General features: G+C 42.1%; 2 protein-coding genes across 3 annotated transcripts; one reads left to right on the top strand and one right to left on the bottom strand.

The window, feature by feature from the left end:
• Positions 1–3,850: 3,850 nt before the first annotated feature.
• soul2 (heme-binding protein soul2) lies at positions 3,851–7,256 on the bottom strand. The gene is made up of 4 exons (XM_064932423.1): positions 6,999–7,256; positions 6,775–6,901; positions 5,071–5,248; positions 3,851–4,969 (listed from the first exon to the last, which is right to left on the bottom strand). The coding sequence occupies exons 1-4, from the start codon at positions 7,131–7,133 to the stop codon at positions 4,795–4,797; spliced, it is 615 nt and encodes a 204-aa protein (XP_064788495.1). The 5' UTR covers positions 7,134–7,256; the 3' UTR covers positions 3,851–4,794.
• Positions 7,257–15,503: 8,247 nt separating this feature from the next.
• On the top strand, positions 15,504–54,913 carry ccdc85a (coiled-coil domain containing 85A). 2 transcript variants are annotated; one of them, XM_064932424.1, is made up of 4 exons: positions 15,505–16,095; positions 18,355–19,402; positions 48,514–48,571; positions 53,962–54,913. In XM_064932424.1, the coding sequence occupies exons 1-4, from the start codon at positions 15,865–15,867 to the stop codon at positions 53,975–53,977; spliced, it is 1,353 nt and encodes a 450-aa protein (XP_064788496.1). In that variant the 5' UTR covers positions 15,505–15,864; the 3' UTR covers positions 53,978–54,913. The 2 variants fall into 2 exon arrangements, with proteins under 2 accessions (XP_064788498.1, XP_064788496.1); XM_064932426.1 differs by lacking the exon at positions 48,514–48,571 and having other exon boundaries at positions 15,504–16,095.
• Positions 54,914–72,089: the final 17,176 nt, after the last annotated feature.

The raw sequence follows: 72,089 nt of genomic DNA on the forward strand, positions 1-72,089 counted from the left end.
CAGCGGACACAAGGAAAGACGAGACGAGCCAGTTATAGAATATTGTGTTGTAGGACATCTAAGCTGACTGAAGAATGTGTGCATTCAACTCCCAGTAGTTGATATCGTCTCCACACTATTGGAGAGTGTCCCATTGGGGCGGTGGGGTTATGGTATAGGCAGACATAAGTTACGGACAATGAACACAACTGCATTTTATCAATGACAATTTGAACACACGTGACGAAATCCTGAGGCCCATTGTCATGCCATTCATCTGCCGCCATGACCTCATGTTTCAGCATGATAATGCACAGCCCCATGTCGCAAGGATCTGTACACAATTCCTTGAAGCTGAAAAAGTCCCAGTTCTTCCATGGCTTGCATACTCACCAGACCTGTCACCCATTGAGCATGTTTGCGTTACTCTGGATCAATGTGTACGACTGTGTTCCAGTTCCCGCAAAATATCCAGCAACTTCGCACAGCCATTGAAGAGGAGTGGGACAACATTCCACAGGCCACAATCAACAGCCTAATCAGGAGATGTGTCACGCTGCATGAGGCAAATGGTGGTCACACCAGATACTGACTGGTTTTCTGATCCACGCCCCTACCTTTCTTGTTTAAGGTATCTGTGACCAACAGATGCATATCTTGTTTTCCCATTCATGTGAAATCCATAGATTAGGGCCTAATTAATATATTTCAAATGACTGATTTCATTATATGTACTGTAACTCAGTAAAATCTTTGAAATTGTTGCATGTGGCGTTTATATTTTTGTTCAGTGTAGAATGAGTGTCTTATAATACACATTCCAGACACTGGCTCTTGCTATCTTGACATAACTGATTTGGCATAGAAATATATAATCTAGATTGTATAGCCAGGTTCAGCTATCACCAACCTATGCATGGTAGCTGCTGTCAGCAAAGTCACACCCAAGAATCACCCATTTCAAACCACACCCCCAAGACAACTCTCGTTTGCCTTCTGTAATGGCCACTAACATTTCTTAATGAGCATTGATGAAAAACGAGGCGAAATCAGGAAGTGCAATTGACTTTAAAATTTCAATCACGCTGTAACGCTGAACTTCAGCATTATGGATTGAAAGCCCGGTTTTGACTACAAAAGCAGCACTCGCCTAACCACGCTAGCTTCTCCCTCATGTGGATGCTAACTAACAAGCAAGCTAGGTAGTGCTAGGTATCAACAGCCATTTTCAGCTAATCCAGTAGGGACTGGAAGCTATGGTGAGCTTCGACTGGTCACTCAAGTCGTAATATCGTAGATGATTTTTATGAAGTTCAGATTTACCCAACTTTAGTCCTACCTTGTTCAACTCCCTCGCCCATCCTCACATCGCTCAACGGTTCCCCACCCACTCCACTTCTCTTGCTTTCCTTCCATTGAAAGTGAATGGCTTCCGATGTTTCACTAAGCGATGCCGATGTATAGTGTGAACACATTGTAGTCACACACTTAACACATCCAGTCCTGCCATGCACACACACCAACACACTCGCTCACAAACGCACATGTGCACGCACACCCTTGGAATTTAATTGTTATCAACAGTGCAGGTTTTGGAGGCTGACATAGAAAATATAGCAGTTATAATCAATAAATCATCTCAACTTCATTAATATTTCCAACAACTCCAAAATTTTTACAAAGAACCTTGTATCTCTAATGAGATGATGCAGAAACCCGTTTTTCCACTACTGTCAGTAATTGTTACCTTTGACAAAGCTACAATCCAGAAAAGCAACACCACCATCTACAGGACATAATTGTACACCACAGCAGGAAAATTAAATGATGGCTGCGTAGTACCATATCGCTTCTTACAGACTCCCTACTAATGTCTACTTAAAGAGTTGTCTTTTATAAATAATCTGTGAGATGGTAGGTATAACTCTCCTTTCCGTTCTTCTCCTGTCTCCCTCTGTTCTGTTTGTATGTAACACTGCAGTGATCAGGTGATGGCTGGCTCCTATTTCTCTGCTCCAGCACAAATAAGCCAAACCAGGAAGTAAACAAGCAACGTCATCACAATTCTTGGCCCTTTGGGAAACACTGGGGCTCAATTAGGCTGTTCCTGAATCAGTCACACACCAAACCCACATAGCTTTGTCCCTTGTTGGCTAACCCAGATTACCCCTCCTGACAACACACAGCCATGCAGCCTACTGATTCAAATCAATGCCATACCAACAGTTTACCCACAGTATTGTGCTTAAAAATACTGACCCTGCTCACCTGTAGAGGGCAATCACTAGATGGCCATGCTATAAAAGACAAACATTTCTGAATTATCAGAATCGATGAGCACATTAGTAATTTGTTATCACCCCCACTACAGATACAATAGGTCATTAATTAACTCAGTTTCAGCAGTAGGGCAAGTGGGTTGATGAGGGCGAGATTCAAACCAGGCTTGTTTACAGGCAGGGATGAGCAGTTTCAAAACAGCTTGGGTTCCTGTCCATACAAGCTCATTTAATATGCAGATGATGTGCAGTTTCAGTGAAAGGAAGATTAGGTTTGTACATGGCAGTGTGGATCTCAATTTAGTATTCAGCTCTTAGTACAAGACAGTCAATACCATTGAAAAGGGTCAGTAAACATATTTGGCAGTCTAAAAGGAATGTCCAAATATAAAACAAACATAACACAACACATAAAATAAGAAAATTCACATACTTCACATAGGCTATTTTGAGGGTGGGGGTTAGATGGTCAAAACAGAAGTGGTCGATCTGGTATGGTGGGGTACTCTAAACCTATTAAAGGGGCGGAGTCACTGGCTTACTGGTGCTCTTCCATGCCGTCCCTAGGAGGGGTGCATCACTTGAGTGCGTTGAGTCACTGACGTGATCTTCCTGTCTGGGTTGGCGCCCCTCCTTGTGTTGTGACCTGGCAGAGATCTTTGTGGGTTATACTCGGCCTTGTCTCAGGATGGTAAATTGGTGGTTGAAGATATCCCTCTAGTGGTGTGGGGGCTGTGCGTTGGCAAAGTGGGTGGGGTTATATCCTGCCTGTTTGGCCCTGTCCGGGGGTATCATCGGATGGGGCCACAGTGTCTCCTGACCCCTCCTGTCTCAGCCTCCAGTATTTATGCTGCAGTAGTTTATGTGTCGGGGGGCTAGGGTCAGTCTGTTATATCTGGTGTCATGTGTGAATTTAAGTATGCTCTCTCTAATTCTCTTTCTTTCTCTCTCTTGGAGGACCTGAGCCCTAGGACCATGCCTCAGGACTACCTGGCATGAGGGGATAGCAAGGACTTCCTTGCTGTCCCCAGGCCACCTGGCCGTGCTGCTGCTCCAGTTTCAAATGTTCTGCCTGCGGCTATGGAACCCTGACCTGTTCACCGGACGTGCTACCTGTCCCAGACCTGCTGTTTTCAACTTTCAACATTTACTCCCGAGGTGCTGACTTGCTGCATCCTCGACAACTACTGTGATTATTATTTGACAATGCTGGTAATTTATGAACATTTGAACATCTTGGCCATGTTCTGTTATAATCTCTACCTGGCACAGCCAGAAGAGGACTGGCCACCCCTCATAGCCTGGTTCCTCTCCAGGTTTCTTCCTAGGTTTTGACCTTTCTAGGGAGTTTTGCCTATCCACCGTGCTTCTACACCTGCATTGCTTGCTGTTTGGAGTTTTAGGCTGGGTTTCTGTACAGCACTTTGATATATCAGCTGATGTAAGAAGGGCTATATAAATACATTTGATTTGATTCAGGGTAAATGCAAATCATTTTGGTGAAAAATGAAAAACAGCACAACATTGTCATGTCTGACATGTATCCAACCACTTCCTTGTTCCTTGTCATCAAAAGATTCTTAAAGCAAAGCTGAGTATATTTATATTTTTATTGATTTACATTAATATATAAGTAAAGTAATTTGCAGGTACAAAAGTACATCTATCTGTAAGTATCACTCCTCACTAGATTATATAATATGTAAGCTTCTCATGTGTCTTTACTGTGACGACCTCTTGCGGAAATTGAAAATATTCTGAGAATGTGGCTAGGTACTTTTGAGGTTACTTACTGCCCAACATTCCTACAACCAGTCACTTTCTAATCACTCTGGCAGAAAATTAACCTGAGACTGTGGACTAACTTCACATTCTTATACAGCATGTTATTATTGTTCTCATCTGAACTTTAATTTACCCAGGAGCAGGCCATTGAGATTGCAAAATGTATTTTACAAGGGACTAGGTATATAAGTAACAGTAGAAAGACCAAACCATTTATATAACAAATCATTCATAGTGTAAATAAAGATTGCTGATAAAATGCTAGGGATTGATGTTTAAAAAAACTGCATCTTGTGTTTGTGGATTACAATACTGAATCTATATTTTACTAAACCTGCTCGGTTTGACTTGCGACAGTTAGAGGGTTGAAAGATTATAATTTTAACAGGTGCCCAAAAATATATTTAGCTAGTAAAGACTATAGAAAGCCACTCCCCCAAAGTGAAGAAACTCTAGTATGTTTTTCTATGGGACACAGTAATGGCTTCACATGTATACTAGAAGTCCCTCAACCCAATTTAGAAATTGCCATGGTTGGATGAGATAAAAGTAGCTACAGCATTCTGAGGTAGAAAATCATTTGGTTTAAGGCAATACACCAATGACATTTTGTAGTTGACATATCAACTTTCATAGCGTACTAATTGAACATTCCAAATGGCGCACACTATATGCATGGGCAAGTGTACCCACCATTGAACATTTGCTTGGAATTTTAAATCTCTGTGTTTATTAGTTTCATTTGCCTTCCTCAGGCGGCGTGGATCCAGACTTCATTGTGTCGGCCAATCAGAGTCCACGGGCCTTCATATCCTGCCGCGATGAACCGGTGGGAGTCAAATGCTTTCCCAGCCTGTGTCAGGGCATCACGTAGCTTCTTCAAATTTTCCTGGAAGTTGTACTCTGACGGAAACCCACTGAAAGTCCTGAGAGAGAGAGAGTTAAAAAACAGAGACATGGACTTAAACTTCTACAGCAGGATTTGGCCCCTAGTTAGTGAAACAGGATGGCAATGGTGGATCATCACCTGACATATATGGTGCAGGCAGGCATAGTCTCGTTCCTGATTGAGGCATCATTGGGAGTGGGGAGGACTGCATCTTCTGGAGCCACATAGAAAGAGAGAGATGCATGCTTCTCTCCACCATCCTCTACCTCAGTAGTAGAAATAAGTGCAGGCCAGGTATGAGTATTGACATGTTCACCTGAGGAATGATTAAAAAAACACAACATACATTTTACAACCAAAAATCAGATAAAAAGGATTCATCGAAAGATAATATTAATTCAAATGATTCATCCTTTAGAAAAGTTTAATTGAAAGATTTTAAGTTAATATTTTAAATATTGAAATTGTGCATTCCAACAGGTAGGCTTCCAGTTGTGTAGGCTACTGTAATTACACTGCACTTGTCTATGTTACTAGGCTACCGTGTAATAATAGGTATTGTTCTCTTTAATGTTGAATGTTAAGTGGATGGTCATGTTAAACATATCTTCATAAGAGGGCCATAAACAGTACCTAGTAATGACATGTACAGTTAGAAAGCTCAGATGTCCTGCTTTTTGGGGTATTTATTATTTATCTATGATTCGTGTGCAATTTGTCAACTAGTATGCATTTCTATAGTAAATTAAGTTACAAATAGTACATTGTAGATTTTATTTTCCAAATGTCATGTGCTATGAACAACCTATTAATGAAAAATAGGGGAATATGGCTTAATCTACATATACTCAACTTTACAATTAACATGATATACGATTTGAGCTGCCTTATACTGTAATAATTTTTTTAGATTACTAGTGATACGGGAAATCATACTAATTTCCTGGTGGACTGCTCTCATTCATTGTTGTCTCTCTCCCACTGAATGTACCGGAGTTGGCTAGCGAATTAACTGATTTGTCACAATCCCAGTGTTCATATAATATAAAGTGTGTCCCTTCATATTGTGATTTGAAAATTGTAAAGTGATTTCTTCACATTGTGTTCAATTTTATTTATTTTAAATTCGGACCAAATCGACGTGCGTTTGTCATAGAACAAATGGGACACTTTCATATCGCTGCAGTAGACTATAAGCATTGCAGCGCTATGCTGCTTGTGTGCCTGAGATGTACAGTTCTGCCCGAGCCTCCAACGGCTGTGGACATATAACTTGATACATTTAACCTAATTTAGCAGGCGTAAAAGAAACCCCTGAAACTACTACCCCATACATAGTGGTCTTGCCGAGAAGGAAAAAAAACTGTCGGGGGAGGTTCTCTTCTGCACTGTTCAACCGATCCAGTAAATGTGGAGGAGGAATTAAGATGGCGTGTTGCCTTGTTAATGTCCAAAAGCGAAAGTCTTGTCACAGGCTTTCTTTCCAATTCCCCTGAAAACCGGAACACTCGGTTTTTGTAGCCACTGCCGAGGCTCCATATCCAAGATGGAGCCTCGAGGCTATTTGGCCTAAAATAAGTTGATTTATAATCGAATAACCTTGATATTTAATTGATTTATCATGGCATAACGAATGTCCACTAAATAGGGGAATTAACATTTCATTGGTATTGAACATTTGTAGGCTACATTAGTATTGTATAGTCACCTTCATGCCAAAGGACTTTGATATAAATTACATTTCCTTGAAGCACATTTCAGTAATACACAATACTGCATGCTAGAACTTGCAATTAATCAATAAGTTCATTATTGCAGTTTAAACAACATTGAGGCATCCACCTGCTTTATTGTCCCACTGGGTGTAGTCCCACAGTTTCGTGAATCCAGCCTTCACGTCGTGGTCAGAGACACCCTGACTGTCGATGGTTATCCAGCGGCTCACTTTGTACGCCCGTTCCTCAAAGTCCTGTTCAAATAAAAACAACGCTAGGCTATTTAACAACTACACCTCAATCTTCTTACATCAGTTATAATATGTGTCATAGATCTCTATATTCACTTACCTCATATTTATTAACGACCGTGAACTCAGGACAATCATAGCTATGACAAAACGGCGGCGCATTCCAACCGTGCGCCCCGCGTAAAAACACCACGGCCAGAACCGAGAGAAGCGTTGTTACCTCGGGAAACTTCATCTTGTCGCTGCCTAAACTCGGATGACACTTTCAATTTTAACATCTCTCTACCATCTTTGTATTTTCAGGACACACCTACAATACCTTTCTGAGGAAACAGGTGTTGCCTGACTAATTTCTTACTCGGGGGGCGGGGAAAGAGAGCCAAATAAACAAAACATTGTAATACGCCCGGGAGTCGTGCGCTGTGGCGAGGAGTTACCTGGTTATGGTCTCCGTCCACAACAAGACAACGCCCCAACCCCTTCGCTGGGAATGGAGTTGAATACCTGAAGAAGATAAAAGAGAGGAGCAGGTGCACTAGAGGCATACTCCCTATGAAATTGCACACGTATAGCCACGATAACCAAGGCTACTACTATATAGAAAAACACATTAAATACGACAATAACTCATGTAAAGTGAATGTCAATGCTACTTTTCATGTAAATTCCATTGCCTGATCAAAATAGATGTACAGTATCTGCCAGACCCAAGCCTTTCTGCTTACAGGGGGTAGGCTAACCTTATAGAACTGGTCCAACTGGTCCAGGGTCACTGTCACTGCCTATTTTCTTAAGCAAGTCTAGCCAGTTTCAGCTGCACAATTTAATGCAAAGTTATGACTTTGATGGGGGGACTTTGTCTCAACAGACAGTGAGTGAGACAAGTTATGAAGTCTTTGGTTTGCTAATCAGAGCAGAATTAATATCTGTTTTCTGGCCTAGGTGTCTGTGGATGTACATTAACTTTGTGTGGGCCATTATTGCTCCTGGCTTGTCCTTGATGGATGGAGCCTGGGGTTAATAACAAAAAACACCAGACATGTCAGATGGCATTCAGCAGATATTTGAGGCTCCATTCAGCCTTAACATAAATACTAGTTCAATTACCATGACAGAGATGACCACATGACAAACTGTCTAATACTGTGTAGCATGTGAAATGGAACATGTCAAAATCTAGTATTTACACTAAAAGAATAGTGCTGGTGTTGAAGAAAGGTTTACTGTAGCAATCCCTCTATATTGCATTATATTGGAGGTAGAGATTATATAATTATTTTATTGAAACTATTATTATATTTTGATAAAACTACCCATTGAGACATAATCCAAATTACTGTGCATGTGAAAGTGTATTCCACTGCAATGCTCCATTTCTAATAAATGTATTACTCACCTCCTGACTTAGTACTTGCCATGGAGTGGAATGCAATAGCACAGACTGAAATATGTTCCGGGATTCTTCCGATGGTATTGAGGAGTTTACTACATCAGTCACTGGCTTCATCAATAAGTGCATCAATGACGTCGTCCCCACAGTGACATTACATACCCCAATCACAGAAACCATGGATTACAGGCAATATCCTCACTGAGCTAAAGTGTAGAGCTGCCGCTGTCAAGGATCGGGACTCTAATCTGGAAGCATATAAGAAATCCCACTATGCCATCCGAAGAACCATAAAACAGGCAAAGTGTCAACATAGGACTAAGATCATATCGTACTACACCGGCTCCGACACTCGTCGGATGTTGCAGGGCTTGCAAACTATTACAGACTACAAAGGGAAACAAAGCCGAGAGCTGCCCAGTGACACGAGCCAACCAGACGAGCTAAATTTACTTTTATGCTCGCTTCGAGGCAAGTAACACTGAAACATGCATGAGAGCATCAGCTGTTCCCGGACGACTGTGTGGTCATGCTCTCCGCAGCCGATGTGAGTAAGACCTTTAAACAGGTCAACATTCATAAGGTCCTAGGGCCAGACGGATTACCAGGACTTGTAATCCGAGCATGCGCTGATCAACTGGCAAGTGTCTTCACTGACAATTGCAACCTCTCCCTGTCTGAGTCTGAAATACCAACATGTTCCAAGCAGACCACCATAGTCCCTTTTCTGAAGAACACTAAGGTAACCTGCCTAAATGACTATAGACCCATAGCACTCATGTCTCTAGCCATGAAGTGCTTTGAAAGGCTGGACATGGCTCACATCAACACCATTATCCCAGATTATCCCAATTTGCATACCGCCCTAACAGATCCACAAATGATGCACTCTATTGCACTCCACACTGCCCTTTCCAACTTGGACAAAAGGAACACCTATATGAGAATTCTAATTCATTGACTACAGCTCAACGTTCAACACCATAGTGCCCTCAAAGCCCATCGAAGCTAAGGACCCTGGGACTAAACACCTCCCTCTGCAACTGGGTCCTGGACTTCCTGACAGGCTGCTCCCAGGTGGTAAGGGTAGGTAACAACACATCCGCTACGCTGATCCTCAAAACGGGGGCCCCTCTGGGATACATGCTCAGTCCCCTCCTGTACTCCCTGTTAATTCATGACTGCCAGGTTCGACTCTAACACCATCATTAAGTTTTCCAATGACACAACAGATCACTGACAACAATAAGATAGGGAGGAGGTCAGAGACCTGGCCGTTTGGTGGCAGGACAACAAACTCTCCCTCAACGTGATCAAGACAAAGGAGATGATTGTGGACTACTGGAAAAGGAGGACCAAGCACGCCCCCCTTTCTCATCGGCGGGGCTGTAGTGGAGCAGGTTGAGAGCTTCAAGTTCCTTGGTGTCCATATCACCAACAAACTAACATGGTCCGAGCACACCAAGACAGATGTGAAAGGACACAACAAAGCCTATTCCCCCTCGGGAGACTGAAAAGATTTGGCATGTGTCCTCAGATCCTCAAAAGGGTCTACAGCTGCACCATCAAGAACTTCCTGACAGGTTGCATCACTGCCTGCTATACTCGGCCTCCGACCACAATGCACTACAGAGGGTTGTGCGTATGGCCCAGTACATCACTGGGGCCAAGCTTCCTGCCATCCAGGACCTCTATACCAGGTGTTGTCAGAGAAAGGCCCTAAGACTCCAGCCACCCTAGTCATAGACTTTTCTCTCTGCTATGCATGGCAAGTGGCACCGAAGCGCCAAGTCTAGGTTCAAGAGGCTTCTAAACAGCTTCTACCCCAAGCCATAAGACTCCTGAACATCTAATCCCCCTCTCCCCCCCTGCTGCTACTCTCTGTTATTATCTATGCATAGTCACTTTAAAACTCTACCTACATGTGCATATTACCTCAATTACCTCAACTAACCGGTGCCCCCGCACATTGACCGGTGCCCCTGCACATTGACTATGTACCTTCTGTATATAGCCTCGCTATTGTTACTTAAAAATAACTAAAAAGGTAGTTTTTTAAACTGCATTGCATTGAATTTCACTGTAAGGTATTCGGCGCTGTTGTATTCGGCACGTGACAAATACAATTTGATTTCATTTAATAGCTGCGCAGAGACGGCAACCAGGCTACTCTTGACCTACAGTATATAGCTTAACAATAGCTATTCATTCTATGGTCTCCTTTTTTATTCTTTCTATTGTTTTTAGGTCATTTGAATTGTAGGTTAAAGTCTGTCACACCGATGACTAGGTAGGTGTTGGCAGTAGACCTGTACTAAACCTTTTGTTTACAGTAAATCTACCTGTTCCTTTTCTTTGCTTACATTTGGCACCTGCACTTTTGGACAGTGGTAAATAAAATCATCTACTCCTCAACACACCTTACTTCCTGCTTTGTTCCTGCCATGAAGACCACCTCTCTGTCCACAACACTATGTTGTAGCGTTCATTAGTGAGTTATTGGGCTCAAATAGTCATGATGAGTGGTCAAAATCTGCCTAGCCACGGTATCAGAGCTCATTTTAGTGGTGTAACGGTTTTCTATAGGTGAAGGAGAGTCGGACCAAAATGCGGTGTGGCTATTGAGATTCATGTTTAATGAAAACAACTAAACACTACAAAAACAAGAAACGTAACATAAAAACCAAAACAGCCTATACTGGTGCAAAGTATCACAGAGACAGGAACAAGGACAATCACCCACAAAACCCAACACCAAACAGGCTACCAAAATATGGTTCCCAATCAGAGACAATGACTCACACCTGCCTCTGATTGAGAACCATATCAGGCCATACAGAACTAGACAAACTAGACATGAAACATAGAATGCCCACTCATATCACACCCTGACCAAACAAAACATAGAAACATACAAAGCAAACTATGGTCAGGGTGTGACAAGTGGTCATTAGAGCAACTAAATATCTTCTACTATGGCAGTGTAGTCATGGAAAATCTGAGACAAAGGGCAGAAAAAGCTGGAACATTAGTTGGCCTACATTGTGGGAGGCAACCTGTCTGTCTTGAGTAACGGTTTCCAACCTTTTCCGTTCAGAGGCTCACCAATTCACTGTCAACAGCTCTCGAGGACCTCCATTCCCAAAGTCACATCATTTAATTTACATAAAATATCTTGGCAGTTATTTTTTCAATTAACAATAAATGCAGATAGTTGACTGTCATTACAGTTTCAGTTTGAAGCGATTGTATTAGCTGTGTAGTTGGCTATCTCTTCTGAACAGTGAGATATAAAATGTTTTATGTCAGGTGAAATCGCACATCATTAGCTCATTGTTGTGGATGTATTCCCCCCCAAATCACTAGGAAACAGCTTAAACAAATGCAGCTACTTTGCTGTTATTCTGGGTACACTGTTTGACGTGACTGTGTTAGCCAAAGTTGTCTAGCTAGCAAGCAAGGGAGAAGAACATTGCCAGCCATAATGGCAACGTAACATTTAGAACAAACAACTGGGTCGTGTCCATAGATTTAGAACACAATGACTTAATGACTGGGTCTCTTCTCTAGCAACCGAACTGGCTTGGGTGCTAACCCTAGATTTGTGTCGGGACTATATCTCGTGGAAGGATGAAATTCATCAAAAGAATGTTTAATGAAAATATGTCAATTATTATTTGAATATGTTGGTAACCTTTGTATAAAAGTGATAATGCCATCGAAGCCAGTATTTGGAGGATATATTGGCAAGGTTTTAGGGCCCTCAACTTCGTCCCAGGCCTAACACCCGTGCCAATATATTCTCCAAATACCGGCTTCTCTGGCATTATTACTAAAGTAAGTCATTATGAGTTAGTAAATCAGAATAATGAGATTCTAAGTCACAATTATCAGATTGTAAGTGTTACGTTGTCTTAAGATTGGAGAAGCTCAGGAATACAAAATAGTAAAAAAAAATAAAAATCTCCACCCAAACAAAGGGCAAGGTGTAAACCTCTAAATAATACATGGGACGAGACCCATAACACAAGTGCACAATAACACGCAGCATGGAAGCCGATACAATAGCAGAGATACTCACAGGACCAACGGACATGGTAACAATAACCGACAAGGACAATGGGGAACAGAGGGCACATACAGTTGAAGTCGGAAGTTTAAATAGATTTAGGTTGGAGTCATTAATACTCGTTTTTCAACCACCCCACAAATTTCTTGTTAACAAACTATAGTTATAGCAAGTCAGTTAGGACATATTCTTTGTGCATATGTCTGCAATTGTTTGCAGACAGATTATTTAACTTATAATTCACTGTATCACAATTCCAGTGTGTCAGAAGTTTACATACACTAAGTTGACTGTGCCTTTAAACAGCTTTGAAAATTCCAGAAAATTCCATTCTGGCTTTAGAAGCTTCTGATAGGCTAATTGACATCATTTGCTTCAATTGGAGGTGTACCTGTGGTTGTATTTCAAGGCCTACCTTCAATCTCAGTGCCTCTTTGCTTGACATCATGGGGAAATCAAAAGAAACCAGCCAAGACCTCAGAAAATAAATTGAGACCTCCACAAGTCTGGTTCATCCGTGGGAGAAATTTCCAAACGCCTGAAGGTACCAAGTTCATCTGTACAAACAAGCGACCGTCGTCCTGGAGCCCCGGTTGAACCTCCGGAAATAGTTGGTTTACCCTAGGAATCGCTGGACTGCTTTCACGGAGTTGAGGATGAGCCATGACCTGACTGCGCTGATGCGTTTCTCCTCCATCTCTACTCCATCCGTGGATATGCTGGAAAAGCAAACAGTTCTCTTGTTTTAACATATAGATCATGCTACAACAGTCTACCCAGCACAGACCTGACTAACGAGACATGCTGGGTGCGGTCAGCAGAATAGACCAAAGTCTATATAAACCACTACGCTCCGTTCCAGCAAAGGCCTTGAAGACTGAAGGAGCATTAGACAGGCCAAAAGGCATTATGAGATATTCGTAATGACAAATTGTCGTGGAAAAGGACGTTATCCATTTGTCGCCTGCACGAATGCGCACCAGATTGTAGGCGCTCCTCAAGTCCAGTTTCGTAAAGTACTGCGCCCCATGTATTTGTTCTATCATAGTTGGGATGAGGGGTAAATGATAGCTGAATTTAACGGTGGCTTTAGTTCGATAATCAATGCAGGGGTGCAGTCCCCCATCTTTCTTTTTAACAAAGAATAGTACCGGGGGGGATCCGTGACAAAGTCGTTATTATAAGATAGTAAGTCATAATTAGGAGATAGTGAGACATTAAATATTCCTGCAGGTCGACCCCTTTTAAAGGGGGAATTTTTATGTCTCTGGACACGGAGACATAAAAATGGTATCCATGAGTTCATCAGCCAAAATCCCAAAGTATATTTTTAATAATTTAAAAGTCCAAAAATGATGTACCAATCCCAGGTTGCCCCTTTAATGGGTGATAACTAATTCATTTAAATTAATCACACACACACACACCTGTGATTCATGTGATACAGTTTGCATAAAAATCTCATAATAATGGCGGGAACGAGCTTTCATATACAAAACCACATTCCTGTCACCCCCAAATATGATCTGATTAAGAGTTATGAGATAGTAAGTTATTATTATGAGATAGTAATTCATAATTATGAGATATGTAAGTCATTATGAGATACTAAGTCCTAATTATGAGATTTTAAGTCATTATGAGATATATTAGTCATAATTATAAGATAGTAAGTCTGGATCCTGGACATTGAACAGTCCTGCAGGTTGACCCCTTTTAAAGGTCAATCTGGGATCCCAAACAATAACAAAGCCCCCTCCCCGCCACTTCATCTGGTAAACAGCTGAGGAAGGGGGCAGGATAAATGTAACCACTCAAATAAACTCAGCAAAAAAAAGAAATGTCCCTTTTCAGGACCCTGTCTTTCAAAGATAATTCGTAAAAATCCAAATAAATTCTCAGCTCTTCATTGTAAAGGGTTTAAACACTGTTTCCCATGCATGTTCAATGAACCATGAACAATTAATGAACATACACCTGTGGACCGGTCGTTAAGACACTAACAGATTGCAGGCAATCTCAACACTGTGCGTTACACCGAAGACATCCTCCATCCTCATGTGGTGCCCTTCCTGCATTCTCATCCTGACATGACCCTCCAGTATGACAATGCCACCAGCCATACTGCTTGTTCTGTGCGTGATTTCCTGCAAGACAGGAATGTCAGTGTTCTGCCATGGCCAGCGAATAGCCCGGATCTTAATCCCATTGAGCACACCTGGGACCTGTTGGATCGGAGGGTGAGGGCTATGGACATTCCCCCCCAGAAATGTCCGGGAATTTGCAGGTGCCTTGGTGGAAGAGTGGGGTAACATCTCACAGCAAGTCTGTGCAACTTGTTCATTTTATGTCTCAGTTGTTGAATATTGTTAAGCTCATTCAAATATCATTCAAATATTTACAAGTTAAGTTTGTTGAAAATAAACGCAGTTGACAGTGAGAGGACGTTTCTTTGTTTGCCAAGTGTACATAGACGCAAGAACTCTCACTGTCACACCCTGATCTGTTTCACCTGTCTTGTGCTTGTCTCCACCCCCCTTCCGTGTCCCCCATTATCCCCTGTGCATTTATACTTGCGTTTTCTGTTTGTTGCCAGTTCGTCTTGTCCCGTTAAGTCCTACCAGCGTGTTCCTGTGCTCTATCTTTAGTTATTCTTAGTGTTCCCAGTTCTGACCTTTCTGTCTGTCCTGATCCTGCCTGCCGTCCTGTATCTGCCTGACTCTGGCAGGTAGCCTAGTGGTCAAGGTCACTGGTTCGAATCCCTGAACCGACTGGGTGAAAAAATTCAACATGCACATTGGATTAATGTGATACAGATCACCTTTCCTTTTTTTTGGTGTCAGGAAGCGCTTCCATAGTAGACATTTTTATGCCGACCAATATCTTCACAGGGTTTTCAATCTTAATAAAGTCCACACCAGGTCTAGTTATATGATTGAAAACCTGATTAATAGTGTTGTGCAAAATCTATTGGTTTACAAGGATAAAATCCTGCAGCAGATGGCGCAAGAAGACAACGCATCCTCGCCACTCAACCCCTGAGGGAGAGAGGGAGAGAGGGAGAGAGAGAGAGAGAGAGAGAGAGAGAGAGAGAGAGAGAGAGAGAGAGAGAGAGAGAGAGAGAGAGAGAGAGAACCGTTGCTTCTCGAGATGCATCTGCAGCCACTACTTCTCCATTCTGGCCGAAGCGCAGGAGCAGGAGAGCAGAAGGCAAAGGCTTTATGTGCGAGGCAGCAGGCATGCCCAGAAACAGCCCACGAGCCGGCGATGGGCTCTCCAGAAGAGACCGCGTGCGGACTACTTTGAGAAAGGCGGGAATATAGGAGAGCGCTGCTTGTCTTGGATAGCTTTAAAATGGGCGTTAGATAAATCTGTACGTTAGATAAAGAGTGTACATTTGGGTAAGTGCAGGTGAGGAGTTACGTTTGGGTGGCTTTTGCACTGAATTAGTAGGTTTACCGTCGTAGTGTTATCTTCTCATTAGAGTAGGCTAGCCTAAATTCAACGATGGAGAAGGGGACGCAGCCCCAGCTGATGGCCAAGAGCGCAGAGAGTCCAGCGGAGGAACTCTCCAAGATAAGCGACGAGGAGCTGGTGAAGTGGAGGAAAGAGGAGCTGGTGCGGCGGTTACGGAGGGCAGAAGCCGAGAAGATGGGCGTCATGCTTGACCACGGAAATTTGATCCGGGAGGTGAACCGGCGACTCCAGCAGCACCTGACAGAGATCCGGGGTTTGAAGGTGAGGCAGGTGTGATGTTGATAATGCTGGGCGCACAAGTTTGCGCACTGCTCTATGGATGTCTGATGGATTCCTGATGAAAAAAGCCATGGTCTAATTATTATTATCATTCATGCGTTAAAAAAGCTGTAATTTACCACTGCAAACTCCTTAAAAATAACAACGGTAGGTGGTTTGAATGTAGCAAGGTAGTCTTCAAGTGGTTTACATAATTCAACCCAATGGACCACTTGTTGCTTGTATGCTTATCATAAGAGCTGGAACTGCTGAAGATATGGAGTAGCCCTTGCCTGCAGTCGAAATGACGTGTCGCCATGGGTGGAATGTTATTCATATTTTTTTAATAATAAATACATATTATTTCAAAATAATAATAATAATCCTGTGTTTCTATGTCAAATTGGTTTTGTTATATTTCAATCTTCTGTGATGGACAGTTGGAAGTTTACATACACCTTCGCCAAATAAATTTTAACTCAGTTTTTCACAATTCCTGACATTTAATCCTAGTAAAGATTCCCTGTTTTAGGTCAGTTCGGCTCACCACTTTATTTTAAGATGTGGTGTCAGAATGAAATGAAATGTCAGAATAATAGTAGCGATAATGATTTATTTCAGATTTGATTTCTTTCATCACATTACCAGTGGGTCTGAAGTTTACATACACTCAATTAGTATTTGGTAGCATTGCCTTTTAAATGGTTGAACTTGGGTCAAACATTTCGGGTAGCCTTCCACAAGCTTCCCACAATAAGTTGAGTGTATTTTGGCCAATTCCTCCTGACAGAGCTGGTGTAATGGAGTTAGGTTTGTAGGCCTCCTTGCTCTCACATGCTTTTACAGTTCTGCCCACACATTTTCTATGGGATTGAGGTCAGGGCTTTGTGATGGCCACTCCAATACCTTGGCTTTATTGTCCTTAAGCTATTTTGCTACAACTTTGGAAGTATGCTTAGGGTCATTGTCCATTTGGAAGACCCATTTGCAACCAAGCTATAACTTCCAGACTGATGTCTTGAGATGTCGCTTCAATATATCCACATAATTGTCCTGCCTCATGATGCCATCTATTTTGTGTAGTGCACCAGTCCCTCCTGCAGCAAAGCACCCCCACAACATGATGCTGCCACCCCTGTGCTTCACGGTTGGGATGGTGTTCTTGGCTTGCAAGCCTCCCCCTTTTTCCTCCAAAAATTATGGCCAAACAGTTCCATTTTTGTTTCATCAGACCAGAGGACATTTTCCCCAAAAGTACGATCTTTGTCCCCATGTGCAGTTGCAAACCATAGTCTGGCTTTTCTGATGAAGGTTTTGGAGTAGTAGCTTCTTCCTTGCTGAGCGGCCTTTCAGGTTATGTCGATATAGGACTTGTTTTACTGTGGATATAGATACTTTTGCACCTGTTTCCTCCAGCATCTTCACATGGTCCTTTGTTGTTGTTCTGGGATTGATTTGCACTTTTTGTACAAAAGTACGTTCATCTCGAGGAGACAGAACGCGTCTCCTTCCTGAGCGGTATGACGGCTGCGTGGTCCCATGGTGTATATACTTGCGTACTATTGTTTGTACAGATGAACGTGGTACATTCAGGCATTTGGAAATTGTTCCCAAGGATGAACCAGACATGTGGAGGTCTACAATTCGTTTTCTGAGGTCTTGACTGATTTCTTTTGACTTCCCCATGATGTCAAGCAAAGAGGCACTGAGTTTGAAGGTAGGCCTTGAAGTACACCTCTAACTAACTCAAATTATGTCAATTAGCCTATCAGAAGCTTCTAAAGCCATGACATTATTTTCTGAAATTTTCCAAGCTGTTTAAAGGCACAGTCAACTTAGTGTATGTACATTTCTGACCCACTGGAATTAGTATATCAAAAGCTTCTTAAGCCATAACATAATTTTCAGAAAATTTCCAAGCATAGACAGCTTAGTGCATGTAAACTTTTGACCCACTGGAATTGTGATACAGTGAATTATAAGTGAAATAATCTGTCTGTAAACAATTTTTTGAAAAATGTATTGTGTCATGCACAAAGTAGATGTCCTAACCGATTTGTCAAAACTATAGTTTGTTAACAGGTAGTTTGTGGAGTGGTTGAAAAACGAGTTTTAATGACCCCAACCTAAGTGTATGTAAACTTCCGACTTCAACTGTATCACCTCCTCTGTGCTTGCTCGTGTGTGTGTGTGTGTGTGTGTGTGTGTGTGTGTGTGTGTGTGTGTGTGTGCGTGCGTGCGTGCGTGTGTGTGTGTGTCCAGGACGTGAACCAGAAGTTGCAGGAGGATAACCAAGAGCTGCGGGACCTGTGCTGTTTCCTTGATGACGACCGTCAGAAGGGCAAGCGTGTGTCTCGGGAGTGGCAGCGCCTGGGACGCTACAGCGCTGGCCTCATGAGGAAAGAGGTGTCCCTTTACCTGCACAAACTGAAGGAGCTCGAGCAGCGCCAGGGAGAGGTGATCAGAGAGAACCTGGAGCTCAAGGAGCTGTGTATCCTACTGGACGAGGAGAGGGGAGAAGGGGGAGGAGCAGTGCGGGGTGCAGGGTGCAGAAGTTCCATCGACAGCCAGAGTAGTCTGTCTCAAACTGGGGGGGCTACAACGTGCCTGCTCCGAGACGTGGGGGATGGGAGCAGCAACTCCAGCGCGGGGAGCACGGACAACCCCGACCACCCCCATCAAAAGCCCCCTACCCAGGGTTCCGGGCTGGGCTCCAACCCTGGCTCTAACCATGACAAACCAGAGGGCCCAGGCCCAGAGTCTACAGGCCGTCGCCACAGCTCCACCCCAGACTACCACACCTTCCCCCAGGCCTGCAGGCCCCGCGGGGGGTCCCTCACCAGCCCTGACCCCTGGGGCCTCCGGGGACCCTGCAGCCCAGAGAAACACGGCAAATCCTCTACTAGACTGGAGGCCAAGGCTCAGTCCAAACCCAGCAGTGCTGACATGCTGGCCCAGAAACAGCTCTTGGGGGCTGGGCAAGGGCTAGGGCCAAACCAGGGTCCGGGTCAGTCAAGTCCAGACCTCTCACAGAGACACAGGGGTAATCCGGTCGTGGTTGGGGCTGGATGTGGGAGCCCTGAAGCCAAACAGGCACTGCCGGGGACACCAGAGCACCTGAGGAAGGGTCGGGTGATAGTGGGGAGCCCTGAAGTGTTACGACACCAGAACCTCCACCACAGCCCCAGTTCAGAGCACGGGAAGGGGAGGTACAGCAGCAGCCCCCCAGCAGGCAAGGAGGGGGTACAGAGGAGGACCACTGGAGACGAGTTGTCCCCTCACCACCGCAGCATCTACAACGACATGAACGGTGCGTTTTTTGTTCAGAATAGTCATAATGTCATAATATTTATCAGGGGAAATACTGTGTGTAGCTGAGGTGGTTCAGGGAACAATATCTGTGGGTTGAGTCTTTTCCAATAACACTGTCTGAGACATACAGTAAACACTTGTGCTAATACCTAGGCTTTAACTGAGTGGGCTAACACAGTCTTTAGGTGTGCAGACATTATGGGTTAGCACACCCAGTAGCCTTCCAGGACCACTGTATATGACTAGAACAAGCATATAAGCAGATCTAACACAATTGACTGTATAATGTGTTTAGCAGCCAATTGGGAGGTTGGGGCTATGGCAGGTTCAGTTACTGTGGTATCACCTATGTGGTTCAGCAGCAGTTATGGTGTTAGCCAAGCAGCAGTGATGTCACCGCTCTGTGGGATTCTCTCTCTGTGGGTCACTTGGGGTTGTGGTGGTGGGGGTGGTATTTGTGCGTGTGGATGGATGGATGGATGGATGGATGGTGGAGAGCATATGATGTAACACTCCCCAGGGTGTCTGCAGTCAACACAGGTAACACAGCTGTGTGCTTTCAGGGCCGTGATTCAGGCAACACACACACACACGCATACGCACACACATATGTGCCACTCAGCACAGCAGGGTCCTGTCTTCTTGGTTCATTATTATTATTAGCAGCATCTTTTAGTTATTTTTACCCACAGTTCCAAGGGCGCGTGTGTGTGTGTGTGTGTGTGTGTGTGTGTGTGTATAAGAGTTCATGGAGTCTACTGTCTTGGATAAACATGGAGAGCGAGTCTATCAGTAAGGGTTTCCACTTAGTTAAATATAAGGCTTTCATTTGACAGTTAAATAACATTAAATCAAATCGATTTTCTTAATAACCTTGACAAACGGTTCCTCTTTTAATAGTAAAAGTCTCTTTCATACCTAAAAATATTTCTGGGAATCCATTTCAGTGACTGCATTGACTGATGAACAGCTGAGTATGTATTCGTAGATGCTCTGTCCCTTAGTAAGTATGCATTTATTAGGGAGAAATTACGTGAGTATGTTTTTCTATTTAAGAATGTGTGTGCACATGTTTGTGTGTGTGTGTGTGTGTGTGTGTGTGTGTGTGAGTGAGAGAGAGAGAGAGAGAGAGTGTGTGTGTGCCTATGTTTGTATGTGTGTGTATCTGCAGCCCTGAGATCTAAAGATTAATGTAGAGTGCTGAGTGGATCCTCTGTGTAAGGCCATGGGAATGAGTCCTGGTTGTGAGCAGTTGGCCTGATGCGTCACTTATCAAATAAAATAAAATTGTATTTGTCACATGCGCCGAACACCTTACAGTGAAATGCTTACTTACAAGCCCATAACCAGCATTGCAGTTTTAAGAAAAAGTAAATAATAAGAAATTAAAGTAACAAATACAGGGGGTACTGGTACAGAGTCAATGTGCAAATAGTCTCGGTAGCCATTTGATTAGCTGTTCAGGAGTCTTATGGCTTGGGGTAGAAGTTGTTGAGAAGCCTTTTGGTCTTAGACTTGGCGCTCCGGTAGCGCTTGCCGTGCGGTAGCAGAGAGAACAGTCTATCACTAGGTTGGCTGGAGTCTATGACAATTTTTAGGGCCTTCCTCTGACACGCCTGGTATAGAGGTCCTGGATGGCAGGAAGCTTGGCCCCGGTGATGTACTGCACCGTACACGCTACCCGCTAGTGCATTGCGGTCAGAGGCAGAGCAGTTGCCATACCAGGCAGTAATGTAAAGAAATCAGGATGCTCTCGATGGTGCAGCTGTAGAACTTCTTGAGGATCTGATGACCCATGTCAAATCTTTTCAGTCTCCTGAGGGGGAATAGGCACCACACGGCCAGATCTCATCGTTGTCGGTGATCAGGCCTACAGATGTTGTGTCATCAGCAAACTTAATGATGGTGTTGGAGTCGTGCCTAGTTGTGCAGTCATGAGTGAACAGGGAGTACAGGAGGGGACTGAGCACGCACCCCTGAGGGGCCCCCGTGTTGAGGATCAGCATAGCGGATGTGTTGTACCTACCCTTACCACCTGGGGGCGGCCCGTCAGGAAGTCCAGGATCCAGTTGCAGAGTGAGGTGTTTAGTTCCAGGGTCCTTAGCTTAGTGATGAACTTTGAGGGTACTATGGTGTTGAACGCTGAGCTGTAGTCAATGAATATAATTCTCACATAGATGTCCATGCGGGAAAGGGCAGTGTGGAGTGCAATAGAGATTGCATCATCTGTTGGGGTGGTATGCTTATTGGAGTGGGTCTAGAGTTTCTGGGATAATGGTGTTGATGTGAGCCATGACCAGCCTTTCAAAGCACTTCATGGCTACAGACGTGAGTGCTACGGGTCTGTAGTCATTTAGGCAGGTTACCTTAGTGTTCTTGGGCACAGGGACTATGGTGGTCTGCTTGAAACATGTTGGTATTACAGACTCAGACAGGGAGAGGTTGAAATTGTCAGTGAAGACACCTGCCATTTGGTCAGCGCATGCTCGGAGTACACGTCCTGGTAATCTGTCTGGCCCTGTTGACCTGTTTATAGGTCTTACTCCCATCGGCTGTGGAGAGCGTCATCAGTTGTCTGGAACAGCTGATGCTCTCATGCGTGTTTCAGTGTTACTTGCCTCGAAGCCAGCATATCACCACAACACTACACTCTCATTTACATACTAGTCTACTCAGTAGGAAAAACACTCTAGATACATAATGTGGACTGGGGTGATTCTGTTTTTGGGTGATGTAGTTACTACCTTATTCAAAGATCTAAAGAAGTACTATTTAGGATCCATTATTGATGAGAGGATTGATTATTGGAGGCATATTGAAAGGGGATGACTTAGTAATTGAAAAGTGGGCCTGTGGTACTGTGCACAGTTTATTATAAGGCTTTAGAACACACATCACTGTCAGAACAGGGTGTATAGTACAGTATGATCAAATCATACACAGATTTTTTATTTATTGCAGGTGCAGAGAAATGTTTGTGCTTCTAGCTCCAACAGTGCAGTAATACCTAGCAATAATAAAATAAATGATTCCCACCTAATGCAGAAAAAAATTATAAAGAAATTAAGAAATATCAGAATGCGCAATGTCAGAGACCGGAATATTAATATATATACATACAGTGCATTTGGAAAGTATTCAGATCCCTTGACTTTCACATTTTGTTACATTACAGTCTTATTCTAAAATGTACTCAATAGATTTCCCCTCTCATTAATCGACACACAATACCCCATAATGACAAAGCAAAAACAGTTATTTAGAAAAGTTTTTATTTTATTTTTTAGAAAAAACTGAAGTATTACATTTGCATAAGTATTCAGACTCTTTACTCAGTACTTTGTTGAAGCACCTTTGCCAGCGATAACAGCCTTGAGTCTTCTTGGGTATGATGCTACAAGCTTGGCACACTTGTTTTGGGGGAGTTTCTCCCATTCCTCTCTGCAGATCCTCTCAAACTCTTCTCAAGCTCTGTCAGGTTGGATGGGGAGCTTCGCTGCACAGCTATTTTCAGGTCTCTCCAGAGATGTTCGATCGATCGGGTTTAAGTCCGGACTCTGGCTGGGCCACCCAAGGACATTCAGAGACTTGTCCCAAAGCCACTCCTGCGTTGTCTTGGCTGTGTGCTTAGGGTCATTGTCCTGTCCCGAGCACTCTGGAGCAAGTTTTCATCAAGGTTTTTTCTGTACTTTGCTCCCAATCAATTTAATTTACCACAGGTGGATTTCAGTCAAGTTGTAGAAACATCTCAAGGATGATCAATGGAAACAGGATGCACCTAAGCTCAATTTCGAGTCTCATAGCAAAGGGTCTGAATACTTATGTAAATAAGGCATTTCAGTTTTTTTCTTTTTAATACATTTGCAAAAATGTATACAAACCGGTTTTTCACTCAGTCATTGTGGGGTATTATGTGTAGATTGATGAGGGAAAACATATTTAATCAATTGGCTGTAACGTAACAAATTGTGGAAAAAGTCAAGGGGTCTGAATTCTTTTGAAAAGAAAATTGTAAATGCAACATGTAAAGTGTTGGTTCCATGTTTCATGAGCTGAAATGTTTCATGAGCTGAAATGAAAGTTCCCAGAAATGTTCAATATGCACAGAAAATATATTTCTCTCACATTTTGGGCAGAAATTTGTTTACATCCTTGTTAGTGAGCATTTCTCCTTTGCCAAGATAATCCATCCACCTGACAGTTGTGGCAAGAAGCTGATTAAACAGCATGATCATTACATTGGTGCACCTTGTGATGGGGACAATAAAAGGCCACTCTAAAATGTGCAATTCTGTCACACAACACAGTGCCACATATGTCTCAAGTTTTGAGGGAGCGTACAATTGGCATGCTGACTGCAGGAATGTCTAACAGGGCTGTTACCAGAGAATTTAATGTTAATTTCTCTACCAAAACCTGCCTCCAACATTGTTTTAAAGAATTTGGTAGCACGTCCAACTGGCCACACAACCATAGACCACATGTAACCACGCCAGCCCAGGACCTTCACAACTGGCTTTAAAGTCATGTTCTCTGAACGGTCAGAGAACGATAAGAAACAATGTTCTTCTGTGGGAATTTCGGAAGTTCAGCATAATGTTTTCTACAGGCTTATACATGGTTCTATTTCATGTAAAGTTCTCAGAACGTTCAGAGAACGTTAAGTAACAATGTTCTTCTATGGGAATTTCAATACTTCAGCAAATCGTTTTCTGCAGTTTTACTTATGGTTATATTTAAAGTCATGTTCTCAGAACATTAAGAAGACATTCCATAAAAAAACAAGAAAACATTAGTAACATTCAAAGAACGTTCTAAGAATGTTATTTAAAAACATACATTCTGTTCTCAGCGTCAACAAAACTTTCTCTATGTTGTGTGTTCAGGTGTGTTGGCCGTTCCACAAATTGGCAACACATGGTTCTTAAAGAGTGCTTGTTTTCTTTGAAATTGGGTCAGCTTTGTATGAGTAAAAAAAAAAATACATGGCATGCTTCTTCCATTCTGGTGTTGCAGTGGACTTGGACTAATTCCATGGATAGAGAACAGAAGATCATGGTTTTGAATCTCACTGTCGCTGTGCCACAATAATAAAAAAAAAAGGCTTGTATGATTATTGCCTGAGAAAATTCATTTCCATGTGTCCTATCTATGCTTGGAGTTCAAAACAGATAATTTAAACTAATCTAGCAGTGTTATTAAAAGTCTTATTGAAACATGTTCTCAGAACATTATTTAATTACCTTAAAATAACCTTGAATTTTAGTTCTCACAACATTAATAAAACCTCTCAGGGAACCATAGTAAAATGTTCTCAGAACCTCCCTGCAACTTAAAAATGTATGTTCCCAGAACAGGTCAAATTATCATGTCTGTTTTCAGAACATTTAAAAAACGTTCAGTTTTAACAGTCAGAAAACATATTCTTTCATTCCCAGAACCAATGAGTACCTACAAATGTACATTCCCACAATGTGCTAGCTGGGCAGACTGTATCTCATCCTCACTCTCTTCACTTCCTCTCTCTCTCTCTCTCTCTCTCTCTCTCTCTCTCTCTCTCTCTCTCTCTCTTTTTCTGTTAATTCCTTTGCCTCGTTCTTTCTCTCAGCCTCTCTCTCTCTCTGCTCCCTCCCTCCCTGCTGTTGAAGCTGAGTTTATTGGGAAATGAATGTCTCCGTCTAGTGCTCATTCACCCTTTTGACACCATGAGCTAACGGGTGGAGAACAGTCTACAGGAGCTGACACCGCCTAGCACTGCTCTCCCTCCCCCTTCTCCCTCTATCCTCCTGCCTCTCTCTCTGTTTTTTTATCCCTTTCTTTCATCCAACCTCTTGCTCCACTCACCCCATAGTCTCACAGTCTCCAATTCACCCTACCTCTCTCTTCCTCCCAACGCCTTCTCTTACTTTCCCCTCTGCCTCCCACTCTTTCTGTCTCCATCCCTCTGTTAATGTTGCAGAACCAATTAGGCTAACACATACTGTGGTCTGGTCTGTTGGTCTGAGGATTATAGGCACATAGAGGCACCAGTTATCCAGTTAACCCCTCACTATTGGTGCTGGTGTCGTGTGTACGCCTGTGCCCTCTCGGTTCTGTGCCAGTTCTATCTTTACCTGTATCTGCTTGTGCCTTACTGGTGTTTTGCCATTGTACGTGTTTGTGACAATCCTGTTCCCTATGTCTGTGTGCAGTGTGCGCGCCTTGAGTTGTACTCTATCAAATTGAATTCAGTTTTTACTGGCATGACTGTAAATATTTTACCGGCAGTAAATAACATGGTTCATCACAGAATAATAGAGGGTAAGAAGAATGTATTAGAGTGTCACTCCACAATGATACAATAATTGACAGTACAAAATACAGTTTTTTTTTAAACCACATTGTGGACCACTCAAATAGAGTTTTGAGACACACAAAAAATATCATAGTCCTTTGGCGTCATCTATAATACATCACCTCATATATACATTATTGGTATCAGTTATTATACATTAGGTCATGTATACAGTGTATGCATCAACAAAAAACGAAGACTGTAGATAAAATGACATTTATGCACTTAGAAATAAATGCACAATCAGCAATTAAGGAATGCTTTATCAAAACTTTCAAAAAACTGGTAAATTGCTCCCTGTCTCTATGGTTTCCATGAGTTCTAGCCTAACCCTTTCTGTGTGTCTGTTCTCTCTCTGGTCTCCCTCTGTCCTGCCTGCTACTCCTCTGCTCTTCTCCTTTGCACCTGCATCTAAGTTCAGCAATGTCATGTGTCTTCCAAAGAACCAACCATACATGTACATCAGTGGAGGCTGGTTTGAGGAGCTATAGGAGTACTGGCTAATTGTAATGGCTGGAATGGAATTAATTGAATGGAGTCGAACATGTGGTTTCCATTATGTTTGATGTGTTTGATACCATTCCATCTATTCCATTCCAGCCATTTAAATTCTCCTAAAGCTCCTCCCACCAGCCTCCTTTGATGTACATTCAGCATGGCAGTATGTGCTGTAGTCTAAGGCATGGGTAAATCCAGGGATGAAAGTAGATTTAATTTCTTACCAGTAAGGGACTGTGTGCAAAAAAACATTTATTATAGCCTGGGTGTAATCATAAAATCACGTATAGAATCCCTATTCATTTAATACAATCTCTGTGGGACTAGTAGGCCTAGTAAAGATTTTGTCACATACAGTTGAAGTCAGAAGTTTACATACACCTTAACCAAATACATTTATACTCAGTTTCACAATTCCTGACATTTAATCATAGTAAAGATTCCGTGTCTTAGGTCAGTTAGGATCATCACTTGATTTTAAGAATGTGAAATGTCAGAATAATAGTAGAGATAATTATTTATTTCAGCTTTTATTTCTTTCATCACATTCCCAGTGGGTCAGAAGTTTACATACACTCAATTAGTATTTGGTAGCACTGCCTTGAAATTGTTTAACTTGGGTCAAACATTTTAGGTAGCCTTCCACAGGCTTCCCACAATAAGTTGGGTGAATTTTGGCCCATTCCTCCTGACAGAGCTGGTGTAACTGAGTCATGTTTGTAGGCCTCCTTGCTTGCACACACTTTTTCAGTTCTGCCCACAAATTTTCTATAGGATTGAGGTCAAGGCTTTGTGATGGCCACTCCAATACCTTGACTTTATTGTCCTTAAGCCATTTTGCCACAACTTTGGAAGGATGCTTTGGGTCATTGTCCATTTGGAAGACCCATTTGCGACCAAGCTTTACCTTCCTGACTGATGTCTTGAGATGTTGCTTCAATATATCCACATAATTGTCCTGCCTCATGATGCCATCTATTTTGTGTAGTGCACCAGGCCTCCTGCAGCAAAGCACCTCCACAACATGATGCTGCCACCCCTGTGCTTCACAGTTGGGATGGTGTTCTTGGCTTGCAAGCCTCCCCCTTTTTCCTCCAAACATATCGATGGTCATTATGGCCAAACAGTTATATTTTTGTTTCATCAGACCAGAGGACATTTCTCCAAAAAGTACAATCTTTGTCCCCATGTGCAGTTGCAAAACGTAGTCTGGATTTTTTTATGGCGGTTTGGAGCAGTGGCTTCTTTCTTGCTGAGTGGCCTTTCAGGTTACGATATAGGACTTGTTTTACTGTGGATATAGATACTTTTGTACCTGTTTCCGCCAGCATCGTCACAAGGTCCTTTGCTGTTGTTCTGGGATTGATTTACAATGTTCGCACCAAAGTACATTCATCTCTAGGAGACAGAACGCGTCTCCTTCTTGAGCGGTATGACGGCTGCATGGTCCCATGGTGTTTATACTTGTGTACTATTGTTTGTACAGATGAACGTGGTACCTTCAGGCATTTGGAAATTGCTCCCAAGGATGAACCAGACTTGTAGAGGTCTGCAATTTATATTCTGAGGTCTTGGCTGATTTCTTTTGATTTTCCCATGATGTCAAGCAAAGAGGCACTGAGTTTGAAGGTAGGCATTGAAATACATCCACAGGTACACCTCCAGTTGACTCAAGTTATGTAAATTAGTATATCAAAAGCTTCTTAAGCCATAACATAATTTTCAGAAAATTTCCAAGCATAGTCAGCTTAGTGCATGTAAACTTCTGACCCACTGGAATTGTGATACAGTGAATTATAAGTTAAATAATCTGTCTGTAAACAATTGTTGGAAAAATGACTTGTGTCATGCACAAAGTAGATGTCCTACCCAAAACTATAGTTTTTTAACAAGTAGTTTGCGGAGTGGTTGAAAAACAAGTTTTAATGACTCCAACCTAAGTGTATCTAAACTTCCCGCCTCAACTTTAGCTATTAACATGTATTATCTTTTAATGTAGAATAAACACAACCAGTGATGTTTTCATCTGATTGTTCAAACAATCACTTCAAAAAAGCGCTTCTGTAAGCTACCCATTCATGTTTGGCCATTCACAAAATAATTCCAGCATCCAAACAGTGCACTGTGCACCCACAATTTGATGAATGGAAACAAGACTTTTTTTTAGAAAACACCTAAACTTGAATTATGATGACATTCTGTGATTTTCATAAGGCCTACACCTAGCCTGATGTCCGCGTGAGTCTTGGTATCAGCCACTCATCTCCGCCTTGGCAAAATGTAAGTGTTCTCGTCAAACCAACTCAATATGGAGTGTATACTGTGGCTGACATGTAGTAATGTTAAATAATGTTATATATAGTTTTCTTGGCATTTTGTGTTAATTATTGTGATAGGCTCATGTTTTACCGGTACGGCGTACTCCCAATATTTATTTTGCCGGGACGCTATACCGGCTTACTTTCACCCCTGGATAAATCTTTATTATAACAGGAGAGTGGTCACCTTAACGAACTATGGTCAGATTGGATTAAGGCCTAGTGTGTTCAATAATTGAGAAAGCCAGTAGTCAGTAAACATTTCAGAAAGGTAAGAGTTTCTATCAACCAGTTTGTAATGCATTGTAGATGCTTTATGGACATCAGTTGACCCTGTGCAGGTCAGACAATCACTTTGTTTCTTCAGAGAGGGTGGTGAGGTAACCAGCTCCATACTAACCTCGCTAGGACTGCTTCTAGGGGGCTTCAACCTTGATCCGAGTGAAAAAAACGTACACCGGTGTTATGGATGTCTGTGTTTGTATTTACGTTTGTGTGTGTGTGTGTGTGTCACTGCACAGTGCATACCACCTGACAGGGTCCCCTTGAAACTGCCCTCTACCCTAGCACGCACGCCTGCCACACACACACACACACACACACACACACACACACACACACACACACACACACACACACACACACACACACACACACACACACACACACACACACACACACACGGGCTGTGATCTCGACTACCTTGGATAAGCACCTTCCGAACACAATATCATAATAAGTGTCTCTTCTTTGTCCCCTTCGATTAGCATCATGGCTCTTGCTTGTCATCCACTATTAGTATAGCACCATAACGTTCCTATTTATTCACTATGTAGAGTCTGGGTATAGTTTTCTTGGTGCTTGATTTTGTTATGTTCCTTCCCTAGAGGTGTTAACCTTGGACTAAGGACACAGAAAAACACAACTGATCTCAAATAAAACAATGCAATATTGGATTTATCTCGGGGACATGATGCACTGCATTTGATTTCTCTTTAGTTTGACAACACACAACAATACCTATCAACACACAGGTGTAAAATGGACGCAACTGTATTGTTATGTCAATGTAACAACAACATATCAATATATCGAAGTCAATGATCTGCTTCAGCCCTAGAGTAGCACTATATACTAGAGGTCAACCGATTAATCGGAATGGCCGATTAATTAGGGCCAATTTCAAGTTTTCATAACAATCGGAAATCTGTATTTTTGGACACCGATTTGGCCGATTAAAAAAAAGATATATATATTTATTTTTTTACACCTTTATTTCATCTTTATTTAACTATGCAAGTCAGTTAACACATTCTTATTTTCAGTGATGGCCTAGAAAGGGTGGGTTAACTGCCTCGTTCAGGGGCAGAACGACAGATTTTCACCTTGTCAACTCGGGGGATCCAATCTTGCAACCTTACAGTTATCTAGTCCAACGCTATAACCACCTGCCTCTCGTTGCACTCCACAAGGAGACTGCCTGTTATGCGAATGCAGTAAGCTAAGGTAAGTTGTTGTCGTTGTGTTCCTGGTTCGAGCCCAGGGAGGAGCGAGGAGAGGGGCGGAAGCTATACTGTTACACTGGCAATACTAAAGTGCCTACAAGTACATTCAATAGTCAAAGGTTAATGAAATACAAATGGTATAGAGGGAAATAGTCCTATAATTCCTATAATAACTACAACCTAAAACCTCTTACCTGGGAATATTGAAGACTTATGTTAAAAGGAACCACCAGCTTTCATGTGTTCTCATGTTCTGAGCAAGGAACTTAAACGTTAGCTTTCTTACATGGCACATATTGCACTTTTACTCTCTTCTCCAACACTTTGTTTTTGCATTATTTAAACCAAATTGAACATGTTTCATTATTTATTTGAGGATAAATTGATTTGATTGATGTATTATATTCAGTTAAAATAAGTGTTCATTCAGTATTGTTGTAATTGTCATTATTACAAATACATTTTTTTTTAAATCGTCCGATTAATCGGTATCGGCTTTTTTGGTCCTCCAATAATCGGTATCGGCGTTGAAAAATCATATTCGGTCGACCTCTACTATATACAGTCCCTTCAGAAAGTATTCAGACCCCTTGACTTTTTCCACATTTTGTTACGTTACAGCCTTACTCTAAATGTACTAAATCGTTTTTTTCCCCTCATCAATCTAAACACAGTACCCCATAATAACAAAGCAAAAACAGTTTTTTAGAATTATTTGCTAATTATTTGCTATATATATATATATATATATATAGAGAGAGAGACCCTTTACTCAGTACTTTGTTGAAGCACCTTTGGCAGCAATTACAGCATCGAGTCTTTTTGGGTATGACGCTACAAGCTTGGCCCATCTGTGTTTGGGGAGTTTCTCCCATTCTTCTCTGCAGATCCTCTCATGCTCTTGTCAGGTTGGATGGGGAACGTTGCTGCACAGCTATTTTTAGGTCTCTCCAAAGATGTTTGATCGGTTTCAAGTCCGAGCTCTAGCTGGGCCACTCAAGGACATTCAGAGACTTGTCCCGAAGCCACTCCTGCATTGTCTTGGCTGTGTGCTGTGGGTCGTTGTCCTGTTGGAAGGTGAACCTTCGCCCAAGTCTGAGGTCCTGAGCGCTCTTGAGCAGGTTTTCATCAATGATCTCTCTGTACTTTTCTCCATTCATCCTTGCCTCGATCCTGACTAGTCTTCCAGCCCCTGCCTCTGCAAAACATCCCCACAGCATGATGCTGCCACCACCATGCTTCACCGTAGGGATGGTTACAGGTTTCCTCCAGATGTGACGCTTGGTATTCAGGCCAAAGAGTTCAATCTTGGTTTCATCAGACCAGAGAATTTTGATTATTATGGTCTGAGAGTCTTTGGGTGCTTTTTAGCAAATTCCAAGTGGGCTGTCATGTGCCCTTTTACTGAAGAGTGGCTTCTGTCTGGCCACTCTACCGTAAAGGCCTGATTGGTGGAGTGCTGCAGAGATGGTTGTCCTTCTGGAAAGTTTTCCCATTCACAGAGGAACTCTAGAGCTCTGTCAGAGTGACCATCAGGTTCTTGTCACCTCCCTGACCAAGGCCCTTCTCCCCCAATTGCTCAGTCTGGCCAGGAAGAGTCTTGGTGGTTCCAAACTTCTTTAATTTAAGAATGATTGAGGCCACTGTGTTCTTGGGGACCTTCAATGCTGCAGACATGTTTTGTCTACGGACAATTCCTTCGACCTCATGGCTTGGTTCTTGCTCTGACATGCACTCTCAACTGTGGGACCTTATATAGACAGGTGTGTGCCTTTCCAAATCATGCCCAATCAATTGAATGTACCACAAGTGGACTCTATTCCATTGTAGAAACATCTCAAGGATGATCAATGGAAACAGGATGCACAAGAGCTCAATTTCAAGTTTCATAACAAAGGGTCTGAATACTTATGTAAATAAGCTATTTCATATATTTATAAAAAAAAAAAATTCTACAAACCTGTTTTTGTTTTGTCATTATGGGGTATTGTGTGTATATTTCTGAAAAAAAAAAAAAATGTAATCCATTTTAGAATAAGGCTGTAACGTAACAAAATGTGGAAAAGTCAAGGGGTCTGAATACTTCCCGAAGGCACTGTGTATGTTTGTCTTTTGAGAGCACTTAATATCTCTGGGCTTTGGTGGAGTGATCTCAGTGTGTCAGCCAGTCAATCAGTTGGGACTGGTGTCAGATGCTGTGTAAATAAGGCATCATTCTCCCTGTCGTGTGCTCAGGGTGCCCATGCATTAGCATTGGAGATGTGACACCCAACAGGCCCTGCTGAATTTTCAGGCTGCTTCATGCTACATAGGTTTTCCTTTCTGTATCCTGTAGTGAAAAATTGATACAGTTAGCCTACATATCATGATATTTGACAAAATGATATCAATACTTTGACAACTAATTTTGCTGGGTAGTATTAGCTAGCGCTAGTCAGCAGTTCCTGCATCCAATCCTATAGATATCCATCTTCTTTTTACGTTTTGAGCCATAATTTTTTCTCGACTTTTATTTCCGTGACTGACTGAAACTAATTTTCTCACTTGTCTCTCTGTAGTAGACATACAGTATGGTGAGCAATATGTTTGGAACATCAAATCGGAATAAAATTGCAGTATCAAATCACAATATAGAATCGTGAGAATCTCGAAAGCCCTGCTCTGGTCTGTCCTGTTCTGTTTGGTTTAGGATGTTTATATTGCAGTATGAACCTAATTTAATTTGGAGGGATTTTGAATTGCTCTCTGGGTTTCAATGAGTGTTGGGGGGAGGTGGGTGGGGGTGTAGAAGGTTGAACATCGGCTGTTTTGGCATCAAGCTGGAATTTAATTTATCCTCTCTTGAGATGGTGTTACTGATGAGGGAAAGAGGGAGCTGGCAGGGATCCTCTAAAGCCTTGTTAACACTGCAGGCCTTAATTCTCAAATCAGTTGTGTTTTTCAAAACCGTTATGGAATACTGACATTCCAAACAGCAAGTTACAAGTGACCAAATTGAATTTGTGTGTGTTCAGACCGCAGTCTTTTGCTGACATGTTTGCAGTGGTGTAGACTGATTGGTGGTGGTGCCGGTGCTTCCTATCACTCAGAAGTTATGTAGCAAGCTACGGTGACAACAATGCCTACAATGGACAGTTCCCGGTTGCTTTGAAAGTTCAAAATCATAGTGTAAGAACACTTTCAAAACCTTAAACAACCTAGTTAGCTACCACATGTCCTTGTCAGACTGTCAACAGAGTAGCAAGCAAGCAACAAGATATGCCAAATAACAGTCCTAAAACCAGTTGAGGTAAAATAAATCAGATTTGACCATTCACACACAAGTCGCATGGCCAGGAATCAGATTTATATCTGACTTCAAACCACATATGAAAATGTGGCTTGAAGTATCCTGTTCCATGTGCTTTAGGGCTGTTCAGACTGCAGGAAAAATAACCAATCAGAAATGCGAAACATTTGGATTTTAGTCACTTCAAACTGCTTGAGCGTTCATCTGAAGTTTTCAATATTGCATTTTCTCTCTTCTTTACTATCTTCTTTACTCATATCCCTCCCCCTCCATCAATCCCTCCTGCCCGCCCTCCCCCTCTGTCTTTCTCTCTGTCTCTCTCTTTCACGCTCCCTCTCTCTTTCACTGTCTCTCTCCCTCTCTTCCATCATTCTCAGAAACGAAAGGAATTTTCTGAGAAAACCTCCTACTGTATATACCCAGCTGTTGGTATAAGTGGAAGCCCAGTTCTCTGAATAATCAGTCTGGTACACTGAGCAGTACTTAGGGCCATGTTCTCTGTGTTTCCTCCTCCACTTTTTAACACCCTGACCAGTGTCTCCAAATACCTTGGGATTTCAATAAAGTTGGTCCAATGCAATGCATACAAGGCTATTAGCAGTTGTCCAATAAGGTTGAACATGTCTGATATTACGGAAAGGAGTTGTCAGTGTGACAGGTCTATTATGGCTCATTTTTAAAGGCCAATTGTTGTTGTTATCAGACTTGCATTCATATTCAATCAGGAATTGGAACTAGGGAGAGTGAAAAAGCATAGGCTGAATTGCCCCGCAATGCGTTGCCTAGGACAACCCAAAAACATTTTGTGGTGAAATTCTGAAGAAATTAACTTTCACACACCTGAGTCTATTCTAAACTGAGTCTCATGTTATTCACAGGTGGGTGTTTTATGCCTAGACTGTAAAACATTGTTGCCTAAAATTGGCATGACGTGCTATGAGTTTAAAGATCCAGGGCAGTCCAAAATGTGATTTTTCCTGTGCTTTATATACAGTTGAAGTCGGAAGTTTACATACACCTTAGCCAAATACATTTAAACCCAGTTTTTAATAATTCCTGACATTTAATCCTAGTAAAAATTCCCTGTTTTAGGTCAGTTTGGATCACCACTTTATTTTAAGAATGTGAAATGTCAGAATAATAGAAGAGTGAATGATTTGTTTCAGCTTTTATTTCTTTCATCACATTCCCAGTGGGTCAGAAGTTTACATTAGAGGTCGACTGATTGGCATGGCCGATTAATTAGGGCCGATTTCAAGTTTTCATAACAATCGGCAATTTTGGACGCCGATTACATTGCATTCAATGAGGAAACTGCGTGGCAGGCTGACCACCTGCTACACAAGTGCAGCAAGGAGCCAAGGTAAGTTTCTAGCTAGCATTAAACTTATCTTATAAAAAACAATCAATCTTCACCTAATCACTAGTTAACTACACATGGTTGATGATATTACTAGGTTAACTAGCTTGTCCTGCGTTGCATATAATCAATGTGGTGCCTGTTAATTTATCATCGAATCACAGCCTACAAAATCTATTTGGCTAAGGTGTATGTAAACTTCTGACTTCAACTGTAGCTCGTCTGGTAGGCTTGTGTCACTGGGCAGCTCACGGCTGTGCTTCCCTTTGTAGTCCGTTTTAGTTTGCAAGCCCTACCACATCCGACGAGCGTCGGTGTAGTACGATAGATGGGTAAAAATGAAAGGCAATTAATATCCCTTTGAGCATGGTGAAGTTGTTATTACACTTTTGATTCTATATCAATACACCCAGTCACTACAAAGATACATGTGTTCTTCCTAACTCAATTGCCGGAGAGGAAAGAAACCACTCAGGGATTTCATCATGAGGCCAAGAGCTGAAAATAGTTGTTTTGCAATGATCAACAAACAACTTAACAGAGCTTGAATTATATAAAAAAATAATAATGTGCAAATACTGTACAATCCTGGTGGGCAAAGGTCTAAGACACTTACCCAGAAAGACTCCAAGCTGTTATCACTGCCAATGGTGATTCTAACATGTATTGAGATATTTCTGTATTTCAATTAGTCATTATGGGCTATTGTGTGTAGATGGGTGAAAAAAAAAATCTGTTTAATCAATTTTGATTTCTGACTGTAACACAACAAAATGTGTAATATGTCAAGAGGTAAGAATGCTTTCTGAAGGCACTGTATGCAGACACCTGTATGTGCTGCGCAGGTCGGCTCAATCAGAAATGACTAAAATGTCAAGCATGCTATTTTGAATCCGTCCTCAAGTATGTGTTGTAGCTCTCAACAGACTTTTATAGATCCGTCAGTCTCAGAGATGACTATGCATGACTATCTGTCAAATACTCATCTCATGCTATAGTAGTTGTCTGCTGCGCTCTAATTGCCCAGCACCAGCAGAGTCCATTATATTCTTGATTAATGTTAATGTGTGTGTGTGTGTGTGTGTGTGTGTGTGTGTGTGTGTGTGAGTGTGTGCGTACGTACGTGTGTTGGTGTCTGTCTCTGTGTGTGTGTGTGTTGCATGAATTAATCACAGCTTTAATTTATGCTGTCAGGCCTTAAATAGCACGATTTAGAGCCTTAATGATGATTATGTTTTGTAGATGATGTGGTTTTAGATAATGATACTATGGATGGAAAAGAGATGACTGATTTGATGTGTAGAAGTCAGTGTGTGTTGTTAAGACCAGAACACTGACATGCTTGGTGTCAGGTGTGGTGTGAGCAGCAACAGATGGTGCCCCATTCGCTTGAGTGAGAAAGTGTGTGTGTGTGACAGTGTGTGTGTCTGTCACAGAAAATATGATTATGAACGTGTGTGTGTGTGTACATGCTTTAAGGGGCATAAGTGAAAGCACTGCAGTTTGGCTGGGTCTCAGCTGGCCTTGCTTGCATTATTGTTCATAGGCAGAAAGAAGTGGTTGCTCGACTGAACAGAAGGGAACTTTTTTGTTTCTTATGAGAGGGCACACATCACTCTGTCTTACTCTTTCACTGTGGCCATCCTAGACTGTACAGACTTGGACTACATTACATAGAGGGAAAGGAAGTAGTAGAATCGTTTGGCAGCTAAATAGCATATGTACTGTGAATATTTAGCACATGCTTTAAGAAGTTAATAAAATACCAGAAGTAAGGCCAGCAGTCACATAGTGAATATGGAGCAAACCTGCCAGTGAAGATGCAGAGTAGGATGGAGGGACTTCCTGTAAACCAGCAGAATGGGAGAATCCAATGTCTCATTTTCCAGCCTCTCACGACCAATCATGTTGGCCTAGCCACGAAAATCTGTTCAAATAGTGAGAGAGAGAGAGTGACAGAGTGTATTTGTGTTGTGTGTATTGTGTGCGTGGAGGTGTGCATATGCGAGTGAGGGAGTGGAGCATCATAAGAATATGGACATTAGCAATAGCCTCTTCACTATCACCAATACACATGGCAATCATACTGCCATGGTCGATTCAGCCATCCAACTGTGGTCGCTCACTGTGAGTGAATGAGTGTGTGACGCACATTGAGGGTATGACGAAGGCTGAGCTGTTGTATTTGAAGGAGCTTTACTCTTTGTGGGGTATGCCAAGCTGAAGGTCATATTCTGTCTTTCATGAACTGGCTGTATGCCCCCCCCCTTCCCAAGTCATCTTTTGAGAACTTGTTCACCCAGACAAAAGACAGCTGCAGAAGCCTGGCGAAGCAAAGAACACAAAGACAGAACCTTTCTCCAAGGGAGAAAATGGCGCAAACCTCATCCGTCCTTGAAATGTTTGAATCCCAATCCTGGTAGATGCAGAGTTTTTACTTTTTGCACTCGTACTGTATTCCAATCTGGTAATGGGTGTCCGTTACAGAAGTCTGAATTAGTCTCATGATAATAGCATTGGTTGGCAGTGTGTCACCTGACCGCATGATGTTCTAACGTGTCAGCAGAGAAGCTCCTGAGCACACCTTCACCAGACCTGATTACATCGCTTCGCCACTCTGAGTAAAAGGTTAAGCACACCAACCTCTCCTCAGGGCAGTATGTGTGTTTGTGTGAGTGAACAAGAGAGAGAGAGAGCGACATTGGATAAGAGAATAGACTAAACGGTGGCTGTTTATACTCTAGGCTGTCATACAGTGTATGATGCTGGGTCTATTTTTAGCCCTGAGATTTGATCCCTGTTGTAGCTGTGAAGAAAGATTGCTGAGAAAGAGGATATGACGTCAGCATATGCTCCACATCCTCTTCTCACTGTCAGTCAGACTTCCTGTTGTCATGACAGATGTGCTAACTGGCCTGCATTCAATATCACTGATAAGCTGTGTAAACATTTTAGAATAGCAATGGTTCTGAACTGAGTAAAGGGTTGCACAATCCAACAGTATAGTGACAAGGAAGATGTTTTGTAATTGATGCATGGTTGTCAGCTCCGTCGCTGATTGCTAATCATTGTTCATCATTGTCATGCAATATTTGCTAAGACTGTTGAAGTACTTGCTGTGCTGGACATAAGGGATGGTGTTTGCTTTGTGGATCTTGTTTTATGTTCTGAGTCTGGAATGGCATGCCAGGATGCTAGTAGGGTTGGCCCTGGATCATTATTCAGCGGTATGGAACGGAACAGGGGGACATTTTGGAGATTTGTATTGCATTTTTGAATAGTCTAGTGTTAGAGTAGAACAATCAAAGCTTTTGAATACTTGTTGGATAATGGATACAGAGATAGACATGCCTTTTGTGCTGTTTGACGGAGTTGACAGGTGCATTCTATAAAGGAAAGGTTTTGATTAGGTTGTACTTTCACGGATCCCTCCGGAACTTTCATTACGCACACCTGCCCCCTATTCCCAGTGATTAGTAATTGTATAAGTGTGTCTTTGGTTTACCATTGTGCTGTCGATTATTGTTACTATGTCCTTTGGTTTGTGTGAGTTCCTGGTCTATGTGTGGTTTGTCTTTCGTGCCATTGTGGATTGCGCAGATGATTACGGGTCTCGTCCAGTGTGTTAATCATTGTGCGCTTGTGTTATTTATTCGAGGTACTCCTCGCTCTTTTGTTTGGGTTTTTACCCTGTGTTTTGTATAGTGTTTGTTTGGTTTTCGTCCCCGTGCCTTTACACGTCACGCTGTAATTTGGGTAAGAAAAAAAAAATAATATTACGCATTCCTTAGAAATGTCCTTGTTTTTAAAAGAAAATATAATTTTTGTCCATTAAAATTACATCAAATTGATCAGAAATACAGTGTAGACATTGTAAATGATTATTGAAGCTGGAAACGGCTGATTTTTTTATGGAATATCTACATAGGCGTACAGAGGCCCATTATCAGCAACCATCACTCCTGTGTTCCAATGGCACGTTGTGATAGGTAATTGAAGTTTATAATTTTAAAAGGATAATTGATCATTAGAAAACCCTTTTGCAATATGTTAGCACAGCTGAAAACTGTTGTTCTGATTACAGAAGCAATAAAACTGGCCTTCTTTAGACTAGTTGAGTATCTGGATCATCAGCATTTGTGGGATCGATTACAGGCTCAAAATGGCCAGAAACAAATAACTTTCTTCTGAAACTCATCAGTCTATTCTCGTTCGGAGAAACGAAGGCTATTCCATGCGAGAAATTGCCAAGAAACTGAAGATCTCGTACAACGCTGTGTACTACTCCCTTCACAGAACTGCGCTAACTGGCTCTAACCAGAATAGAAAGAGGAGTTGGAGGCCCCGGTGCACAACTGAGCAAGAGAACAAGTACATTAGAGTGTCTAGTTTGAGAAATAGGCGCCTCACAAGTCCTCAACTGGCAGCTTCATTAAATAGTACCCGCAAAAATACCAGTCTCAACGTCAACAGTGAAAACACGACTCCGGGATGCTGGCTTTCGAGGCAGAGTTGCAAAGAAAAAGACATATCTCAGACTGGCCAATAAAAATAAAATATTAAGATGGGCAAAAGAACACAGACACTGGACAGAGGAACTCTGCCTAGAAGGCCAGCATCCCGGAGTCGCCTCTTCACTGTTGACGTTGAGACTGGTGTTTTGTGAGTACTATTTAATGAAGCTGCCAGTTGAGGACTTCTGAGGCGTCTGTTTCTCAAACTAGACACTCTGGGACAGAATCAATGATCAATGATATCAAGCACATCAAACATGTGGTTTCCATGAGTTTGATACCATTCTATTCACTCCATCCCAGTCATTATTATGAGCCGTCCTCTTGTGACCTCTCTCAGTACCAGGGCAGGCAATCAGTAGCTAGACCAGGACTGAATACAGTATAGTGTTCCTCAGTACCTTTCTCCACGTAGAGTGTTTCTACAGACAAGAGAAGAGACAGAACATTGGTCTGTTGTGGGTGGATGCCTTTGGTAGGACTAAGGATGAGAGCCTAATTTGCCCCCAGAGAAAACACACACACACACACACACAGCGTAGGTGTGTGAGTGTGTTTGATCTTAGGGTTTTTAAATAGTAGTTTAAGCTCCTAATATCGCTGGTTTCCCTGGTGTGCTCCAATCACTTCTATTTACTCCATCTCTGGGTCTTCCGGCTGTGAGTGCTAGGAGTTCCCACAAACAACTATAACAGGAAAGTGTGTGTGGGAGTCAAAAATAGTGTGTGCTGCCACTGTTGGGTATTTTTCTCTCTTTTGGTTGCTAGCAGGCAAAAAGTAGGTTAATAAGGTGGTAAGCCCAGCACAGATATTTTGTAGGAAACTAATTAAGTGTTGACCTGGACTGCTGTTGGATTATGGGATGTTGGAGGATGTGTGAGTGAGCGTGTGTGTGTATGTGTGTGTGATAGTGATCAGAGGTCCTCTACAGGGGACAGCTCCTAAGCTAGGCCAACAGCTGCTTCCCTGGCTTCTAATTTGCATTTCCACTTTGAAGCCTTTTTCCTATTATGTCTGCTGAGGAATATTTTGCATGTTATTAATGGCTTACATGTGCAGCTAACCTACCCACACTGTCATGAACATAGACACACACACATGCGCATGTACAGTATGCATGTACAGGCACGCAACGCACACACACAAACTCCCCTAACCATGTCAGCTACAGGCTTGTGACTGATCTTAGTGTACAGTGTGTTATGTATCCAAATAGATGCAGTAATATCACTCTGTTTATTTGATAGTGTAAGCAACACTTAGGCGTCGTTCCTGGTGCTTTGAGCTTTTTGTTCCCCCACTAATAGCCTAATGCAGAGGTTCAGATTCAGAGCAGACCTTCACTGATACTGTGTCTTATGGCTGTCATAGAGGGATTCAGGAACATAATGAAGACTGTTGAGTTGGTGTGTGTGTGTCTTTACCTTTTTAATTGTGTTTGTAGTGTGTGTGTGTGTGTGTGTGTGTGTGTGTGTGTGTGTTTACTCTTTGAAGTCTTCATAGAAGCCTGGCGCTATTGTTCAAAGAGTCGCCTCTTTCTATTCTCCCTTCTTTCCTCTTTCCTCCTCTCACAATGAGGCTATGCCTCAAAGGACCCTAACAAAATGGAGGGCCACTCCCCCCTACACCTCCCCCCTACACACACACACACACACACACACACACACACACACACACACACACACACACACACACACACACACACACACACACACACACACACACACAGGTGCAGCAGAGCAGAGGAGACAGCTGTGGACTAGCCAGAGGTCTCTGTCCTTGTCTCTGGCTGGACCAATGGGAGGGCAGGAGGAAGCAGGTCAATAGTGGCAGAGAGGGCCAGGAGGATCAGGGCCAGGATAGGGGCAGGATAGCCCTTCAAAACACCTGTCAGTGTTTTCTCTGTACTTAGAATATTAAATAAACACGCATGCACACACAACACTCACACATCATGTATGACAGATGATGAATGACTGTGGTCACTAGTCAGCTCTTCTTTATTTTCTCTTTCTGAACAGCTGTTCTGCCACATGCTCACTGGAAGTCTGATCCACTGGTCCTGCATGAATAACCAAGATGGCTGAAGGGTCTAAATAGGATACATATGTACTGCCTAATATTTGACCATTGATGGCTAAGTATTGGGTATTAAAATACCTTTCTCCACATAGAGAGTCATTGTGGTGGTATGTGTGTTAATAATCACTGTCAAAGCAGTGTGTTGCCTTTTTCTCTGCCCTTGCCCAATGACATCCACGGAAGGCAACAGGGAAAAATTCATATGTGTCCGACCGTCTACAGTAGATTCGGTCTTATGTAATAAAATGTTTTTTTTTTTTTTAATTACATTGGATAATAGTAGACTCAAAGCTAGAAAATTGTATATCATACACTGCAGTTTAGGAACAATGGGAAAGTAATTCTGCTTTGAAAGTTGATAAACTTTTAACCCCACTTGGCCTTTGAATCTTTTGGTACACCTACTGGAGAGTTCTTCTTTGTCTACACCCTTTAAGCATCGTTCACCCCCTCTAAAGCCTTAGCCACGCCCATCTCTTTAGGGATTCACGTGTGAGGCCATGTGGTAAACACACGCTATATCAAATAAAATCTTAGTTTTGTTGTCACATGCACAGGATACAGAAGGTGTAAACGGTACAGTGAAGTGGTTACTTAGTAGCAATATCAAAAACAGAAAGTGTCCATATAAAAAATATTGTATAAATATTTTATCATTATTATATGATGCTTACCCGACACACTTGTCTAAATTGATGGGTCATGTGAAGGAAATGCTATAACCACTCCCCAGCCTCATCTAGCTAAGTGGATGAGTCACTATTGTCTAGACATGTACACATGTTCATGAAATACAATAGATGGCCATAATTACCCCCAAACAAACCTCGCTAATTTGATGGGTCATGTAATAATCCGTCCGGAGTGGAGTCCTTTGTTTAGACATGTTGGCTAGCTAGCTAGGTAGCTAGCTAGTTAAACAATGAACCAGGATAATCTCATATTACTACAGTACCAATACAAACATTGTCATAGCTGTAGTATGAATCTGCAGGTAGCTAAAGCTAACAAAAGTGGTTCAACGTTAGCTCGCTAACATTAGGCTATAACTAGCAATGCAAATGGATTTCTGATTCAAATACTATTACTACACAGATCATACCCATAATGCTAGTTAGCGAGCCAGCAAGCTAACGTTTACGAACTAACAGTAGGCTATAACTTGCAATAAAAATGACTTTCTGACAAAATTAGAAACTTATATCTGAAAATGTAGCTAGACTCTTACCTGTATACATGGATGAATTCTTCATGTAGTTAAACATTTAACTCAATTTTGTTTAGCTACATCTCGTTTGGCCAGCGTTGTGTCAAGTCATGTTGTTGAGAAAAGTAGCAAAACTTTTGTAGTTCTCGATGGCTAACGTTATAGCTTTCATGGAAAGGACTGTCAACACATACTGAACAGCTCACATTATAGACAGAAGCATGTTACATGGCAGACCAATCCAAACTCATCTCCCGGCATATCCAACCCATCCATTTTCTCAGCCAATCATGGCTGTGGGAAGGTTCCACCTTTTTCTGTGGCTAAACCAACTTGGCTCATAATTTAACAATTGTATTCGTATTTATGGATAGAATACAAGTTTGTTAATAAGGCACATGAAAGGTCACAAATTCCAGAAGGCATTTCTACCAAAACCACATTTTGATAAAAAATGTTTGTTTACGTTCAAATGACGCTCCTGTGAAGTAGTGCGACATATGCCTAGTTTCCTGAAACGAGTCATATATGTACAGTGCCTTCAGAAAGTATTCATACCCCTTGACTTATTCCACATTTTGTGTTAGACTGATTCAAAATGTATTAAATATTTTTTCTCACCTATCGACACACAATACCCCATAATGACAAAGTGAAAACATGTTTTTATAAATTTTTGCAAATTTATTGAAAATGAAATTCAGAATTATCTAATTTACAGTGCCTTGCGAAAGTATTCGGCCCCCTTGAACTTTGCGACCTTTTGCCACATTTCAGGCTTCAAACATAAAGATATAAAACTGTATTTTTTTGGAAGAATCAACAACAAGTGGGACACAATCATGAAGTGGAATGACATTTATTGGATATTTCAAACTTTTTTAACAAATCAAAAACTGAAAAATTGGGCGTGCAAAATTATTCAGCCCCTTTACTTTCAGTGCAGCAAACTCTCTCCAGAAGTTCAGTGAGGATCTCTGAATGATCCAATGTTGACCTAAATGACTAATGATGATAAATACAATCCACCTGTGTGTAATCAAGTCTCCGTATAAATGCACCTGCACTGTGATAGTCTCAGAGGTCCGTTAAAAGCGCAGAGAGCATCATGAAGAACAAGGAACACACCAGGCAGGTCCGAGATACTGTTGTGAAGAAGTTTAAAGCCGGATTTGGATACAAAAAGATTTCCCAAGCTTTAAACATCCCAAGGAGCGCTGTGCAAGCGATAATATTGAAATGGAAGGAGTATCAGACCACTGCAAATCTACCAAGACCTGGCCGTCCCTCTAAACTTTCAGCTCATACAAGGAGAAGACTGATCAGAGATGCAGCCAAGAGGCCCATGATCACTCTGGATGAACTGCAGAGATCTACAGCTGAGGTGGGAGACTCTGTCCATAGGACAACAATCAGTCGTATATTGCACAAATCTGGCCTTTATGGAAGAGTGGCAAGAAGAAAGCCATTTCTTAAAGATATCCATAAAAGGTGCCATTTAAAGTTTGCCACAAGCCACCTGGGAGACACACCAAACATGTGGAAGAAGGTGCTCTGGCCAGATGAAACCAAAATTGAACTTTTTGGCAACAATGCAAAACGTTATGTTTGGCGTAAAAGCAACACAGCTCATCACCCTGACCACACCATCCCCACTGTCAAACATGGTGGTGGCAGCATCATGGTTTGGGCCTGCTTTTCTTCAGCAGGGATAGGGAAGGTGGTTAAAATTGATGGGAAGATGGATGGAGCCAAATACAGGACCATTCTGGAAGAAAACCTGATGGAGTATGCAAAAGACCTGAGACTGGGACGGAGATTTGTCTTCCAACAAGACAATGATTCAAAACATAAAGCAAAATCTACAATGGAATGGTTCAAAAATAAACATATCCAGGTGTTAGAATGGCCAAGTCAAAGTCCAGACCTGAATCCAATCGAGAATATGTGGAAAGAACTGAAAACTGCTGTTCACAAATGCTCTCCATCCAACCTCACTGAGCTCGAGCTGTTTTGCTAGGAGGAATGGGAAAAAATGTCAGTCTCTCGATGTGCAAAACTGATAGAGACATACCCCAAGCCACTTACAGCTGTAATCGCAGCAAAAGGTGGCGCTACAAAGTATTAACTTAAGGGGGCTGAATAATTTTGCACGCCCAATTTTTCAGTTTTTAATTTGTTAAAAAAGTTTGAAATATCCAATAACTGTCATTCCACTTCATGATTGTGTCCCACTTGTTGTTGATCCTTCACAAAAAAATACAGTTTATATCTTTATGTTTGAAGCCTGAAATGTGGCAAAAGGTCGCAGAGTTCAAGGGGGCGAATACTTTCGCAAGGCACTGTACATAAGTATTCACACCCCTGAGTCAATACATATCAGAATCATCTTCGGCAGCGATTACAGCAGTGAATCTTCCTGTTTAAGTCTCGAAGAGCTATTTACACCTAGATTATACAACATTTGCACATTATTCTTAAACAAATTATTCAAACTTTGTCAAGTTGGTTGCTGATCATTGCTAGAAAGCGATTTTCAAGTCTCGCCATAGATTTTCAAGACGATTTAAGTCGAACCTGTAACTAGGCCACTAAGGAACATTCAATGTCATCATGGTAAGCAACTCCAGTGTATATTTGGCCTTGTGTTTTAGGTTATTGTCCTGCGGAAAGGGGAATTTGTCTCCCAGTGTCTGTTAGAAGCAGACTGAACCAGGTTTTCCTCTAGGATTTTGCCTGTGTTTGGCTTTTTTCCATTTCTTTTTATCCTCAAACTCCCTAGTCCTTGCCGATGACAATGTGAAGAGTGGTACTCAGTGATGTGTTGTGTTGGATTTGCTCGAAACATTACATTCAGGACAAAAGTTAATTTCTTTGACACATTTTTGCAGTTTTACTTTTGTGCCTTTTTGCGAAGAGGATGCATGTTTTGGAATATTTTTTATTCTGTACAGGCTTCAGTCTTCTCACTTTGTCATTTAGATTAGTATTGTGGAATAACTACAATGTTGTTCATCTATCCTTAGTTCTCCTATCACAGCAATTAAACTGACAGCATTTTTGCAACATGACATAAAATCTGTTCATATTCCTCCAGGAAGAATTATTACACCTTTTTTGTACATTTTCTGACAAGAGAGATATGTTCATTATCATGTTTTCATAAATTCATAGTATGTTCATAGTATGTTTGGGAATTACGTACAGTAAGGCGTTTGTGAAAATTCTATATTAATATAGAGTGGGAAAGCGGCCTCGCGTTTGGACAATTAATAGACACTGCTGTAATTTAAACCAAAAAAAAACATCTGTCCTGTCTGGGACCAGAGTCTACGCAGACCAGTGCATCATAGCCAATCAGAGGTACAGTAGGCTTATATGCAAATACGTCATTTGCCACACAGGCCTGCCATCATTCACATTCAACTGGACTGTGTGTTTACAGGCAGTCGTAACAGCGCAACATTAGATCATTAGGACGCATTCATCAAAAGCTACAAAATACACCTGAATGGATTTCTGCAAATACGTAAATACCACGGGAGTGCTCTTACATTTGAAAACTTCACAATCCAATTGATCGAACAACCATGAAAAGGGAGTCTCTCTCCCTCAGTTGCCTATGCACATCAACAACAACAAGATCAACAACTAATGCTAGCCAGAGCTAGATGAGCTAAAATCGAACGAGGGAACAGTAGATTAAGCCTCTCAAACTAGTTTGCCGTTAAAATTGCACCAATAAACAATGGGGAATAGTGGCCTGCTCGTCCTTCTGCACCTTGCCTGCAAATGCATGCTGAATGGGAACTTGCCTGCCTGCCTGCACATTTGATCGATGCCAAATACATTTGATTGACAACTAAGAGATATGCTAACTGTGGATAAAGGTCAGCATAGCTAGCTAGCAAAGTGATTCACATTTCTTGCTCGCTAACCAAATGAACCTGCAGCATCTCTAGGAAAAAGTCGGTCACTCACCCACTCATCCAATGACATGTCATCCTCCCAGCAGCCAGCTAGCTAACGTTAGGCTCCGTGTTTTTAACTTGCTAAATAAATAGCTACATAAATAGATATGCTAGCCAAAGGGTGTCAAACTCAATTAGCACACGGGCCTTATTGAAAAAACACAAAGAATTCATGGACCAGCCATTCCTATTTGTTTTTACAAAAAAACGTGCAACTGCGACCCAAACTTGCCATTGTTTTATTTGAAAAAATATGGCCCTTGATAATGTCCACTTATGTACATACAGTAGGATGCATTTTCACATATTAAAACAAAAGAGATAAATAATATTTGTCCAGCCTTTGCTGCTATGCTACAGTAGCAGATATGCATAATATGCTGCGACCCAAATCAAAAATTATTTATTAACTCCAAATAAAAAAACTTAGCTATAGGTTGTTGTAACTTTGAAACTTAAAACATGTTTTTCATTTGCACTGGGAAAGGGGGATACCTAGTCAGTTGTACAACTGAATGCCTTCAACTGAAATGTGTCTTCCGCATTTAACCCAACCCCTCTGAATCAGAGAGGTGTGGGGGCTGCCTTAATCGATATCCACGTCTTCGGCGCCCGGAGAACAGTGGTTTAACTGCTTTGCTCAGGGGCAGAATGACAGACATTTACTTTCTTGGAAGTTGTGGGAATGTACATTTTTTTGTTTCCATTGGTTCTGGGAACGAAGCCCTACGTTTCCTGACCGTTAAAACAGAACGTTTTTTAAACATTCTAAAAACAGAATTGTTCAATTTGACCTTTTCTGGGAACAAATATTTTTCAGTTGCTGGGAGGTTCTGAGAATCTTTTACTATGGTTCCCTGAATGTTTTCCCGGGATGCTTTATTAATGTTCTGAGAACTGAAATTATAGGTTATTTTAAGGTATTTAAATAATGTTCTGAGAAAATTTCACTGCTAGTTTAGTTTTTATTAACTGTTTTGAACTCCAAGCATAGATTTATTGTGGCACAGCGTCAGTGAGATTCAAAACGAAGATCTTCTGTTTTCTATCCATGGAATTAGTCCACTGCATCACCGGAACAGAAGTAGCATGCCATGTTATTTTTACTCATACAAAGCTGTTCATTTTAGTCTATTCAAATTGACCCAATGTCAAAGGAAACAAGCAGTCTTTAAGAACCAGGTGTGGCCAATTAGTGGGCGCGGCCAACACACCTGAACACACAACATAGAGAGTTTTGTTGACGCTGAGAACGGAATGTATGTTTTTAAATAACATTCTTTGAATGTTACTGTTTTCTTATATTTTTTATGGAATGTCTTCTTAATGTCATGTTCACATGACTTTAAATAGAACCATGAGGAAACCTGTAGAAAATGTTATGCTCAAGTACTGAAATTCCCACAGAAGATTGTTGTCTCTTAACGTTCTCTGAACGTTCTGAGAACATTACTTTAAATTTAACCATGAGGAAACCTGTAGGAAACTTTCATTATGTTGAAGCACTGAAATTCCCACCTAATAAACATATGTTTCATGTTATGTGCTAGTTTAGTATCCTGCACCATTCACAGAAGTTTGTGGGAAGGTTGTATGCAAAATAACCATAGAACAACCTTGCTCTCACCAAGCTCTAAGAAACATGGTTCTCAGAACGTTATGTGCTAACTGGGGTGTGTGTGTTGTCCTCAGTGTATCAAACATAAATAATTAAGAGGGCATTATAAGCAAATCAAACCAGCAGATCCAGTCCTCTCAGATTAAGTGATGCTTCCTTATTACAACACACTTGAATTATGGGGTTGTTTTCCACCTAATAACTGTAATTAGTACAGTGACTCACTACTATGGCCACACGTACGAACACACACACACACTGCTCTGGATATACTGTGAAAATCAAGACAGACACACGACAATACTCTTAAATATGTTTATTTTATTCTATTCCATTCTGGTTTTATTGTCAGAATGTTGTGCTTGTCCCTTGTCATATAGATTATTGATCATATTTATTGATGTTGTTTGCAGCTCTCATATCTGCTGGCTGCTGCACCAACACCTGTAGGAGTGTGAAGATTTGGGACAGGTGAGAGATACAATACCAGTCAAAGTTTGGACACACCTACTCATTTTCTTTTTTTGGACTATTTTCTACATTGTAGAATAATAGTGAAAACTTCAAAACTATGAAATAACACATATGGAATCATGTAGTAACCAAAAAAGTGTTAAACAAATCAAAATATTTATTTATATTTGAGATTCTTCAAAGTAGCCACCCCTTTCCTTGATGACAGCTTTGCACACTCTTGGCATTCTCTCAACCAGCTTCACCTGGAATCCTTTTCCAACAGTCTTGAAGGACTTCACACATATGCTGAGTACTTGTTGGCTGCTTTTCCTTCACTCTGTGGTCCAACTCATCCCAAACCATCTCAATTGGGTTGAGGTCGGGTGATTGTGGAGGCCAGGTCATCTGATGCATCTCCTTCTTGGTAAAATAGCCCTTACACAGCCTGGAGATGTGTTGGTCATTGTCCTGTTGAAAAACAAATTATAGTCCCACTATGCCCAAACCAGATGGAATGGTGTATCGCTGCAGAATGCTGTGGTAGCCATGCTGGTTAAGTGTGCATTGAATTCTAAATAAATCACTGTCAGTGTCACCAGCAAAGCACCCCCGCATCATCACATCATCACACCTCCTCCATGCTTCACAGTGGTAACCACACATGCGGAGATCATCCATTCACCTACTCTGCGTCTCACAAAGACATGGCGGTTGGAACCAAAAATCGAACATTTGGACTCATCGGACCAAAGGACAGATTTCCACCTGTCTAATGCCCATTGCTCGTGTTTCTTGGCCCAAGCAAGTCTCTTCTTATTATTGGTGTCCTTTAGTAGTGGTTTCTTTGCAGCAATTTGACCATGAAGGTTTGATTCACATAGTTTCCTCTGAACAGTTGATGTTGAGATGTGTCTGTTACTTGAACTCTGTGAAGCATTTATTTGGGCTACAATCTAAGGTGCAGTTAACTCTAATAAACGTATCTTCTGCAGAAGAGGTAACTCTCGGGTATTCCTTTCCTGTGGTTGTCCTCATGAGAGCCAGTTTCATCATGACGCTTGATGGTTTTTGCGACTGCACTTGAAGAAACTTTCAAAGTTCATCCAGATTGACTGACCTTCATGTCTTAAAGTAATGATGGACTGCCGTTTCTCTTTGCTTATTTGAGTTGTTCTTGCCATCATATAAACCAGGTATTTTACAAAATAGGGCTATCTTCTGTATACAGTGCCTTTCGAAAGTATTCGGCCCCCATGAACTTTGCGACCTTTTGCCACATTTCAGGCTTCAAACATAAAGATATAAAACTGTATTTTTTTGTGAAGAATCAACAACAAGTGAGACACAATCATGAAGTGGAACAACATTTATTGGATATTTCAAACTTTTTTAACAAATCAAAAACTGAAAAATTGGGCATGCAAAATTATTCAGCCCCTTTACTTTCAGTGCAGCAAACTCTCTCCAGAAGTTCAGTGAGGATCTCTGAATGATCCAATGTTGACCTAAATGACTAATGATGATAAATACAATCCACCTGTGTGTAATCAAGTCTCTGTATAAATGCACCTGCACCGTGATAGTCTCAGAGGTCCGTTAAAAGCGCAGAGAGCATCATGAAGAACAAGGAACACACCAGGCAGGTCCGAGATACTGTTGTGAAGAAGTTTAAAGCCGGATTTGGATACAAAAAGATTTCCCAAGCTTTAAACACCCCAAGGAGCACTGTGCAAGCGATAATATTGAAATGGAAGGAGTATCAGACCACTGCAAATCTACCAAGACCTGGCCGTCCCTCTAAACTTTCAGCTCATATAAGGAGAAGACTGATCAGAGATGCAGCCAAGAAGTCCATGATCACTCTGGATGAACTGCAGAGATCTACAGCTGAGGTGGGAGACTCTGTCCATAGGACAACAATCAGTCGTATATTGCACAAATCTGGCCTTTATGGAAGAGTGGCAAGAAGAAAGCCATTTCTTAAAGATATCCATAAAAGGTGTCGTTTAAAGTTTGCCACAAGCCACCTGGGAGACACACCAAACACGTGGAAGAAGGTGCTCTGGTCAGATGAAACCAAAATTGAACTTTTTGGCAACAATGCAAAATGTTATGTTTGGCGTAAAAGCAACACAGCTCATCACCCTGACCACATCTTCCCCACTGTCAAACATGGTGGTGGCAGCATCATGGTTTGGGCCTGCTTTTCTTCAGCAGGGACAGGGAAGATGGTTAAAATTGATGGGAAGATGGATGGAGCCAAATACAGGACCATTCTGGAAGAAACCTTGATGGAGTCTGCAAAAGACCTGAGACTGGGACGGAGATTTGTCTTCCAACAAGACAATAATCCAAAACATAAAGCAAAATCTACAATGGAATGGTTCAAAATAAACATATCCAGGTGTTAGAATGGCCAAGTCAAAGTCCAGACCTGAATCCAATCGAGAATATGTGGAAAGAACTGAAAACTGCTGTTCACAAATGCTCTCCATCCAACCTCACTGAGCTCGAGCTGTTTTGCAAGGAGGAATGGGAAAAAATTTCAGTCTCTCGATGTGCAAAACTGATAGAGACATACCCCAAGCGACTTACAGCTGTAATCACAGCAAAAGGTGGCGCTACAAAGTATTAACTTAAGGGGGCTGAATAATTTTGCACGCCCAATTTTTCAGTTTTTGATTTGTTAAATTTTTTAGAAATATCCAATAAATGTTGTTCCACTTCATGATTGTGTCCCACTTGTTGTTGATTCTTCACAAAAAAATACAGTTTTATATCTTTATGTTTGAAGCCTGAAATGTGGCAAATGGTCGCAAAGTTCAAGGGGGCCGAATACTTTCGCAAGGCACTGTACCAACCCTACCTTGTCACAACCCAACTGATTGGCTCAAACACATTAAGGAAAGAAATTCCACAAGTGAACTTTTAACAAGACACACCTGTTAATTGAAATGCATTCCAGGAGACTAGCTGGTTGAGAGAATGCCAAGAGTGTGCAAAGCTGTCATCAAGGCAAATGGTGGCTACTTTGAAGAATCTGAAATATATTTTGATTTGTTTAACACTTTGTTGGTTACTACATTATTCCATGTGTGTTATTTCATATTTTTGATGCCTTTACTATGTAGAAAATAGTACAAAATTAAGAAAAACCCTAGAATGAGTATGTGTGTCTACACTTTTGACTGGTACTACACACACAAAGGCATGCACAAACACAAAAACAAACACACATACAGTGCATTCAGAAAGTATTCAGACCATTTGAATTTTTCCGTATTTTGTTACGTTACAGCCTTAATCTAAAATGTATTGAATGGTTTTTCCCCCTCATCAATCTACACACATAGTGACAAAGCAAAACAGGTTTTTAGAAATGTTTGCAAATGTATTAAAAATAAAAACCAGAAATGTCACATTTACATCGGTGTTCAGATCTTGTACTTTGTTGAAGCCCATTTGGCAGCAATTATAGCCTCAAGTCTTCTTGGGTATGACGCTACAAGCTTGGCAGTGTATTTGGGGAGTTTCTCCCATTATTCTCTGCAGATCTTCTCAAGCTCTGTCAGGTTGGATGAGGAGCTTCACTGCACAGCTATTTTCAGGTCTCTTCAGAGATGTTCAATCGGGTTCATGTCTGAGCTCTAGCTGGGCCACTCAAGGAAATTCAGAGACTTGTTCCAAAGCCACTCCTGCATTGTCTTGGCTGTGTGCTTAGGGTCGTTGTCCTGTTGGAAGGTGAACATTCGCCCCAGTCTGAGGTCCTGAGCAGGTTTTCATCAGGGATTTTTATTTTATTTTACCAGGCAAGTCAGTTCAGAACAAATTCTTATTTACAATGACAGCCTAGGAACAGTGTGTTAACTGCCTTGTTCAGGGGCAGAACAATAGATTTTTAAATTGTCAGCACGGGGATTCGATCCACCAACCTTTCAATTTCTGGCCCAACGCTCTAACCACTAGGCTACCTGCCGCCCCAAGGAGTTTGCCAAAAGGATCTCTTTACTTTGCTCCATTCATCTTTCCCTGGATCCTGACTAGTCTCCCAGTCCCTGCCGCTGAAAAACATCCCCACAGCATGATGCTGCCACCACCATGCTTCACCGTAGTGATGGTGCCATGTTTCCTAGCATTCAGGCCAAAGAGTTTCTTGGTTTCATCAGACCACAGAGTCTTTCTCATGGTCTGAAAGTCCTCTAGGAACCTTTTGGCGTGGCTTCCATCTGGTCACTCTACTATAACGGTCTGATCGGTGGAGTGCTCTTCCATTTAAGAATGATGGAGGCCACTGTGTTCTTGGGGACCTTCAATGCTGCAGTAATGTGTTGTTACCCTTCCCCAGATCTGTGCCTCGGCACAATCCTGTCTCGGAGCTCTACAGATGATTCCTTTGACCTTGTGGCTTGGCTTTTGCTCTGACATGCGCTATCAACTGTGGGACCTTATAGACAGGTGTGTGCCTTTCGATATCATCTCCAATCAATTGCATTTACCACAGGTGGATGCCAATCAAGTTGTAAACACATCAAGGATGTTCTATGAAAACAGCTCAATTTTGAGTCTCATAGTAGAGTCTGAATACTTATGTAAATACGGTATTTCTCTATTTAAAAATTAAAAAAAACCTGTTTTCACTTTGTCATTATGGGTTATTGTGTGTAGATTGATTAGGAAAATGTTTTAATTAATCGATTTTAGAATAAGACTGGAACTGGCAAAGGTGCTTCCACCAAGTATTAGCTCAGGCGGGTAGAGACTTGTCCAATTATGATATTTCAGTTGTATTATTTTTTCTTAATTTGGAAAATGTTTTATAGCTTTCTTTAACTTTGAAAAGGTGGAGTAGGTTGTGAGGCTATGTCGGGAAAAAATCTAATATAATCCCTTTTTAGATTTAAGTTTAACGCAGCAAAATGTGAAGAAAGTTCAACGGGGTGTAGACTTTCTATAGGCACTGTAGCTAGTTGTTGATGTTGGCCAATCAAGGTGACAAAGAGGCTCAGTGTGTGGCAAGTGGAGTGAGAGTTCACTAATGCAATGCAAGATGGAATAAAATTATGGAATTAGAAGTTCTCAATGAGAAGGAGTAAGCTACAATGAGCAACCAACAGGTAAACTGTTGTTTTATCTGAATGGGGTTGGGGAAAAAGTGCAGCATGTAGCCTGAATTAGCCTAGCTAGCTATAGCAGCAGTGCTCAGGTTAAGAAACGTAAGTAAAAAAAATAACATATATTTACAATATCCGGATATCTGACAGAAATTTCTATTCGAATAGTGAAATTATTTAAAAACCCCATCCCTAACGCGCGCGCACACGCACACGCACACACACACGGCAATTTGCACGAAACATGCATATACACAGTAATGGTAATACCCATTTTCCCCTCTTGTCTTTCAGCTTTGATGCCTCCTGACCCCGACAAGCCTCCATAATACATGCTGCAGTGACCAGAGTCCCTAAAGAGAGAGAGGGGGGGAGAGACAGAGAAACACTAGAGAGAGAGGTGCAGTAGAGAAAGAGAAAAAAAGAGAGAAAGACCAAAATAAAGATTGAAAGACAGTGTCTTGATGAGGGCGACTCCCACTTCAGCCATGCTCTTTCTTAATGTCAGATAGAGAAAACACGGTAGTGTGATTGCCAAATTAATATTACTGTCAGTGAATTTTCTCTCTGTTGCCAACAAAATAGTCCTACCTCCTTTGTAAAAAAGCCTATGAAACAGAAAGGAACAAGACTTGTAGGCCATAGGCCCTTTACAGACCAACACATGCTCTCCATAATGCATTACAGTACTGTGTTCCCCTTTCAGCTTTGTGTGAAGTTCCAACCAGTGTTACAGTACAGTACATAAACCTTGTGTCAAAGTTCAACTGAGAAGATTGCATTATATTGGCCCCTTACTATACATCTACAAATGTAAACACCAGCTAATATGACAATGGTTGTGGCGAGAACCTAACAAAATCCTAATCTCAATTCATGTGATTTGTGAGGGGTCATTCACACACACACACACACACACACACACACACACACACACACACACACACACACACACACACACACACACACACACACACACACACACACACACACACACACACACACACACACACACACACACACACACACACACACTATTACTAACAGACTGTACTGTGTAACCTCTAATCCCTGTGACTTTTAGATTTTGGTGACAGAATTAAGATAAGTCAAAAGTAGTGTATATCTGCTTAGTTTTCTATATATAACAATTATAGTATTATTTTTGACCTACTGGTCTTATAATATCTATAAATATCATATCAAGAGATGTATGTCTAATATAATAAAGTGTCTTTATGTAAAATACCTAATCCAGAGAGACTTGTCTTCTGTTTGGCCCCACACACACACCACACACTAACGATAGGTGTGTTTGTGTTTAGGAGTGCATGGATTCATGTTAAGGTTGAAGAAAATGACTATTTCACCCCAGCAGAAGGAGCGGCAACAGGTATTCAGCAATTATGCGCTTAACTCGTCGATCCAGGCACAACACAGATAGAAGCTCATGATGATCAAGCTCACCATTCCGCTTGACCGAAGAGACATCAATGATATTCATAGGCTTATCTGATCAATATCTCTCTATAGTCAGCTTGTGTGTGTGTGTGTTTTCGTAACAGTATATTATACAGTAAACATATAGATTTTTCTCTGGGTTGCTGCCATGGGAAATGGTCTAACATTATTTATTTACTCAAATGGCATCAGATCAAAGCAATTCTAATGAGAACCACTCTCGAACACTCGCAGTTAGAAACACATATACATCTCTACACTTTCCCAACCAACATACATACACGCGCAAAGGAAGCATACACACTAAGGAAATCACACAAGGGAAAATGTTTTATTTTCATTGTACACAATTATCTTACAAACACACACCTGTGTGTGAAGTAGGCGAGGGGAGTGGTGTGCTGATTAACATTAACTCTGTCAGCGGGGCGGAACTGCAAACCTACTCCTGTGATTGTCTCAGTTCCCACTGCAATGCACCAGTAGTGGGTCCTACTAAGGTTGCCCTCACTACTGCCTGCAAGCCATGTCTCTGTGTCAGCCTACCTGACTACTTAACACACTGTCTGTCGATCTGCCTGTACTTACTTTGACATGTAATGTCAATGTAGGCCGAGAGGGCTGAAGAGGATGGCATAGATTTCATAACTGCAGTATTGTTCAAATAAAATAACACAATTTGTAGGAACTGGGATTGTCTAATTAGCAACATGCCTTCGCTAGCACTTTGATACCTGGTGTGTGTGTGACTTTCTGTGTGTGTCTGTTTCTGCACGTGTGTGTGTGTGTCTGCATGCATGGAGATCCCTGGGGATTTCTCATTATAGAAGAACTGCGTTGTTTTTTCAAGTCCTAAACATCCTACATTTGATCCAGGATAACAGTCGCACACTAAATGTCAGAGCCTAGGGATGTGGGAATCACATTGCAAAGTCCTGGATTTGCAATGGATTGTTCCCCTTCATTGTTATTCCCTGTTCCCTGTAGGGAACTGTCTGTGTATAAATCAGTAGTTCTCACTAGGGATTGAGTAAAGCAGCTTTTCCTTTGCCTCTATTTTCTCTCTCCGTCAGTTATGTGACTCACGACACCTGGAAGTCTACCTGGGGTGCATTCAACGTTTGCTACATTGCGTGGCGGTTTGTACTGAAACCACATTTTCCCAAAACGGTCTTCAACAGCATTTGAGGTATGTTTTCTCCCGTTTGGTGGATGTAGCAATGTGCGGCCTGATAAATATGCTTGTGACCATTTGAAATCGGCAAACACACCATATATAATCACCATCTGGGCCACCAATGTCACATTGACCACGTTTACATGCACACCAATATACCATTATTATTCGGGATACTCAAGGATTCTGTTTTTGAGTTGATGCATATAAACATCATATCCTATTTACAATCATCTGAAAAAGCTTATATCCCGGTTATGAGAAACCCGTATAAGATGCCAGGGATATGCTGATCTTAGACCTGATACTGTGCCTTGTAAACATCTTACCCTGTTTACTATTGTTTTTTGCGGTCTCCGCAAGTTCAATTATACATATCATGGGTGTGGTGTGATGATGTTTTCATCTGATTGTCAAACAAATCACTTCAAAAAGTAGGCTACCTGCGCAGTTCCATCCACCATAGTAATTTCATAATAATTGATTTAGCTGATACTCCGTACCGGACCGTATAGCCTACTGGCCACATTATAATTTGATAGGCCATTTGTTAGTCAAATATAGGTATATTGAACAAAAATATAAATGCAACATGCAACAATTTCAAAGATTTTACTGAGTTACAGTTCAAATAAGGAAATCAGTCAATGGAAATAAATTCATTAGGCCCTAATTTATGAATTTCACATGACTGGGAATACAGATATGCATCTGTTGGTCACAGATACTGTACCTTAAAAAAATGGGCGTGACAATGGGCCTCAAGATCTCTACACGGTATCTCTGTGCATTAAAATTGCCATCGATAAAATGCAATTGTGTTCGTTGTCCGTAGCTTATGCTTGCCCATTACATAACCCCACCACCATGGGGCACTCTGTTCACAACGTTGACATCAGCAAACCGCTCGCCATACACGTGGTCTGCAGTTGTGTGGCCAGTTGGACGTACTGCCAAATTCCCTAAAACGACATTGAAGGTGTCTTATGGTAGAGGAATTAACATTAAATTATCTGGCAACAGCTCTGGTGAACATTCCTATAGTCAGCATGTCAATTGTACACTCCTTCAAAACTTGAGACATCTGTGGCGTTGTGTTGTGTGACAAAACTGCACATTTTAGAGTGGCCGTTTGTCCACGGCACAAGGTGCACTTGTGTAATGATCATGCTGTTTAATCAGCTTCTTGATATGCCACACCTGTCAGGTGGATGGATTATCTTGGCAAAGGAGAAATGCTCACAAACAGGGATGTACAATATTTTTGTAAAAAAATAATAATTTGGGGGGGGGGTTCTTTTAAATCTGCTCGTGATGAGACCAACACTTTACATGTTGCGTTGATATTTTTCTTCAGTACATGCAGCTTCTCTTCTGTCATAAGTTGTTGCCCTAGAAGACTAAATAAAGTAGTGCTCACCAGAATAATGTCTTACATTTACAGAATGAATGCAGTTAACGCTGGTAAAGTTTAGGGACCGGGGAGAAAACGCAATAACTCCAAAACAGTGGGAAGATTGGTCCTGTGCAAAATGTCCAAGTGTCATCAGCTTGACTGGTTTTAAGTAAATGAAAGGCGAGAAAACTATGAAACATGTTTTCTGATAAGACTTCAGTTTATCTTGGGTGCATAGCTGCAACCTGCTCTCAGAATATTTCATATCATATGTTACGTTTAGTATGGTATGTATTAATTTGTGGATGTACATCATCCATTTCATATGATGTTACGGAATTTGCGAAACGTACAATATGTTGCGAACTTGCTAAATGTATGATATATTACAAATACAGTACCAGTCAAAAGTTTTGGACCCACCTACTCATTTCAGTGTTTTTTTATTTTTTACTATTGTCTACATTGTAGAATAATTATCAAGGCACATGGCATGGACCCAAATGCAGACACAGGAGGAGATGGTTGGAGTCTTACAATGTTTATTAATCCAAAGGGGTAGGCAAGAGAATGGTCATGGACAGGCAAAAAGGTCAAAACCAGATCAGCGTCCAGGAGGTACAAAGTGGCAGACAGGCTCGTGGTCAAGGCAGGTAGAATGGTCAGGCAGGTGGGTACAAAGTCCAGAAACAGGCAAGGGTCAAACCCGGGAGGACTAGAGAAAGGAAAATGCAAATTGCAGGAGAACGGGAAAAACGCTGGTTGACTTGGAAACATACAAGACAAACTGGCACAGAGAGACAGGAAACACAGGGATAAATACACTGTGGAAAATAAGCGACACCTGGATGGGGTGGAGACAATCACATGGACAGGTGGAAACAGATCAGGGCAAGACAATAACAGTGAAGATGTCAAAACTATGAAATAACACATATGGAATCATGTAGTAAGCAAAAAAGTGTTCTTTGTACACAAGTACCCTCAATGGACTCATTCATTCATTTGTTTTATGAAACATTACAGATGGCTTCTACTGCAATTCATTTGGTTAATTTTGCAGCTTTGGGGTCGGTTGTTTGAAAAATCATGGTAATATTTCTTTTAGGGCTCTTCAAAAATCAGAATACCATTTAAAAACATTTTAAATATATAATATTTTATATATATATATATATATATATATATATAGTACAGTCAAAAGTTTGGACAAACCTACTCATTCCAGGGGTTCTCTTTATTTTGACTATTTTCTACATTGTAGAATAATAGTGAAGACATCAACACTATGAAATAACACATATGGAGTCATGTAGTAACCAGAAAAGTGTTAAAGAAATCAAAATATATTTTATATTTGAGATTGTTCAAAGTAGCCACCCTTTGCCTTGATGACAGCTTTGCACACTCTTGACATTCTCTCAACCAGCTTCATGGGTTAGTCACCTGGAATGCATTTCAATTAACATGTGTACCTTGTTGAAAGTTAATTTGTGGAATTTATTTTCTTCTTAATGCGTTTGAGTCAATCAGTTGTGTTGTGACAAGGTAGGGATGGTATACAGAAGATAGCCCAATTTGGTAAAAGACCTGGTTCATATTATGTCAAGAACAACTCAAATAAGTGAAGATAAAGTAATGATGGACTGTCGTTTAAGACATAAAGGTCAGTCAATATCAAGAACTTTGAAAGTGCAGTCACAAGAACCATCAAGCGCTATGATGAAACTGGCTCTCATGAGGACCGTCATAGGAAAGGAAGACCCAGAGTTATCTCTGCTGCAGAGGATAAGTTCATTAGAGTTAACTGCACATCAGATTGCAGCCTAAATAAATGCTTCACAGAGTTCAAGTAACAGACACATCTGAACATCAACTGTGAGTAGGAGAACGGAATATCTGCGCATGTGTGGTTTCTACCGTGAAGCATGGAGGAGGAGGTGTGATGGTGTGGGGGTGCTTTGCTGGTGACACTGTGATTTATTTAGGATTTAAAGCACACTTATCCAGCATGGCTACAAGAGCATTCTGCAGTGATACGGCATCCCATCTGGTTTGGGCTTAGTGGGACTATCATTTGTTTTTCAACAGGACACTGACCCAACACACCTCCAGGCTGTGTAAGGGCTATTTGACCAAGAAGGAGAGTGATGGAGTGCTGCATCAGATGACCTGGCCTCCATAATCACCCAACCTCAACCCAATTGAGATGGTTTGGGATGAGTTGGCCGCAGAGTGAAGGAAAAGCAGCCAACAAGTGCTCAGCATTTGTGGGAACTCCTTCAAGACTCTTGGAAAAGCGTTCCAGGTGAAGCTTCTTGAGAGAATGCCAAGAGTGCGCAAAGCTGTCATCAAGGCAAAGTGTGGTTATTTTCGGAATCTCAAATATGTTTTTGATTTGTTTGGTTACTACATGATTCAATGTTGTATTATTCTACAGTGTAGAAAATAGTACAAATAAAGAAAAACCCTTGAAATAGTTGGTGTGTCCAAACTATTGACTGGTACTGTATGTAAAATGTATCATGTTTTATTAATTCTAATTTGTTGTGGCTAACGTTAGCTTGGTGACTAGTTGGCTAATATTGTCTAGCTGGCTAAAGTTAGCTAGGCTAGTGGTTAGGGGTTAGGGTTAAGGTTAGGAGTTAGCTTAAAGGGTTAAGGTTAGTTGAAGTGTTAGCTGAAGGCTTAAGGTTAGGTGAAGTGTTAGCTAAAAGGGTTATGGTTAGGGGAAGGGTTAGCGAACATGCTAAGTAGTTGCGAAGTAGCTAAACAGTAGTAAATAGTTGAAAAGTTGCTATTCATCTAAAATGCTAAAGTTGTCCATCATATTATACACCCACCCATCCACCCTGAATAACCAACCTCCTTTTGTTTTTGCCTGAAGTAACTGTCGGTCTTATGTAACCATACCAAACGTAACATATACTAAATGGAGCGTCTCGGATTTACGTACATAATAATAATATGAATTACACCCTCCTTATGTTTTTGCCTTACATAACCTTCTGTCTTATGTAACCATAACAAACCTAACAAATAATACTATATAATTTGAGTGTCCCGGATTTACATTTACTATGTTACGTCTAGTCTATGACACCAGGCTGAAGTTTTATGTGGTTGAAATACTGTCTGCTTGCAAAACAGTGTGAAAGATAACACATTACATGCACATTTGCATTTTTCTCAAGAGATGCTGAAAGAAATAATATTTCTTCATTTCTGGACCCGAGACAAAATAAACATTTGTTCTATACCTTTACTGCAAGAAATGCATAATTCTGCAGTAGTTAATATTGTATTAAGCTACATGTGAGCAGTTATAGGCCTACGGTCAGTGTCCATATTTCAATTACTATTCCATTTAACCCATATATTAACTTTAATTAGGAATATTTTGTTTTTTCATGGATATGGGGATTCTTGTTTAGCGGGATATCAAAGGTGCATGTAAACGTTTTATCCCAAATAAGACCTTCACCGGGTCTTATGAGCTACTATCCAGCATGCTGTGCGCATGTAAACGTGGTCAATGTCTTCAACTGGTTGTTCAGTACAGTACCGTTTCCACACACTGTTGAATCATACTGACCTAGAAGTCTGAGAGGGGCTACTTACACAAATGTATTGCAAGACCCAAGGGCATACACAGCATACATTGTATTGTGTTTAACCCCTTACAGTAGTTATCTAAATGCAATTTGATCAAAGGGATTCTGGGTTATATTTGATACATTACCACCATCTAAATATTTGCTTGTAAACTTGAAAGCAGGTAAATACTTGATGAAATCCAGACTTGTGAAATAATCACAAATGCGCATACACCCACAAACACACTCCTCTTTCTGTTGTGTTGTTTTGTAGCATGTTGCCCATGTTGTATCCAACCGCTTCCCCACCCCCCACACACTTACATAACGCTGCCCAACCATGGGCGACATGACTTCATCACCATGGCAACAGACCTAAATGCTCAGACACTATTATGATTATCTGGGTTTCCACAGTTTTACACTCTGTGTCTCAATGACCGTGCCTGTCTGACTCAGCGACCAGTCATTTTCAAGATGCTATTGTAATGACCTGGCTAGATCATAAAGGAACAATTGTCCAGACAGAGGATTAAGTTTACGGTTTATTAACCCAACTTCACACAGGCTACTGTTTGGCAGGATGTCATCGAGGTATACCAGACACTGCTGTCAGGGGACGCCATGCAGCACCCTGTCCATCAAACGCTCAAAAATATCTGGAGCGTTGCACAGGTCGAAGCACAGGACCTTGAACTGCCAGTGTCCTCTGTTAGTGGAGAATGCAGTTTTGGCTCTGGCCTCTGGGAAGAGGGGCACCTGCCAGCAACCACTGCGGAGGTCTAGTAAGGAGAACCAGGAGGACCCCCTAACCAGGTCCAGCGAGTCATCGATACGTGGTATGGGGTATGAGTCCTTCCTGGTTACCTCATTCAGCCGCCTGTAGTCCACACAGAACCTCAGCTTGCCCCCTTCTTAGGAACCATGTCGACTGGCGCCGCCCAGGGGCTGTCTGAGAGCTCGATGAAGTCTGCCCGCTGCATCTCCAACACAGCCTTGTCTGCCGCCTCCTGGCGTGCCAGCGGGATACGGCGGGGACGCATCTTGATGTGCCGAGCATCACCTGTGTCGATCTCATGCTGCACCAGATGAGTCTGACCCACCTCTTCCTCAGTCAGTGCAAAGCTGTCTCTGAATTCAAACAGCAAATGCCACAACCGTTCCTGCTACTCGGGGTCAAGACCAACACAGTTCCTTCCCCATATCTCCCTCAAAGCAGACCGTGTCCTCTCTTCTCCCATCTGGGGTAGCTGGACTGGGGGGGTGTGGCCTGGGCTCACGGAGGGATGTGTTGTGGAGGTAGCTGGGGGAATGTAACACACAGCCGTAGGTAGCAGAGGGGCTGGGGAAAAGTCACACAAAGATGTGGGGGCATGAGTCTCTGCTGCTTTAACTGTTGGAGTAAAGGGTTTGTCGGGTTGAGTGAATGCGACATTGGGGGGGGGGGGGCATGTTGACTGCCGGCCCTCCCTGGAAGTTCAGTATGCCCCCATTTAGGTCTAACTGGCAGCCTGTGCTTCTAAGAAAGTCCAACCCCAGGATACAAAGGTCCTGCACAGCCGCCACCCACACAGGATGACTCACAGACCTGCCCCCTACTGTCAGTGTCATTATTCCCTTCTCTTTCATGGGTGCCAGCTCACCTGTGACTGTGCAGAGCTGCACAGTTGTGGACTCAAACTGAGTCCAACCTGGCACAATATCCGGCCTCACCAGGGTTACTGTGGACCCAGTGTCCACCAGGGCAGAGCAGTGCACCCCTTCCACAGTGACAGGGACAAGACAAAAGTCCCCAACACAGGTCCGGCCCAACACAACAACAGGCTCCATCAGCTTGCCCTCGTCTGCTTCTGGGGGAAGTGGAGCCTTGCTTCCCCATCTGTGCCGGTGGGCTCCTCTTGAAGATGATGGTGGTTGGGAAAGAGAGCCAGGGGTCCGCACTCCCCGGTCTATACGGACCCCGAGCCGTTTCCCTGAGCTCTGGGGGACATGGGGCAATCCCAGCGCAGATGGCCTAGCTGGCCACACCACCAGGGCATGTGTTTCGTGCCGCCTGTAGCAACACAGCACGAATGAGTTCAGTCATTTCAGCCACCCATGCAGGTTTTTCCAGCTCTGGGCTGCACTGCCCCCCAGCCCGCACAGAGGGTCTGTCTCCCTGCAGACTCACCAAAGCCCCAGCTTAAGCCTCAGCCCACACCGGCTCCCTCTCCAAAGCCATCTCCAAGGCTATTTGCAATGACTCAGGATGATCCAGCTGGGTCTGTATGCGCAGCTCCGTAGGAGGAAGCGCCTGGATGAACTGGTCCCGTTCTATCTCGCTCTGCACGGAGAGAGGCATGTGAGCATATGCCTGCCGAGAGAGGCTGTTAATGTCATTATCTAGCACCTGTAGTGGCTCTCCAGGAAGCCTGCGTCTATTACCCAGTTCAGAGCGCAGCAGCCTGGGCTGTACACACTGTCCAAAGCGCCTCCTCAGCGCTCCCAATAAAGCCTCATAATCACGTCTGACCTCAGGGATAATTAATATCAAACAGGCCAGAGCATCATCCGTGACGCACAAAGCCAACTGCAGTGCCCTATCTTCATCCGACCACTCCCCAAAATGAGCTAACAGTTCAAACTGAGCATGAAAAGCTTCCCAATTCCGCCTTACCGGAATACATCTGGCTCTTAACAGATACAGACGCAACCGGGAACTGGGCGCCGCCATGTTTGTTTACACCCTGAGCCCAAGATTCTTCATCCCAACATTACACATTCGGTCCGCCCACCAGAATCCGTGCGAAGCACAGTCGACGAAGCACACATGCCCGCTTCAGCCGCCATCATCCTAGCGTCCTCCCTCAAGCGGCCTCTGTGCTCCGTCACCCTGGCGATCTCCTCAGCCATATCCTCCAACACGCACCTCCTTGGCCATAATCGTCCCCTACCTCCAGTTCAGGATTCCCTCTAAGCATTTTCAACCCCCGTTCTCACATACGTTAGCTAGCCACGAAAGTCAGCTCGCTAGCTGGCTAAGTTTTATCAATGTTTCTACTTCTGACACCAATGTAAGGACCTTGCTAGATCATACAGGAACAATTATACAGACAGTTGATTAACCCAAATTCACACCGGCTACTGTTTGGCCGTAGCCCACGCCAAATGAAGGATACCCAATAAAACAACCGTGACCTTCTCTTGTGAAGGCCAGACGTAAGAGAGAGAACAATGGCTAAACCTGGACTTAACTTCCAATGCTCCATCTCTAAGCTAATGACCCCGGGACTAAACACAACTGGATCCTGGACTTCCTGACGGCCGCCCCCAGGTGGTAAGGGTAGGTAACAATACATCCGCCACTCTGATCCTCAACACAGGGGTTCCTCAGGGGTGCGTGCTCAATCCCCTCCTGTACTCCCTGTTCGCTCATGACTGCATGGCCAGGCGTGACTCCAACACCATCATCAAGTTTGCCGATGACATAACAGTGGTAGGCCTGATCACCAACAACAATGAGACAGCCTATAGGGAGGAGGTTAGAAACCTGACCATGTGGTGCAAGGACAACATCCTCTCCCTCAACGCGATCAAGACAAAGGAGATGATTGTGGAATGTTCTATCTGCTGCTACTCTCTCTTTATAATCTATGAATAGTCACTTTAACTCTACCTACATGTACATATTACCTCAATTACCCCGACTAACCGGTGCTCCCACACATTGATTCTGTACCTGTGCCCCCTGTATATAGCCTCACTTGCTATTTTACTGCTGCTTTTTAATTATTTGTTACTTTTATTGTCTAGTTTCTATTTTTTACTTATCCATTTTTTACTGTATTATTTTTCTTAGAACTTCTTTAAGCATTGTTGGTTAATTAAGGGTAAGTAAGCATTTTACTGTTGTATTCGACGCATGTGACAAATAACATTTTATTTCATTTAATCTGGATTCTTATAATAAATCCCACTACAACCTCTGATGAGCCATCAAAAAGTAAAAACGTCAATACAGGACTAAGACGGAATTCTTCAGCTCTGATGCTCATCGGATGTGGCAGGGGCTGCAAACTGTCACGTATTACAAATAGAAACTCAGCCGCGAGCTGCCCAGTGAAGGGAGCCTACCAGACAAGCTAAATTAATTTCATGCTTGCTTCGAGGCAAGCAACACTTAATTAATTAATTAATTTCACCTTTCTTTGAACCTTGCATGAGAGTACCAGCTGTTCTGGACGACTCTGATCTCGCTCTCCGTAACCTTTAAACAGGTTAACATTCACAAGGCCAGACGGATTACCAGGATGCGTACTTAGAGCAGTTGCCGACTAGCTGGAGAGTGTCTTCAGTGACATTTTCAACCTCTACCTGACCGGTAATACCTACATGTTTCAAGAAGACCACCCTAGTCCCTATGCCCAAGAATGCCAAGGTAAATGACTATCACACCATAGCACTCACATCTGTATTCATAAAATGCTTTGAAAGGCTGATCATGCCTCACATCAACTGAATCCTGATGTTCCTGACCGGCTGCCCCCAGGTGGTGAGGGTAAGCAACAACACAATCAACACGCTGACCCTCAACACGGGGGCCCCTCAGGGGTGCGTATTTAGTCCCCTCCTGTACTCCCTGGCCGCCCACAACTCCAACACCATCATTAAGTTTGCTGACGACACGACGATGGTTGGCCTGATCACCAACGTCGATGAGACTATTGGGAGGAGGTCAGCTAAACAAAAGGATCTGATTATAGACTACAGGAATAGACTACAGCCTCAGCTCCTCAAAAAGTTATACAGCTGCACCATTGAGAACATTTTGACTGGCTGCATCACCACTTGGTATGGCAACTGCAAGGCACCCGACTGCAAGGCACCCGACTGCAAGGCACCCGACTGCAAGGCGCTACAGAGGGTAGTGCATATGGCCCAGTATATCGCTGGGGCCGAGCTCCCTGCCATCCAGGACCTCTATACCAGGCGGTGTCAGAGGAAGGTCCTACAAATTGTCAAAGATCCCAGCCATAGGCTTTTCCCTCTGCTACAGCACAGAAAGTGGTACCGATGCACCAAGTCCAGAACCAACAGGACCCTGAACAGCTTCTACTCCCTGCTCAATAGTAAGTTAAATAGTTAACCAATAGCTACCCTGACTAGCTGCATTTACTATGTTTGCACTAACTCTTTTGACTCATCACATATGCTGCTGCTACTGTTTCTTATCTATTATGTTGCCTAGTCATTTTATCCCTACCTAAATGTTCATATCTACCTCAATTACCTCGTACCCCAGCACATCAACTCAGTACTGGTACCCCGTGTGTATAGCCAAGTTAGCCTTACTCATTGTTTATTTATTCCTTGTGTTATTATTATTTTTCTCTCTGTATTGTTGGGAAGGTCCCGTAGGTAAGCATTTCATTGTTAGTCTACGACACTTGTCGTTTACGAATCATGTGACACGTACACTTTAGTTTGACAATTTGAGATCAAAAAATATTTATTGATGAACTACATTGAAATAGAGTTTGAATTCCTCCAATGAGCACTTCGACTTTACTTCCTTCCTTAATTCCCTACCTAAATAAGGACGTAAGAAGAATCTACATTTTATCTCAAACTTGAATAGAAGAGTTTCATTCCAAAATGCAACCGTACACAGTATATCCATTTTCAGAAATGGCATAAGAGTCTGGTGTGTTTTGTCACTATCTAATCATGGTATGGGGTTGTTCAATGACAGACATGTACAGTGCCTTGCGAAAGTATTCGGCCCCCTTGAACTTTGCGACCTTTTGCCACATTTCAGGCTTCAAACATAAAGATATAAAACTGTATTTTTTTGTGAAGAATCAACAACAAGTGGGACACAATCATGAAGTGGAATGACATTTATTGGATATTTCAAACTTTTTTAACAAATCAAAAACTGAAAAATTGGGCGTGCAAGATTATTTTTATATCCAAAAACCTCCATTTGGTTGGCGCATTTGTTCAGTAATCGACAGGCTCGAGCGGTCACGACGGGGCAGAGAAAATTCCAAATAGTATCCGTAAAGTTCGCAGAAACATGTCAAACGTTTTTTATAAACAATCCTCGGGTTGTTTTTACAATAAATAATCGATAATATTTCAACCGGACCGTAGCTTTTTCAATACGAGAGAGAGAGAAAATGTCTGTTCCAAGTTGTTGGTGCATGCAAAACTCTAGGGACACCCAGCCATCCACTGATGCAATGTAATCATTCTCGCTCATTTTATCTGAATAAAAGTCTGAAACTATGTCAAAAGACTGTTCACACCATGTGGAAGTCATAGGGAAATGAATCTGGTTGATATCCCTTTAAATGTAGGGAAGACATGCAATGGAACAGGGAGGTTTCAAAATAAGAGGCACTTCCTAGTTGGATCTTCCTCAGGTTTTCACCTGCAAAATCAGTTCTGTTATACTCACAGAAAATATTTGGACAGTTTTGGAAACTTTAGAGTGTTTTCTATCATAACCTGACAATTATATGCATATTCTAGCTTCTGGGCATGAGAAATAGGCAGTTTCATTTGGGTACGTTTTTCCTCCAAATATCAAAATCCTGCCCAATACACTCAACAGGTTAAAACTCATTTATCAACCGCTCCACAAACGTCTTGTTATCAAACTATAGTTTGGCAAGTCGGTTAGGACATCTAATTCGTGCATGACACAAGTCATTTTTCCAACAGTTGTTTACAGACAGATTATTTCACTTATAATTTATGGTGTCACATTTCCAGTGGGGTCAGAAGTTTACATACACTAAGTCGGCTGTGCCTTTAAACAACTTGGAAAATTCCAGAAAATTATCTGATGGCTTTAGAAGCTTCTGATAGGCTAATTGATATAATTTGAATCAATTGGATGTGTACCTGTGGATGTATTTCAATGCCTACCTTCAAACTCAGTGACTCTTTGCTTGACATCAAGACCTCAGAAAATAAATCGTAGACCTCCACAAGTCTGGTTCATCCTTGGGGGCAATTTCCAAACGCCTGAAGGTACCACATTAATCTGTACAAACAATAGTACGCAAGTATAAACACCATGGGACCACGCAGCCGTCATACCGCTCAGGAAGGAGACGCGTTCTGTCTCCTAGAAATCATGCGAAAAGTGCAATTCAATCCCAGAACAACAGCAAGGGACCTTGTGAAGATGCTGGGGGAAACAGGTACAAAAGTATCTATATTCACAGTAAAACGAGTCCTATATCGACAAAACCTGAAAGGCCGGTCAGCAAGGAAGAAGCCACTGCTCCAAAACCACCATAACAAATCCAGACGACAGTTTGCAACTGCACATGAGGAGAAAGATTATACTTTTTGGAGAAATGTCCTCTGGTCTGATGAAACAAAAATAGAACTGTTTGGCCATAATTACATTGTTTTGTTTGGAGGAAAAAGGGGGAGACTTGCAAGCCAAAGAACACCATCCCAACCATGAAGCAGGGGGTAGCAGCATCATGTTGTGGGGGTGCTTTTCTGAAGGAGGGACTGGTGCACTACACAAAATAGATTGCATCATGAGGTAGGGAAAATGATGTGGATATATTGAAGCAACATCTCAAGACATCAGTTAAAGTTAAAGCTTGGTCGTAAATGGGTCTTCCAAATGGACAATGACCCCAAGCATACTTCCAAAGTTGTGGCAAAATGGCTTAAGGACAATAAAGTCAAGGTATTGGAGTGGCCATCACAAAGCCCTGACCTCAACCCTATTGAAAATTTGCAGGCAGAGCTGAAAAAGTGTGTGCGAGCAAGGAGGCCTACGAACCTGACTTAGTTACACCAGCTCTGTCAGGAGTAATGGGCCAAAATTCATCCAACGTATTATGGGAAGCTTGTGGAAGGCTACCCGAAACGTTTGACCCAAGTTAAACAATGTTAATGCAATGCTACTAAATACTAATTGAGTGTATGTAAACTTCTGACCCACTGGGAATGTGATGAAGGAAATCAAATCTGAAATAAATCATTCTCTCTACTATTATTCTGACATTTCACATTCTTAAAATAAAGTGGTGATCCTTACAGTACCTCCTGGACTCTGATCTGGTTCTGACCTTATTGCCTGTCCGCGACCATTCTCGCCTACCTCTTTGGATTAATAAACATTGTAAGACTCCAACCATCTGCCTCCTGAGTCTGCATTTGGGTCTCGCCTTGTGCCTTTATAGTACAAACTGGCTCTGACAGACCCAGTAGACTTGGACCAGCTCTGTCAAGCTGTCTCTCTGCAGGGAGCCACCATTGGGAGAGATCAGGAGTTACTACAGGTCCTTTTGGAAGGGCTCAGTTCTTTGGAACACCACGACCATGGGTTAAAGGCTATTGTGGAGCAAATCAGGGAGTTAGCTCATCAACTGTCTGCCACCTCTGAAAAACCCCAATCGCCCTGTAATTTTTCCCTATCTGTGGCGAGTTTGTATAGCCTATCCTGACTCCCCGTGAACCCTGCTTACCTCCTCCAGAGCGACGTTTGGGGCATCCTGGTACCTGCTGGGGTTTTCTTTGTCAGTGCTCGCTTATTTTTGAGCTACAGCCATCTTCGTTTTCTTCAGACCGATCGAAAATAGCGTATATAATTACGCTAATGTCGGGAAGGGTGCTATCCTGGGCTACGGCAGTTTTGGAACAACAATCTGCCATTTGCGGTTATTTGGAGGAATTCATGGCAGAGGTGAGACGTTTTTAAGTCTCTGGTATCCGATAGAAAAGCAGCCAGCAAACTGCTTGACTTACGTCACAACTCCCGTAGTGTGGCAGACTACGCGTTGGACTTTCTCACGTTGCCTGCAGAGAGTACCTGGAATCCGAAGTCTCTTTTCCATACTTTTCTGCACAGATTATCTGAGGAGGTAAATGATAAACTAGCTGCTCGGGAACTGCCGATGGACCTTGACTCTTTTATCACCTTAACCATTAACATTGATGGACGCCTAAGGGAACGCAAGAGTGAGAGGAGGTCTGTTTCCTGGCACACTCGTGCAACCGATATGGTGCATTCACCTCCTATCGAATCCGTAAAGTTTCCAAAGGCAGCTCTTCCGAGAGGAGTCAAAGTCACCCGAGCTCTCTCGTGAATATATGACGGGTTAGTTGGATACTCCTGAGCTTATGCCATTGGGAAGAGCTAGGCTATCAGTTTGGTAGCACTCACGGAGGATGAATAATAACTGTTGTCTGTACTGTGGAGGGGCAGGACATTTTATAGCTACCTGCCCTATTAGGAAACCCTTGTCTCTAGTGGGTACCAGTACTATGGTGAGTCAGACTGGGAGTTCCCTAATCCCCATCACCCGCACACCCCTTTTTGCTGTTGTGCTGTGGGGAGACCAATCTAAGTGTCTCTGAGTGTTCATTAACTCTGGGACTGATGAATGTCTTATGGATGTGTTAATGGGATTTATATGTTTAAATGAATGATTAGAATATTCCATTCTGAAACCATATGATTGAATGAAATTGATTAGAATCATTAGATTATTCTAATGCTGTGTGTGGTTTTAGTCAGTAGAATTATATATCTGGGAGTGTAGTTTTTAGGAAGAATTAGGGTATAACAATATATCTGTAACAATATGTCTAGTATCTTGAAAACAGACTGTCTGAGCAAGATTCGGTGCCGACCTCGGCTGGGGGCACTGAGAACTTCCCAGGGTCTCCCTATCTTGAGGGAGGGCGGGGAGTGATTCTCATGGACTCCCCTAATCTCTGTCGGCTGGGTAGCTGGACAGTGGATGCGTAGAATACCTAATGTTTTGTGTGGAAGTATGTGTGTCGCTATAAAATGAATGTCTTTGTATTGTGGACTCCAGAATGTTCCCTTGAATAAACATTTGACTATTGTGGACTGGGCCTCTGTCTGTTGTCATTTCAACCAGTATCTGACAAATCCTGGTCGCAGACTGAGTAGTTTAAATGAATTGGTTTATGAACATTGAGAACATAATTCTCCTAACAGGATGCCACGATAGCTTCGAAGCTTGGTATTCCCACGCAGCCTCTCTCTGTGCACATGGATGCTAGGGCATTGGACGGCCGCTCTATAGGGGAAGTCACCCATAGTACAGTAGTGTGCCCCTTCAATTACGTGTTTCTGGTAACCACATTTCCTCCCCTTTTCCTGGCTACAAAAACACAATCCTGTGATTGACTGGACCACAAGCTCCATCCTGGGATGGAGTCCTTTTGCCATTCCCACTGTCTTCAAGCAACACAGCCTTCCCCAAGTTGTCCTCCTCAGGATGTTAGCAAGACTGTGGATGTCTCTGCTATTCTGTGGATGTCTCTGCTATTCTCTGCTATTCCTACTGAATACCATGACCTCCTGGAAGTGTTCAGTGAGGCACGTGCTACTTCCCTTCCCCCGCACCGTCCTTATGATTGTGCCATTGACCTTCTCCCAGGCACTACACCACCACGGGATCGATTGTATTCTCTGTCTGGACCAGAGACCAAAGCTACAGAGGAGTACATAGAGGAGTCTCTGGCAACTGGGGTCGTCCGTCCTTCTGCATCTCCTGCCAGTGCAGGACATTTCTTTGTGGAGAAAGACAGGACCTGTGCATTGACTACCGGGGACTGAACAATATCACTGTAAAAATTGGTATACCCTACCTGAGTGGAAGACAGCCTTCAACACAGCCAGTGGACATTATGACATCAATTATGACATCAACTTGACATCAACTTGTTTGCAGACTTGTTTACATGTTGCTGTGTGGTTTGTTGCCAACCTTACTTTGCTACCTGACAACTTTTTCACTCC

Source organism: Oncorhynchus masou, chromosome 23, assembly GCF_036934945.1.
Source record: "Oncorhynchus masou masou isolate Uvic2021 chromosome 23, UVic_Omas_1.1, whole genome shotgun sequence".
In the NCBI taxonomy this organism is placed as follows: domain Eukaryota; kingdom Metazoa; phylum Chordata; class Actinopteri; order Salmoniformes; family Salmonidae; genus Oncorhynchus; species Oncorhynchus masou.

Excerpts from the sequence above, each read along its gene's own strand:
- soul2 (XM_064932423.1), bottom strand. The coding sequence starts at position 7,133 with ATGAAGTTTCCCGAGGTAACAACGCTTCTCTCGGTTCTGGCCGTGGTG. Across the intron at positions 6,902-6,998 it reads CGGTCGTTAATAAATATGAG|GACTTTGAGGAACGGGCGTA; the intron begins GTAAGTGAATAT and ends TTATTTGAACAG. Across the intron at positions 4,970-5,070 it reads GCCTGCACCATATATGTCAG|GACTTTCAGTGGGTTTCCGT; the intron begins GTGATGATCCAC and ends TCTCTCTCTCAG.
- ccdc85a (XM_064932424.1), top strand. The coding sequence starts at position 15,865 with ATGGAGAAGGGGACGCAGCCCCAGCTGATGGCCAAGAGCGCAGAGAGT. Across the intron at positions 16,096-18,354 it reads CAGAGATCCGGGGTTTGAAG|GACGTGAACCAGAAGTTGCA; the intron begins GTGAGGCAGGTG and ends GTGTGTGTCCAG. Across the intron at positions 19,403-48,513 it reads CATCTACAACGACATGAACG|CTCTCATATCTGCTGGCTGC; the intron begins GTGCGTTTTTTG and ends TGTTGTTTGCAG.